General features: G+C 53.8%; 1 protein-coding gene across 2 annotated transcripts; it reads right to left on the bottom strand.

Annotated features, from left to right (window-relative positions):
* Nucleotides 1-34,097: 34,097 nt before the first annotated feature.
* Nucleotides 34,098-45,761, bottom strand: LOC140406828 (interferon-induced protein with tetratricopeptide repeats 1-like). 2 transcript variants are annotated; one of them, XM_072494727.1, is made up of 3 exons: nucleotides 45,425-45,761; nucleotides 41,414-41,613; nucleotides 34,098-38,624 (listed from the first exon to the last, which is right to left on the bottom strand). In XM_072494727.1, the coding sequence occupies exon 3, from the start codon at nucleotides 38,531-38,533 to the stop codon at nucleotides 37,244-37,246; it is 1,290 nt and encodes a 429-aa protein (XP_072350828.1). In that variant the 5' UTR covers nucleotides 38,534-38,624; nucleotides 41,414-41,613; nucleotides 45,425-45,761; the 3' UTR covers nucleotides 34,098-37,243. The 2 variants fall into 2 exon arrangements, with proteins under 2 accessions (XP_072350828.1, XP_072350827.1); XM_072494726.1 differs by lacking the exon at nucleotides 41,414-41,613.
* Nucleotides 45,762-72,089: the final 26,328 nt, after the last annotated feature.

Below are 72,089 nucleotides of genomic sequence, written 5' to 3'. Positions count from 1 at the left end.
CCCCACAGCCACTCACACCCTCCCCATACCCACCATCGCCACTCACACCCTCCCCAAACCCACCATAGCCACTCACATCCTCCCCATACCCACCATCGCGACTCACACCCTCCCCATACCCCCCATAGCCTCTTACACCCTCCCCATACCCACCATCGCGACTCACACCCTCCCCATACCCCCCACAGCCACTCACATCCTCCCCATACCCACCATCGCGACTCACACCATCCCCATACCCCCATAGCCTCTCACACCCTCCCCATACCCTCCATCGCGACTCACACCCTCCCCATACCCACCATCGCGACTCACACCCTCCCCATACCCCCCATAGCCACTCACACCCTCCCCATACCCCCCCACAGCCACTCACACCCTCCCCATACCCACCATCGCGACTCACACCCTCCCCATACCCACCATCGCGACTCACACCCTCCCCATACCCACCATCGCGACTCACACCCTCCCCATACCCCCCATAGCCACTCACACCCTCCCCATACCCCCCACAGCGACTCACACCCTCCCCATACCCCCCCACAGCCACTCACACCCTCCCCATACCCCCCACAGCGACTCACACCCTCCCCATACCCACCATCGCGACTCACACCCTCCCCATACCCACCATCGCGACTCACACCCTCCCCATACCCCCCACAGCCACTCACACCCTCCCCATACCCACCATCGCGACTCACACCCTCCCCATACCCCCCATAGCCACTCAAACCCTCCCCATACCCCCCACAGCGACTCACACCCTCCCCATACCCCCCCACAGCCACTCACACCCTCCCCATACCCCCCACAGCGACTCACACCCTCCCCATACCCACCATCGCGACTCACACCCTCCCTATACCCACCATCGCGACTCACACCCTCCCCATACCCCCCACAGCCACTCACACCCTCCCCATACCCACCATCGCGACTCACACCCTCCCCATACCCCCCACAGCGACTCACACCCTCCCCATACCCACCATCGCGACTCACACCCTCCCCATACCCCCCACAGCGACTCACACCCTCCCCATACCCACCATCGCGACTCACACCCTCCCCATACCCACCATCGCGACTCACACCCTCCCCATACCCCCCATAGCGACTCACGCCCTCCCCATACCCACCATCGCGACTCACACCTGTCATGATATTCAAACACACACATCATGATGGACACACTAACAGGCAAATCAGAGTACACAACACCACAACCAATCACAGACAAGAACACCAACCACATAAAAAGCACGAGCACGACACCTGGAGGTCAGTAGGTCTGGGGAGAAGGAAGCATGAAAGAGCTGTTGAAACACCACAAGCAGGGAGCCCCCCACGTGCAGAGTGCAAAGACCAAGTTGTAAATAGTGAGTTTAAATAAACAAGTGTTGTACCATATGCAACTGTGTTGGCTCTTCTGTGTGTTAGAACACCCAACACCACATGGTACAGGAGTGGATCGATACCTGCCTACCAACCTGCCATTCTGGACATGGACCACACCGGCAAACCGCAGCCGATGCAAGTCACGGGGAACCTAGGCACCAACTGGAAGCTCTACAGGCAGCGATTTGACCTGTACATCCGTGCCACCGAAAAACAGAATGTCTCGGATGATTCGAAGATTGCAATGCTCCTCTTCTACGCAGGCCCCCACCCAAATGATGTCTTTAATTCACTGGTGTTCGAGGAAGGCGAAAACCAGGCCAAATATGACACGGTCATCCTCAAAATGGACCAGCACTTTCAAACTGAAGTAAACGAAACTTTCGAAAGATACATCTTTCAGCAACGCCTGCAAGGTAAGGAGGAGCTTTTTCAACCCTTTTTGACGCACCTCCGGATTCTAGCGCAGTCCTGCGGTTACGGCACCACCACAGAGTCCATGATCAGGGACCAGATTGTTTTTGGCGTTGCCTCCAGTGGCCTACGCCAGCAGCTTCTTAAAATAAAGAGCCTCACCTTAGCGTCTGCTGTGGAAGCCTGTGTCCTCCATGAAAATGCGACCTGCCGTTTTGCCCGATTTCAGGCGTCCGAGTTGGCACGGAGGGGGTCCCCAGCCGTCGAATCGGCAAGCCAGGCCGCCCACGACGTTGAACGCATCCAGGCCGTCGATTTCTTCCCGCCCCACGGCCCGGACGACAGCGGCCGCTTCCCGCGCTTTTCGCGGTCTCCCGCGCAGGTGCGCGCCAAGAATAACGGCCACAACGAGGGACGCACTGCGCAGGCGCGCCCACCGCAAGATCGCACTGCGCATGCGCAGTGGCGCAACGAACGCCGTGACGTCATGACGTGCAGCAAGTGTGGAGGTCTACACTTAAAAGGGCAATGTCCTGCAAAATACCAACAGTGCAACAGATGTGCCATGATAGGCCACTACGCAGCCCGCTGTCGTGCGGCTCAACCCATGGATCCGGCGCATCCTCGACAACCTCGCACACGAGTCAGGACCGTCCAGCCCACGCATCAAGACTTCCAGTTAAGTGATGCAGATGACCAGGATGACTTCAGAGTTGCCGTCATTGATGTCAACAAGGTCAATGCCATCAATCCAGACGATGAGTGGTGTGCCACCCTGACGGTCAACCGATCGCGCGTCGCCTTCCGTCTGGACACCGGCGCATCCGCCAACCTGATTGCTTACTCTGCAGTCCAGGCCATGAAGGTCAAACCACTCATCACACCATCCCGGCTTAAGATGGTTGACTATAACGGGAACGTTATCCCGTCCGTAGGATCTTGCCAGCTACAGGTGACTCACAAGGGGTACACGGCCACACTCCCCTTCGAAGTTGTGGGCTCATCAAAGGACTCGTTACTGGGCGCACAAGCGTGTAAGGTCCTTCACCTGGTACAGCGCATCATGTCTCTCTCTCCAGATGAGATATCCGACTTCCCGGATGCTGAGTTCCACGCGAATCTCCATTCCCTCCTCGCTCACAACCAGGAGGTTTTTGAAGGCATGGGGACATTGCCACACACGTACAAGATTCGACTCAGACCAGACGCCATCCCTGTCGTTCACGCACCTCGCAGGGTTCCTGCGCCTCTCAAAGACCGCCTCAAGGCACAACTGCAGATTCTTCAGGACCAAGGGGTCCTATCCAAGGTCACGGAGCCCACGCCATGGGTCAGCTCCATGGTCTGTGTAAAGAAGCCCTCTGGCGAGCTCCGTATATGTATAGATCCAAAAGATCTGAACAACAACATCATGCGGGAACACTATCCCATCCCAAAACGAGAAGACCTCACCAGCGAGATGGCGCGAGCCAACATATTCACTAAATTGGATGCGTCCAAAGGATTCTGGCAGATCCAACTGGACCCGGCCAGCCGAAGACTATGCACATTCAACACCCCTTTTGGCAGATTCTGCTACAACCGGATGCCATTCGGCATCATTTCGGCATCTGAAGTATTCCACCGCATTATGGAGCAGATGATGGAAGGCATCGAAGGGGTACGTGTATATGTGGACGATATCATCATTTGGTCCACCACTCCGCAGGAACACATGCATCGTCTTCGACGTGTCTTCACCCGCATACGGCAAAATGGCCTGCGTCTCAACCGTGCGAAGTGTGCTTTCGGCCAGACGGAGCTGAAATTCCTCGGGGACCACATCTCAAGGTCCGGGGTCCGTCCCGATGCAGACAAGGTTAGCGCCATCACAGCCATGCCACGACCGGCTGACAAGAAGGCTGTCTTAAGATTCCTGGGCATGGTCAACTTCCTTGGGAAGTTCATTCCCAACCTGGCTTCTCATACAACAAACATGCGCCATCTCGTAAAAAAATCGACGGAATTCAACTGGCACCAGTCGCATCAGCAGGAATGGGAGGAGCTCAAGCACAAACTGGTCACGGCACCAGTGCTGGCCTTCTTTGACGCGACTCGCCCTACAAAGATCTCAACAGACGCCAGCCAATCTGGTATTGGAGCGGTACTCCTGCAAAAAGACAGCACGTCATCATGGGCCCCGGTTGCGTATGCCTCACGAGCCATGACCCCTACCGAACAGCGCTACGCGCAAATCGAAAAAGAATGCCTGGGCTTGTTAACTGGACTGGACAAGTTCCACGACTATGTGTATGGCCTGCCACGATTCACGGTCGAAACTGACCACCGCCCCCTGGTCAACATCATTAACAAAGACCTGAACGACATGACTCCTCGCCTCCAGCGCATCTTACTCAAACTCAGGAGGTACGATTTTGAACTGATCTACACTCCGGGGAAGGAACTCATAGTGGCGGACACTCTTTCCCGAGCAGTGAGCACACCACCAGATGCGGAGGGGTTCGTGCGTCAAATTGAGGCACACGTGACTCTGACAGCAGCAAATATGCCAGCTGATGATCCTTGTCTGGCCCACATACGCGCAGAGACGGCGACTGACCCTCTGCTGCAGCGAGTGATGCGCCACATGACGGAAGGGTGGCTAAAAGGGCAGTGCCCCCAGTTTTACAATGTGCGAGATGATCTCACCAATATAGACGGGGTCCTTATGAAATCGCATAGGATCGTCATTCCACACAGTGTGCGCCAGATGATTCTTCGTCAACTACACGAAGGCCACTTGGGTGTCGAAAAATGCAGACGAAGGGCCCGGGCGGCGGTATATTGGCCGGGTATTAATGAAGACATAGCCAACATGGTGCTCAACTGCACAACCTGTCAGAGGTTTCAGCCGGCGCAACCTCCGGAAACACTTCTACCACACGAGATGGTGACGTCCCCCTGGGCGAAGGTGGGTGTTGACCTATTTCACGCGCTCGGCAGAGATTACATTGTTATTATAGACTACTTCTCAAACTACCCGGAAGTCATGCCTCTCCATGATCTGACGTCGTCCGCAGTCATTGGGGCCTGCAAGGAAACGTTTGCTCGCCATGGCATTCCAAGGACTGTCATGTCAGACAATGGACCTTGTTTTGCCAGCCGTGAATGGTCGTCCTTTGCCGCAGCATATGGTTTCACTCATGTGACATCCAGCCCTCTGCATCCACAATCGAACGGGAAGGCTGAAAAGGGTGTCCACATCGCAAAGCGGCTCCTGTGCAAGGCGGCTGATGCCGGATCGGACTTTAACCTTGCCTTGCTGGCCTATCGATCGGCCCCGTTATCCACGGGCCTCTCGCCAGCGCAGCTACTAATGGGTCGCTCCCTCAGGACGACGGTACCTTCCGTCCTGGCACCGACAACAGACCATGAGGCGGTTCTTCGGGACATGCAACTGCAGCGTGATCGCCAGAAAGGTCGGTACGACACACGAGCGACGGACCTGCCCCCCCTGTCCTCCGGAGACAAAGTACGCGTCCATCAACCGTATGGTGGCTGGTCAGCACCGGCCGAAGTCCTCCGACAAGTGGCTCCCCGCTCGTTCCTGGTTCGCATGCCGGATGGTTCCGTGCGTCGCCGCAATCGGCGCGCCCTTCGCCGACTTCCACGTTCACAGCCACACAACACGCCAGATCCTCAACAGGCTTCCGAGGATGACTTTGTGGAGCTGCCGCACATCACGCCCTTTCCATCGCCACCCATGGCCATGCCTGCACAGCAGCCGGTGGTTCTTGATCCACCCTTAAGGCGGTCAACCCGAATTCGTCGCAAACCCATTAGAATGGACTTATAATACAGTTCATATGTTTAATAAGTTGGACAATTTTACATGATAACCTGTTGTTGTTTATCGTTCCAGATGTCGTCTGACTGGACAACTGTTCAAAATTTTTTTTCTTCTTCTCTCGTTCGCATTTCTGTTATGTTATGGTACAACTGGATTCATGTGACGCACTCGACATCGCCCCATGTACATAGTTCCGTCATAGACACATGCTGCACACGACACACACACACTCTTAGATGCACTCACGTCACGATCATATTTATTACCACGTAGGCACATATCTTTGTAAAAAGGGGGGATGTCATGATATTCAAACACACACATCATGATGGACACACTAACAGGCAAATCAGAGTACACAACACCACAACCAATCACAGACAAGAACACCAACCACATAAAAAGCACGAGCACGACACCTGGAGGTCAGTAGGTCTGGGGAGAAGGAAGCATGAAAGAGCTGTTGAAACACCACAAGCAGGGAGCCCCCCACGTGCAGAGTGCAAAGACCAAGTTGTAAATAGTGAGTTTAAATAAACAAGTGTTGTACCATATGCAACTGTGTTGGCTCTTCTGTGTGTTAGAACACCCAACACCACAACACCCTCCCCATACCCAACATCGCGACTCACACCCTCCCCATACCCACCATCGCGACTCACACCCTCCCCATACCCCCCATAGCCACTCACACCCTCCCCATACCCAACATCGCGACTCACACCCTCCCCATACCCCCCACAGCGACTCACACCCTCCCCATACCCACCACAGCCACTCACACCCTCCCCATACCCCCCACAGCCACTCACACCCTCCCCATACCCACCATCGCGACTCACACCCTCCCCATACCCCCCATAGCCTCTCACACCCTCCCCATACCCACCATCGCGACTCACACCCTCCCCATACCCCCCACAGCCACTCACACCCTCCCCATACCCACCATAGCCACTCACACCCTCCCCAAACCCACCATAGCCACTCACATCCTCCCCATACCCACCATCGCGACTCACACCCTCCCCATAACCCCCATAGCCTCTCACACCCTCCCCATACCCACCATCGCGACTCACACCCTCCCCATACCCCCCACAGCCACTCACACCCTCCCCATACCCACCATCGCCACTCACACCCTCCCCAAACCCACCATAGCCACTCACATCCTCCCCATACCCACCATCGCGACTCACACCCTCCCCATACCCCCCATAGCCTCTCACACCCTCCCCATACCCACCATCGCGACTCACACCCTCCCCATACCCCCCACAGCCACTCACATCCTCCCCATACCCACCATCGCGACTCACACCATCCCCATACCCCCATAGCCTCTCACACCCTCCCCATACCCACCATCGCGACTCACACCCTCCCCATACCCACCATCGCGACTCACACCCTCCCCATACCCCCCATAGCCACTCACACCCTCCCCATACCCCCCCACAGCCACTCACACCCTCCCCATACCCACCATCGCGACTCACACCCTCCCCATACCCACCATCGCGACTCACACCCTCCCCATACCCACCATCGCGACTCACACCCTCCCCATACCCCCCATAGCCACTCTCACCCTCCCCATACCCCCCACAGCGACTCACACCCTCCCCATACCCCCCCACAGCCACTCACACCCTCCCCATACCCCCCACAGCGACACACACCCTCCCCATACCCACCATCGCGACTCACACCCTCCCCATACCCACCATCGCGACTCACACCCTCCCCATACCCCCCACAGCCACTCACACCCTCCCCATACCCACCATCGCGACTCACACCCTCCCCATACCCCCCATAGCCACTCACACCCTCCCCATACCCCCCACAGCGACTCACACCCTCCCCATACCCCCCCACAGCCACTCACACCCTCCCCATACCCCCCACAGCGACTCACACCCTTCCCATACCCACCATCGCGACTCACACCCTCCCCATACCCACCATCGCGACTCACACCCTCCCCATACCCCCCACAGCCACTCACACCCTCCCCATACCCACCATCGCGACTCACACCCTCCCCATACCCCCCACAGCGACTCACACCCTCCCCATACCCACCATCGCGACTCACACCCTCCCCATACCCCCCATAGCCACTCACACCCTCCCCATACCCACCATCGCGACTCACACCCTCCCCATACCCACCATCGCGACTCACACCCTCCCCATACCCACCATCGCGACTCACACCCTCCCCATACCCCCCATAGCCACTCACACCCTCCCCATACCCACCACAGCCACTCACATCCTCCCCATACCCACCATCGCGACTCACACCCTCCCCATACCCCCCATAGCCACTCACATCCTCCCCATACCCACCATCGCGACTCACACCCTCCCCATACCCACCATCGCGACTCACATCTCCCATACCCACCATCGCGACTCACACCCTCCCCATACCCACCATCGCGACTCACATCCTCACCATACCCCACCACAGCCACTCACACCCTCCCCATAACCACCATCGCGACTCACATCCTCCCCATACCCCCCCACAGCCACTCACACCCTCCCCATACCCCCCCACAGCCACTCACACCCTCCCCATACCCACCATCGCGACTCACACACTCTCCATACCCACCATCGCGACTCACACCCTCTCCATACCCACCATCGCGACTCACACCCTCTCCATACCCACCATCGCGACTCACACCCTCCCCATACCCACCATCGCGACTCACACCATCCCCATACCCACCATCGCGACTCACACCCTCCCCATACCCCCATAGCCACTCACACCCTCCCCATTCCCCCCATAGCCACTCACATCCTCCCCATACCCACCATCGCGACTCACACCCTCCCCATACCCACCACAGCCACTCACACCCTCCCCATACCCACCATCGCGACTCACATCCTCCCCATACCCCCCCACAGCCACTCACACCCTCCCCATACCCCCCCACAGCCACTCACACCCTCCCCATACCCACCATCGCGACTCACACCCTCCCCATACCCACCATCGCGACTCACACCCTCCCCATACCCACCACAGCCACTCACATCCTCCCCATACCCACCATCGCGACTCACATCTCCCCATACCCACCATCGCGACTCACACCCTCCCCATACCCACCATCGCGACTCACATCCTCCCCATACCCCCCCACAGCCACTCACACCCTCCCCATACCCACCATCGCGACTCACACACTCTCCATACCCACCATCGCGACTCATACCCTCTCCATACCCACCATCGCGACTCACACCCTCTCCATACCCACCATCGCGACTCACACCCTCCCCATACCCACCATCGCGACTCACACCATCCCCATACCCACCATCGCGACTCACACCCTCCCCATACCCCCATAGCCTCTCACACCCTCCCCATACCCACCATCGCGACTCACACCCTCCCCATACCCCCATAGCCACTCACATCCTCCCCATACCCACCATCGCGACTCACACCCTCCCCATACCCACCATAGCCACTCACACCCTCCCCATACCCCCCATAGCCACTCACACCCTCCCCATACCCACCATCGCGACTCACACCCTCCCCATACCCCCCATAGCCACTCACACCCTCCCCATACCCACCACAGCCACTCACACCCTCCCCATACCCACCATCGCGACTCACACCCTCCCCATACCCCCCATAGCCACTCACACCCTCCCCATACCCACCATCGCGACTCACACCATCCCCATACCCCCCATAGCGACTCACACCCTCCCCATACCCACCATCGCGACTCACACCCTCCCCATACCCAACATCGCGACTCAAACCCTCCCCATACCCCCCATAGCGACTCACGCCCTCCCCATACCCACCATCGCGACTCACACCCTCCCCATACCCAACATCGCGACTCACACCCTCCCCATACCCCCCACAGCGACTCACGCCCTCCCCATACCCACCACAGCCACTCACACCCTCCCCATACTCCCCCACAGCGACTCACGCCCTCCCCATACCCACCATCGCGACTCACACCCTCCCCATACCCAACATCGCGACTCACACCCTCCCCATACCCCCCACAGCGACTCACGCCCTCCCCATACCCACCACAGCCACTCACATCCTCCCGATACCCACCACAGCCACTCACATCCTCCCGATACCCCCCACAGCCACTCACACCCTCCCCATACACCCCACAGCCACTCACACCCTCCCAATACCCACCATCGCGACTCACACCCTCCCCATACCCACCATCGCGACTCACACCCTCCCCATACCCAACATCGCGACTCACACCCTCCCATACCCACCATCGCGACTCACACCCTCCCCATACCCCCCATAGCCACTCACACCCTCCCCATACCCAACATCGCGACTCACACCCTCCCCATACCCACCATCGCGACTCACACCCTCCCCATACCCAACATCGCGACTCACACCCTCCCCATACCCACCATCGCGACTCACACCCTCCCCATACCCCCCATAGCCACTCACACCCTCCCCATACCCACCACAGCCACTCACACCCTCCCCATACCCACCATCGCGACTCACACCCTCCCCATACCCACCATCGCGACTCACACCCTCCCCATACCCAACATCGCGACTCACACCCTCCCCATACCCACCATCGCGACTCACACCCTCCCCATACCCCCCATAGCCACTCACACCCTCCCCATACCCACCACAGCCACTCACACCCTCCCCATACCCACCATCGCGACTCACACCCTCCCCATACCCCCCACAGCCACTCACACCCTCCCCATACCCACCATTGCGACTCACACCCTCCCCATACCCCCCATAGCCACTCACACCCTCCCCATACCCACCATCGCGACTCACACCCTCCCCATACCCAACATCGCGACTCACACCCTCCCCATACCCACCATCGCGACTCACACCCTCCCCATACCCCCCACAGCGACTCACACCCTCCCCATACCCACCACAGCCACTCACACCCTCCCCATACCCCCCACAGCCACTCACACCCTCCCCATACACCCCACAGCCACTCACACCCTCTCCATACCCACCATCGCGACTCACACCCTCCCCATACCCCCCATAGCCTCTCACACCCTCCCCATACCCACCATCGCGACTCACACCCTCCCCATACCCCCCACAGCCACTCACACCCACCCCATACCCACCATCGCCACTCACACCCTCCCCAAACCCACCATAGCCACTCACATCCTCCCCATACCCACCATCGCGACTCACACCCTCCCCATACCCCCCATAGCCTCTCACACCCTCCCCATACCCACCATCGCGACTCACACCCTCCCCATACCCCCCACAGCCACTCACACCCTCCCCATACCCACCATCGCCACTCACACCCTCCCCAAACCCACCATAGCCACTCACATCCTCCCCATACCCACCATCGCGACTCACACCTGTGGTGTTGGGTGTTCTAACACACAGAAGAGCCAACACAGTTGCATATGGTACAACACTTGTTTATTTAAACTTGCTATTTACAACTTGGTCTTTGCACTCTGCACGTGGGGGGCTCCCTGCTTGTGGTGTTTCAACAGCTCTTTCATGCTTCCTTCTCCCCAGACCTACTGACCTCCAGGTGTCGTGCTCGTGCTTTTTATGTGGTTGGTGTTCTTGTCTGTGATTGGTTGTGGTGTTGTGTACTCTGATTTGCCTGTTAGTGTGTCCATCATGATGTGTGTGTTTGAATATCATGACATCCCCCCTTTTTACAAAGATATGTGCCTACGTGGTAATAAATATGATCGTGACGTGAGTGCATCTAAGAGTGTGTGTGTGTCGTGTGCAGCATGTGTCTATGACGGAACTATGTACATGGGGCGATGTCGAGTGCGTCACATGAATCCAGTTGTACCATAACATAACAGAAATGCGAACGAGAGAAGAAGAAAAAAAAATTTTGAACAGTTGTCCAGTCAGACGACATCTGGAACGATAAACAACAACAGGTTATCATGTAAAATTGTCCAACTTATTAAACATATGAACTGTATTATAAGTCCATTCTAATGGGTTTGCGACGAATTCGGGTTGACCGCCTTAAGGGTGGATCAAGAACCACCGGCTGCTGTGCAGGCATGGCCATGGGTGGCGATGGAAAGGGCGTGATGTGCGGCAGCTCCACAAAGTCATCCTCGGAAGCCTGTTGAGGATCTGGCGTGTTGTGTGGCTGTGAACGTGGAAGTCGGCGAAGGGCGCGCCGATTGCGGCGACGCACGGAACCATCCGGCATGCGAACCAGGAACGAGCGGGGAGCCACTTGTCGGAGGACTTCGGCCGGTGCTGACCAGCCACCATACGGTTGATGGACGCGTACTTTGTCTCCGGAGGACAGGGGGGGCAGGTCCGTCGCTCGTGTGTCGTACCGACCTTTCTGGCGATCACGCTGCAGTTGCATGTCCCGAAGAACCGCCTCATGGTCTGTTGTCGGTGCCAGGACGGAAGGTACCGTCGTCCTGAGGGAGCGACCCATTAGTAGCTGCGCTGGCGAGAGGCCCGTGGATAACGGGGCCGATCGATAGGCCAGCAAGGCAAGGTTAAAGTCCGATCCGGCATCAGCCGCCTTGCACAGGAGCCGCTTTGCGATGTGGACACCCTTTTCAGCCTTCCCGTTCGATTGTGGATGCAGAGGGCTGGATGTCACATGAGTGAAACCATATGCTGCGGCAAAGGACGACCATTCACGGCTGGCAAAACAAGGTCCATTGTCTGACATGACAGTCCTTGGAATGCCATGGCGAGCAAACGTTTCCTTGCAGGCCCCAATGACTGCGGACGACGTCAGATCATGGAGAGGCATGACTTCCGGGTAGTTTGAGAAGTAGTCTATAATAACAATGTAATCTCTGCCGAGCGCGTGAAATAGGTCAACACCCACCTTCGCCCAGGGGGACGTCACCATCTCGTGTGGTAGAAGTGTTTCCGGAGGTTGCGCCGGCTGAAACCTCTGACAGGTTGTGCAGTTGAGCACCATGTTGGCTATGTCTTCATTAATACCCGGCCAATATACCGCCGCCCGGGCCCTTCGTCTGCATTTTTCGACACCCAAGTGGCCTTCGTGTAGTTGACGAAGAATCATCTGGCGCACACTGTGTGGAATGACGATCCTATGCGATTTCATAAGGACCCCGTCTATATTGGTGAGATCATCTCGCACATTGTAAAACTGGGGGCACTGCCCTTTTAGCCACCCTTCCGTCATGTGGCGCATCACTCGCTGCAGCAGAGGGTCAGTCGCCGTCTCTGCGCGTATGTGGGCCAGACAAGGATCATCAGCTGGCATATTTGCTGCTGTCAGAGTCACGTGTGCCTCAATTTGACGCACGAACCCCTCCGCATCTGGTGGTGTGCTCACTGCTCGGGAAAGAGTGTCCGCCACTATGAGTTCCTTCCCCGGAGTGTAGATCAGTTCAAAATCGTACCTCCTGAGTTTGAGTAAGATGCGCTGGAGGCGAGGAGTCATGTCGTTCAGGTCTTTGTTAATGATGTTGACCAGGGGGCGGTGGTCAGTTTCGACCGTGAATCGTGGCAGGCCATACACATAGTCGTGGAACTTGTCCAGTCCAGTTAACAAGCCCAGGCATTCTTTTTCGATTTGCGCGTAGCGCTGTTCGGTAGGGGTCATGGCTCGTGAGGCATACGCAACCGGGGCCCATGATGACGTGCTGTCTTTTTGCAGGAGTACCGCTCCAATACCAGATTGGCTGGCGTCTGTTGAGATCTTTGTAGGGCGAGTCGCGTCAAAGAAGGCCAGCACTGGTGCCGTGACCAGTTTGTGCTTGAGCTCCTCCCATTCCTGCTGATGCGACTGGTGCCAGTTGAATTCCGTCGATTTTTTTACGAGATGGCGCATGTTTGTTGTATGAGAAGCCAGGTTGGGAATGAACTTCCCAAGGAAGTTGACCATGCCCAGGAATCTTAAGACAGCCTTCTTGTCAGCCGGTCGTGGCATGGCTGTGATGGCGCTAACCTTGTCTGCATCGGGACGGACCCCGGACCTTGAGATGTGGTCCCCGAGGAATTTCAGCTCCGTCTGGCCGAAAGCACACTTCGCACGGTTGAGACGCAGGCCATTTTGCCGTATGCGGGTGAAGACACGTCGAAGACGATGCATGTGTTCCTGCGGAGTGGTGGACCAAATGATGATATCGTCCACATATACACGTACCCCTTCGATGCCTTCCATCATCTGCTCCATAATGCGGTGGAATACTTCAGATGCCGAAATGATGCCGAATGGCATCCGGTTGTAGCAGAATCTGCCAAAAGGGGTGTTGAATGTGCATAGTCTTCGGCTGGCCGGGTCCAGTTGGATCTGCCAGAATCCTTTGGACGCATCCAATTTAGTGAATATGTTGGCTCGCGCCATCTCGCTGGTGAGGTCTTCTCGTTTTGGGATGGGATAGTGTTCCCGCATGATGTTGTTGTTCAGATCTTTTGGATCTATACATATACGGAGCTCGCCAGAGGGCTTCTTTACACAGACCATGGAGCTGACCCATGGCGTGGGCTCCGTGACCTTGGATAGGACCCCTTGGTCCTGAAGAATCTGCAGTTGTGCCTTGAGGCGGTCTTTGAGAGGCGCAGGAACCCTGCGAGGTGCGTGAACGACAGGGATGGCGTCCGGTCTGAGTCGAATCTTGTACGTGTGTGGCAATGTCCCCATGCCTTCAAAAACCTCCTGGTTGTGAGCGAGGAGGGAATGGAGATTCGCGTGGAACTCAGCATCCGGGAAGTCGGATATCTCATCTGGAGAGAGAGACATGATGCGCTGTACCAGGTGAAGGACCTTACACGCTTGTGCGCCCAGTAACGAGTCCTTTGATGAGCCCACAACTTCGAAGGGGAGTGTGGCCGTGTACCTCTTGTGAGTCACCTGTAGCTGGCAAGATCCTACGGACGGGATAACGTTCCCGTTATAGTCAACCATCTTAAGCCGGGATGGTGTGATGAGTGGTTTGACCTTCATGGCCTGGACTGCAGAGTAAGCAATCAGGTTGGCGGATGCGCCGGTGTCCAGACGGAAGGCGACGCGCGATCGGTTGACCGTCAGGGTGGCACACCACTCATCGTCTGGATTGATGGCATTGACCTTGTTGACATCAATGACGGCAACTCTGAAGTCATCCTGGTCATCTGCATCACTTAACTGGAAGTCTTGATGCGTGGGCTGGACGGTCCTGACTCGTGTGCGAGGTTGTCGAGGATGCGCCGGATCCATGGGTTGAGCCGCACGACAGCGGGCTGCGTAGTGGCCTATCATGGCACATCTGTTGCACTGTTGGTATTTTGCAGGACATTGCCCTTTTAAGTGTAGACCTCCACACTTGCTGCACGTCATGACGTCACGGCGTTCGTTGCGCCACTGCGCATGCGCAGTGCGATCTTGCGGTGGGCGCGCCTGCGCAGTGCGTCCCTCGTTGTGGCCGTTATTCTTGGCGCGCACCTGCGCGGGAGACCGCGAAAAGCGCGGGAAGCGGCCGCTGTCGTCCGGGCCGTGGGGCGGGAAGAAATCGACGGCCTGGATGCGTTCAACGTCGTGGGCGGCCTGGCTTGCCGATTCGACGGCTGGGGACCCCCTCCGTGCCAACTCGGACGCCTGAAATCGGGCAAAACGGCAGGTCGCATTTTCATGGAGGACACAGGCTTCCACAGCAGACGCTAAGGTGAGGCTCTTTATTTTAAGAAGCTGCTGGCGTAGGCCACTGGAGGCAACGCCAAAAACAATCTGGTCCCTGATCATGGACTCTGTGGTGGTGCCGTAACCGCAGGACTGCGCTAGAATCCGGAGGTGCGTCAAAAAGGGTTGAAAAAGCTCCTCCTTACCTTGCAGGCGTTGCTGAAAGATGTATCTTTCGAAAGTTTCGTTTACTTCAGTTTGAAAGTGCTGGTCCATTTTGAGGATGACCGTGTCATATTTGGCCTGGTTTTCGCCTTCCTCGAACACCAGTGAATTAAAGACATCATTTGGGTGGGGGCCTGCGTAGAAGAGGAGCATTGCAATCTTCGAATCATCCGAGACATTCTGTTTTTCGGTGGCACGGATGTACAGGTCAAATCGCTGCCTGTAGAGCTTCCAGTTGGTGCCTAGGTTCCCCGTGACTTGCATCGGCTGCGGTTTGCCGGTGTGGTCCATGTCCAGAATGGCAGGTTGGTAGGCAGGTATCGATCCACTCCTGTACCATGTGGTGTTGGGTGTTCTAACACACAGAAGAGCCAACACAGTTGCATATGGTACAACACTTGTTTATTTAAACTTGCTATTTACAACTTGGTCTTTGCACTCTGCACGTGGGGGGCTCCCTGCTTGTGGTGTTTCAACAGCTCTTTCATGCTTCCTTCTCCCCAGACCTACTGACCTCCAGGTGTCGTGCTCGTGCTTTTTATGTGGTTGGTGTTCTTGTCTGTGATTGGTTGTGGTGTTGTGTACTCTGATTTGCCTGTTAGTGTGTCCATCATGATGTGTGTGTTTGAATATCATGACAACACCCTCCCCATACCCCCCATAGCCTCTCACACCCTCCCCATACCCACCATCGCGACTCACACCCTCCCCATACCCACCATCGCGACTCACACCCTCCCCATACACCCCATAGCCACTCACACCCTCCCCATACCCCCCCACAGCCACTCACACCCTCCCCATACCCACCATCGCGACTCACACCCTCCCCATACCCACCATCGCGACTCACACCCTCCCCATACCCACCATCGCGACTCACACCCTCCCCATACCCCCTATAGCCACTCACACCCTCCCCATACCCCCCACAGCGACTCACACCCTCCCCATACCCCCCCACAGCCACTCACACCCTCCCCATACCCCCCACAGCGACTCACACCCTCCCCATACCCACCATCGCGACTCACACCCTCCCCATACCCACCATCGCGACTCACACCCTCCCCATACACCCCACAGCCATTCACACCCTCCCCATACCCACCATCGCGACTCACACCCTCCCCATACCCCCCATAGCTACTCACACCCTCCCCATACCCCCCATAGCCACTCACACCCTCCCCATACCCCCCACAGCGACTCACACCCTCCCCATACCCCCCCACAGCCACTCACACCCTCCCCATACCCCCCACAGCGACTCACACCCTCCCCATACCCACCATCGCGACTCACACCCTCCCCATACCCACCATCGCGACTCACACCCTCCCCATACCCCCCACAGCCACTCACACCCTCCCCATACCCACGATCGCGACTCACACCCTCCCCATACCCCCCACAGCGACTCACACCCTCCCCATACCCACCATCGCGACTCACACCCTCCCCATACCCACCATCGCGACTCACACCATCCCCATACACCCCACAGCCACTCACACCCTCCCCATACCCACCATCGCGACTCACACCCTCCCCATACCCACCATCGCGACTCACACCCTCCCCATACCCCCCACAGCCACTCACACCCTCCCCATACCCACCATCGTGACTCACACCCTCCCCATACCCACCATCGCGACTCACACCCTCCCCATACCCACCATCGCGACTCACACACTCCCCATACCCACCATCGCGACTCACACCCTCCCCATACCCACCATCGCGACTCACACCCTCCCCATACCCACCATCGCGACTCACACACTCCCCATACCCACCATAGCCACTCACATCCTCCCCATACCCACCATCGCGACTCACACCCTCCCCATACCCACCATCGCGACTCACACCCTCCCCATACCCACTATCGCGACTCACACCCTCCCCATACCCACCATCGCGACTCACACCCTCCCCATACCCACTATCGCGACTCACACCCTCCCCATACCCACCATCGCGACTCACACCCTCCCCATACCCACCACAGCCACTCAAATCCTCCCCATACCCACCATCGCGACTCACACCCTCCCCATACCCAACATCGCGACTCACACCCTCCCCATACCCCCCACAGCGACTCACGCCCTCCCCATACCCACCACAGCCACTCACACCCTCCCCATACCCACCATCGCGACTCACACCCTCCCCATACCCACCATCGCGACTCACATCCTCCCCATACCCCCCATAGCCACTCACACCCTCCCCATACACCCCATAGCCACTCACACCCTCCCCATACTCCCCCATAGCCACTCACACCCTCCCCATACCAACCATCGCGACTCACACCCTCCCCATACCCACCACAGCCACTCACACCCTCCCCATACTCCCCCATAGCCACTCACACCCTCCCCATACCCCCCACAGCCACTCACACCCTCCCCATACCCCCCCATAGCCACTCACATCCTCCCCATGCCCACCATCGCGACCCACACCCTCCCATACCCCCCATAGCCACTCACATCCTCCCCATACCAACCATCGCGACTCACACCATCCCCATACCCCCCACAGCCACTCACATCTCCCCATACCCACCATCGCGACTCACACCCTCCCCATACTCACCATCGCACGTGCAGAGTATCCAGAACAAACTGTATTATAAGAGTTAAAATAAAATAGAGTTGTACCACATACAACTGTGTTGGCTCATCTGTGCACCAGAGCACTCAACACCACATGGTACAGGAGTGGATCGATACCTGCCGGCATACCTCCGTGTACAGAGACAACCAGCAGTGCCCAGGCAAAATGAAAGAGCTCCCGGTTCCGCAGCCGCTCCAGTGCTACGGCGACCTCCGCGAAAACTGGCGGCGATTCCGGCAAGTGTTCGAATTGTTCCTGGTGGCAGCTGAACTCCAAGACCTGGATGATAGCGAAAAAATTGAATTTCTCCTCACCATCGCCGGTGCAAGGGCAAGAGAAATATTCACAAGGTTCAGGTTCTTCAGGAGGCAGCAAAGGTACGATTACCAGGCAGTCCTTGTCAAATTCTCCAAGTACTGTGAAGAAAACGCAATCCAATCGGCAAGTAAAGGTAAGAAAAGCTGCAGTACTCACCTCGTGGCTGGGATCCCGGAGCCCGAATTCCCAGAGGCCGAAATCCCGGGCCTGAGAGAGGGCTGGGTCGAGGTCGGTGGCCATCTTGCTAAAGGTATCACGCTAGCACAGTTGCGCGAGCAGTGCGCAGAACCGGAAGTTTCGTTTGCTCATGCGCGAGATGCTGCGCATGCGCAGTCAAGAAAACGGCCATCGGTAAAGGAACAGCGATCTGAGCATGCGCAGTCGCTTCCTACGTGCTACATACCGAGCGTCAGGATGTCAGAGGCCCCAGACTGCACCAATTTAAAGGGGAAATGTCCCAAATCCAATTTAAAAGGGAAACGTCCCAAATCAAAAAAACAAAAATCTGTTAAAGCTGTAAAACAACCTTCCCTCACCTGGAATGACAGCACATTGCCGCAAATTGACCCAGGAGATGAATTTGACCTCCGAAGAACCCTCCAACAAGCAGTTACCTACGCACAAGCCGATGATTCCGACCTTGAATACTTCGATGACGATCTTTACAGTGTTTCCGGACCTCGCGAGCCCAATGATAGCTCCGTGGTCCTATACGACTATGACTCGGACGAACCTTTCGTGTTGCACATTGGCGGCCCCCACATTGAATCCGACGCAGATGCGGATTCATTTTTCGGATTTGAGGATCTTCAATCCAGCAGATATGACGTTCCAACTTATCAGTACCGGATGATGCTGCAGCCTGACATTAACAGACAGGGAGCGGTGCAAGCACACGGAGAGTGCCCTGCTGCCACACAGAGCGTGGTCCACGTCCCGCTCAACGTTCCCGACTCTATGAAAGAAGACATGCAAGACTCCAGAGTGCAGTCCTCGCATGAACCAGAAGTGACTCCAGTGTCACAAGCCTCCACAGAGAGCTCGTGGACAGCCTCTACGATAGAAGCAACGCAAGACTCCAGAGCGCAGTCCTTGCACGAACAAGAAGTGACTCCAGTGTCACAAGCCTCCACAGAGAGCTCGTGGACAGCCTCCACGATAGAAGCAACGCAAGACTCCAGAGCGCAGTCCTTGCATGAACAAGAAGTGACTCCAGTGTCACAAGCCTCCACAGAGAGCTCGTGGACAGCCTCCACGATAGAAGCAACGCAAGACTCCAATGTGCAGTCCTTGCAGGAACAAGATCATGAGGGTCTAGCAACCTCTCCTGACCAACCAGCGGCAGACGATGCAAGTCTGCCATGCTCACGTGAACAGCAAGAAGGCTATAACAGCCTACCATGCTCCACTACACAGCAGCATGACCATGACGGTCTCTCATGCTACAATGAAGGGCACAGCGCTGAAGACTGTTCAAGCCCAACTGAAGACAAGCCAAAGGAATCGCCTCGTCCAAGCCCGAAGAAAAAAGGTTTATGCGCTGACCTTCAGGATCATTATAGCCGAACAGAGATTAATAATGCTGCACGGCCACAGAAGGATGCTGAGGATTTGCTAACGAAATTAATTGAATGTTTAACTTGCAAGGAGCAGACTGAGAATTGCCAGTGTTTTAGTACGGATCGAAAAAATGGACAAGACATTGATCCTCAGGTAATGGAAATAACACAACCTGAATCATATCTACAGCAGGGACAAATGTCTCCCTTCAACACAACGCCGCAAAATCCCAACTTCGGAGACCAGCAGTTAGTCAGTAATGACTCTTCAAACCTTGAGGGGAACATTAATTGCATTGAACCTATACACACTCCACTGATTATTGAGCAGAACATTGGAGCAAGAATCCTGAGGACACCGACATCGAGTAGCCAGATAACGAATTTAAAACCCACAGATGAAAACTCTGACAATTTACCCAACCCTAGTGAACAGCAAGCTGCTAATGAGGATCTATCCACGGGATGTGAGACGAGTGACGACAGCATCCCACTTCCCATGCAAAAGGTGCAAGGTGACAGACCTCGCCTAGTGCGTACCGAGGCACTCGACGATCACGGTGGGACCACTGACGACTGCGGTGGCGGCGCACCGCTTCCACCCTCGATGGCTCAACCCTCTCCACTGGTTGGTGCATTCCTGCATGTTCCGACTCCAGAAGTGCAGCTTCAGGGAATCTCGGCTGCCTCCAGTGAACCTGTTGGGACTCCGGACGGGGGGCATCGACGGAAGGCAGACCGGACTCCAGATGGGGAGCAGCCAAGCGCTGACTCTGATTTGCGCACGCCAGACCTTGCTCCGGACGGGCGGTGTCGCGGCCTCGGTGATGGCACGCTCAGGGTGACGGCGGATGCCACGGCGACAGGGAATGGATCGCGTGGCAGTCCCACTGGGTCGGCAGTGGCAACCAGCACCGGCGGTCCAAGATGGACACACCAATTCGCGCCATCGCCAGACGTTGATGCGAGCAACAATTCTCTCTCCAAGGCGACATGCTTCGACGTTTCTCTGCGGAGTCGCCCTTCCGGCACAGCAGGTGGCCGGAACCAGCGTACACGGTCTCAGCCAACTTCCACATCTGGCACAGTCATCGCCTTGCATGATATTAGTGATGGTGCTACTTCGATGGCAACGACCCATCGGCTACAAGATGCCGTCCACCACAAACATAAAAAGAAAAAGACTCCACCTTGTTCCTGGCATGCAGGGCGGATGGATTGGTGCGTAGGCGCAATCAGCGAGCTTTGCGCCGCCTTCCACGCTCGCAACTGAACCGTACGCACACGCCGGATCCTCCACTGGTTCCCAAGGATGACTTCGTGGAGATGCCACGGATCATGCCCCTTCCATCGCCACCAGAACCAAACCACAGCCAAGGCACCACTAACAAAGATGTTGAATGTTATATTTGCACGAATGAAAAAACCAAGCACTGCACGAAGTACAACAAATGGTAAAGTAGAGACTTCGGCAACAGCATCACCTCCAACAGTCCAAGGTGAACCAGTGTGACCCCAAATCTCCACAGATGAACCAGCTTGAGGACCAGCCCATTCTTGAGGCGGTCACCCATTAGACTGGACTTATAACGCTGTTCATACGTTCAAAAAGTCAAACACTTCTGTATTATAACCTGTTGTTGTTTATTGTTCCAGATATTGTCTGACCAGACCAATGTTCAAGTTTTTTTTTCTCTCGCATCCAAGTTTTGTTATGGTACAACCTTGTTAGTGTGACGCACCCGACATCGCCCCATGTAAATAGTTACGTCATATACACACGCTGTACACAACACACACACACACTCTTCGATGCACTCACGACACAATTATATTTATAACCACGTAGGCACATATCTTTGTAAAAAGGGGGGATGTCATGATATTCAAACACACACATCATGATAGACACACCAACAGACAAATCAGAACACACAACACCACACTAATGACAGAAAGATATAAAAGCACAGACACGACCCCCGGTGGTCAGTATTTAGCTGCAGAGGAGGACCAGGACAGATCTGTTACCAAACACACTCAGGGAGACAGCACGTGCAGAGTATCCAGAACAAACTGTATTATAAGAGTTAAAATAAAATAGAGTTGTACCACATACAACTGTGTTGGCTCATCTGTGCACCAGAGCACCCAACACCACACTCCCCATACCCACCATCGCGACTCACACCCTCCCCATACCCACCATCGCGACTCACACCCTCCCCATACCCCCCATAGCCACTCACACCCTCCCCATACCCACCATCGCAACTCACACCCTACACATACCCCCCATAGCCACTCACACCCTCCCCATACCCACCATCGCAACTCACACCCTACACATACCCCCCATAGCCACTCACACCCTCCCCATACCCACCATCGCAACTCACACCCTACACATACCCACCATCGCGACTCACATCCTCTCCATACACCCCACAGCGACTCACACACTTCCCATACCCCCACAGCCACTCACACCCTCCCCATACCCCCCCATAGCCACTCACATCCTCCCCATACCCCCCCACAGCCACTCACATCCTCCCCATACCCACCATCGCGACTCACACCCTCCCATACCCCCCATAGCTACTCACACCCTCCCCATACCCCCCATAGCCACTCACATCCTCCCCATACCCACCATCGCGACTCACACCCTCCCCATACCCCCCACAGCGACTCACACCCTCCCCATACCCCCCATAGCGACTCACACCCTCCCCATACCCCCCACAGCCACTCACACCCTCCCCATACCCCCCCCATAGCCACTCACATCCTCCCCATACCCCCCATAGCGACTCACACCCTCCCTATACCCCCCACAGCCACTCACACCCTCCCCATACCCCCCACAGCCACTCACACCCTCCCCATACCCCCCCATAGCCACTCACACCCTCCCCATACCCCCCCATAGCCACTCACATCCTCCCCATACCCCCCATAGCGACTCACACCCTCCCTATACCCCCCACAGCCACTCACACCCTCCCCATACCCACCATCGCGACTCACACCCTCCCCATACCCCGCACAGCGACTCACACCCTCCCCATACTCACCATCGCGACTCACACCCTCCCCATACCCACCATCGCGACTCACACCCTCCCCATACCCCCCATAGCGACTCACACCCTCCCTATACCCCCCACAGCCACTCACACCCTCCCATACCCCCCATAGCTACTCACACCCTCCCCATACCCCCCATAGCCACTCACATCCTCCCCATACCCACCATCGCGACTCACACCCTCCCCATACCCACCATCGCGACTCACACCCTCCCCATACCCCCATAGCCTCTCACACCCTCCCCATACCCACCATCGCGACTCACACCCTCCCCATACCCCCACAGCCACTCACATCCCCCTATACCCCCCCATAGCCACTCACATCCTCCCCATACCCACCATAGCCACTCACATCCTCCCCATACCCAACATCGCGACTCACACCCTCCCCATACCCACCATAGCCACTCACATCCTCCCCATACCCCCCATAGCCACTCACATCCTCCCCATACCCACCATCGCGACTCACACCCTCCCCATACCCCCATAGCCACTCACATCCCCCTATACCCCCCCACAGCCACTCACATCCCCCTATACCCCCCCATAGCCACTCACATCCTCCCCATACCCCCCCATAGCCACTCACATCCCCTATACCCCCCCATAGCCACTCACATCCTCCCCATACCCCCCCATAGCCACTCACATCCTCCCCATACCCACCATCGCGACTCACACCCTCCCCATACCCCCCACAGCGACTCACACACTCCCCATACCCCCATAGCCACTCACATCCCCCCATACCCCCCCATTGCCACTCACACCCTCCCCATACCCCCCCCCCACAGCCACTCACACCCTCCCCATACCCACCATAGCCACTCACATCCTCCCCATACCCACCATAGCCACTCACATCCACCAGACCCCCCCATAGCCACTCACGTCCCCCCATAACCCCCACAGCCACTCACATCCTCCCCATACCCCCCATAGCCACTCACATTCTCCACATACTCCCCCTATAGCCACTCACATCCTCCCCATACCCCCATAGCCACTCACATCCCCCCCCATAACCCCCATAGCCACTCACGCCCTCCCCATCCCCCCCCACAGCCACTCACACCCTCCCCATACCCCCCCACAGCCACTCACATCCTCCCCATACCCCCCACAGCCACTCACACCCTCCCCATACCCCCCCATAACCACTCACATCCCCCCATATCCCCCATAGCCACTCACATCCTCCCCATACCCCCCATAACCACTCACATCCCCCCATATCCCCCATAGCCACTCACATCCTCCCCATACCCCCATAGCCACTCACATCCCCCCCCCATAACCCCCATAGCCACTCACATTCCCGCCATAACCCCCATAGCCACTCACACCCTGCCCTTACCCCCGATAGCCACCAGCATCGCCGCATGCCCAGGGTTGGCAGATTCATTGGGTCTTGCCCATCGCCCGGAGGATGATGACAAGTTGCTGTGTGGCAAACTCTGGTGCTGCTCACCGTTTGACTAGGCCTGATTTCTGACATCGGTATTACATCCCACTGTCCGCCTGGGTCGCCCTTGCATGTGCGCTGGCTATTCCATCTCCCGGGCAAGGTCTTCCTTGGGGCGGGTTGGGGGCTTTGGAATGGGGAGGGTGAACATTGATGGGTCACTCACTGGGTAGGTTGCCCTACATGGCTCCCACCCACTCCTTGCACCATTCTCTGCCGCTTCAGAAGGTGCTCCCAGCTGGAATGTTAATTTGTCCTGGGGGCCCTGCCCCCTGCCATCTTCCAATGCCCCCCACTCAGCACACCCACTGCACCCAGCCCATCCCTCACACCCTTCAGACAGAGGATTGAGGCAGGTCACAATGTTTGTGAGAAGGTATTTAATTGTGACTATATATATTATTGTGCCCTGACCTACCTCTGCGCTGCTTGCTGAACCCGTGCCAATTCAACTGGTGACTAACTTCCTTGTCTTCCGTGGTCTGTCGCTCCTGCTTAGTGTGACTCCAGACAGCGCATCAGACATGGAGGCGGCCTGCTGCACTTCTTATCCTCTTACTTGAGGTACCTTTGGAGGCCGTCCTCTGGTGGGCTTGAGCCTGGGTGTGCCCGGCCGACTTCCAGGCGTCACGGGTGAAGAGGTGCCACGCTGTTATGCACATTACCCATCAGATGTGCCCGTGTCAGGTGGGGGAGATTCAGAATCGCCAAGGTGTTCCAAATCCTCCCCTGTGGGAGGCACCGGCATGGGCCCCATCACTTCCTTTCCATAGGGGTTCCCGATGGCCGCCGGGTTGCTCCCTGGGACGGTGGCGAGGCCAGAGTAAGCTCCGGAGGCTCCACTGCCACTATGTGCTGCCAGACATGGAGGCCCGCTCTCGACTCAACCAGTGTCTTGATGACCGCAGTCATGGAGCACAGAGCACATCCCTCAGCGAGTGCAGCATGCCCCTCAGCACTCGGTCATGTCCCTCTGTGATTGGACCAGATCAGCAAGCTTCCGACCCCTGCTCTCCCTTAGCCATGACCTTTTGTGACTGGGTCACACTCTGAAGCGCCTCACAAATGTCCATGTGGGCCGGGTACATGGCTGCCTTTGACTCTGCTCCCCTGTCCTGCGTCTCAACCATGACCACACAGCGCGCCCCAAACTCTGGACGTCTTTACCCACGGCTGTGACTTTTTCACCGAAGGTTTCCACCGCGGATGGCACCCATTCGGTGTTGGTCTGGGTAACCTGCGTTTTCAGTACAATCTCCTGAACCTGAAGGTGGTTGGACTCTTCCAACTGTGCCTGGAGGCAATGGAGGGTTGCTGGAACTCCCTCTTGGCTCTGAGTCTGCATCTCCACCAGTGATGGGATCATTATTTCCAGAAGCACGACACCTGCCTGGGCTACAGCTAATTCTTGGGATCGGGCAGCCCTCCGACTGCCTGCTGCCTCAGGAGATCCTGCCATCACCTGATGTACGTGTGTCGCACACGCCAGAAAGTGTCCCAGGAGCCTCTTCACTAAACTGCCCCACTGCCTCCACGTTCGGAGGAGGAGGAGCAGTCTCTGTCAGGGAGAGAACCTGAGAACATCTAAGACCCTCAGTAGGTAAGAAGGTAAGTAAGTGATTTTTACTCATTTTTACTTTTATATCTTTTTCAAATGTCGGGGGGAAACTGAAGTGACATCACAGAAAAGCTGTGACCTGAGTGGCTGGTTGGGAATCTACACTAAATTAAAAACGTTAAGCATTGGTAACTAATTAAACATAATTACTTAATTATAATTTAGAGGGGTATCTAAGCCAGAGATCGGAGAGTACTATATTTAGCTTTCGCATTTATATTAGAAATCTAGTGCTAGGAAACAGATAGTTAACAATAACTTTTAAAAAATTATAAAACATATTTTTTTAAAATGTTTTAAACTTTTAATTTTAATTAATTGATGCAATGTCAGTTAGAGGGGTGCAGTGCTCTGACTGTGAGATGTGGCAGGTCCGGGAGACTTCCAGCGTCCCGGATGGCTTCATCTGCAGAAAGTGCACCCAACTGGAGCTCCTCACAGACCGCATGGTTCGGTTGGAGCAGCAATTGGATGCACTTAGGAGCATGCAGGTGGCGGAAAGCCACCTGTTATATAACAGTTATATCACAGTTATATAAATGTGGTCACACCCAAGGTGCAGGCAGAGAAATGGGTGACCACCAGAAAGGGCAGGCAGTCAGTGCAGGAATCCCCTGTGGTTGTCCCCCTCTCGAACAGGTATACCCCTTTGGATGCTGTCGGGGGGGGGATAGCCTATCAGGGGAAAACAGCAGCAGCCAGAGCAGTGGCACCACAGCTGGCTCTGATGTTCAGAAGGGAGGGTCAAAGCGCAGAAGAGCAATAGTAATAGGGGACTCTGTGGACGTGAAGGAGACTCCAGGATTGTATGTTGCCTCCCTGGTGCCAGGGTCCAGGATGTCTCCGAACGGGTAGAGGGCATCCTGAAGGGGGAGGGCAAACAGGCAGAGGTTGTTGTACATATTGGTACTAACGACATAGGCAGGAAGGGGCATGAGGTCCTGCAGCAGGAGTTCAGGGAGCTAGGCAGAAAGTTAAAAGACAGGACCTCTAGGGTTGTAATCTCGGGATTACTCCCTGTGCCTCGTGCCAGTGAGGCTAGAAATAGGAAGATAGAGCAGTTAAACATGTGGCTAAACAGCTGGTGTATGAGGGAGGGTTTCTGTTATCTGGACCACTGGGATCTCTCCCGGGGCAGGTGTGACCTATATAAGAAGGACGGGTTGCATCTAAACCGGAGAGGCATAAATATCCTGGCCACGAGGTTTGCAAGTGTCACATGGGAGGGTTTAAACTAGTATGGCAGAGGGGTGGGCACGGAAGCAATAGGTCAGAAGGTGAGAGCATTGAGGGAGAACTAGGGAATAGGGACAGTGGGGCTCTGAGGCAGAGCAGACAGGGAGAAGTTGCTGAACACAGCGGGTCTGGTGGCCTGAAGTGCATATGTTTTAATGCAAGAAGTATTACGGGTAAGGCAGATGAACTTAGAGCTTGGATTAGTACTTGGAACTATGATGTTGTTGCCATTACAGAGACCTGGTTGAGGGAAGGGCAGGATTGGCAGCTAGACATTCCAGGATTTAGATGTTTCAGGTGGGATAGAGGGGGATGTAAAAGGGGAGGCGGAGTTGCGCTACTGGTTAGGGAGAATATCACAGCTGTAGTGCGGGAGGACACCTCAGAGGGCAGTGAGGCTATATGGGTAGAGATCAGGAATAAGAAGGGTGCAGTCACAATGTTGGGGGTTTACTACAGGCCTCCCAACAGCCAGCGTGAGATAGAGGTGCAGATAGGTAAACAGATTTTGGAAAAGAGTAAAAACAACAGGGTTGTGGTGATGGGAGACTTCAACTTCCCCAATATTGACTGGGACTCACTTAGTGCCAGGGGCTTAGACGGGGCGGAGTTTGTAAGGAGCATCCAGGAGGGCTTCTTAAAACAATATGTAGACAGTCCAACTAGGGAAGGGGCGGTACTGGACCTGGTATTGGGGAATGAGCCCGGCCAGGTGGTAGGTGTTTCAGTAGGGGAGCATTTCGGTAACAGTGACCACAATTCAGTAAGTTTTAAAGTACTGGTGGACAAGGATAAGAGTGGTCCTAGGATGAATGTGCTAAATTGGGGGAAGGCTAATTATAACAATATTAGGCGGGAACTGAAAAACATAGATTGGGGGCGGATGATTGAGGGCAAATTAACATCTGACATGTGGGAGGCTTTCAAGTGTCAGTTGAAAGGAATTCAGGACCGGCATGTTCCTGTGAGGAAGAAGGATAAATACGGCAATTTTCGGGAACTTTGGATAACAAGAGATATTGTAGGCCTCGTCAAAAAGAAAAAGGAAGCATTTGTCAGGGCTAAAAGGCTGGGAACAGACAAAGCCTGCGTGGAATATAAGGAAAGTAGGAAGGAAAGTAGCAAGGAGTCAAGAGGGCTAGAAGGGGTCACGAAAAGTCATTGGCAAATAGGGTTAAGGAAAATCCCAAGGCTTTTTACATGTACATAAAAAGCAAGAGGGTAGCCAGGGAAAGGATTGGCCCACTGAAGGATAGGCAAGGGAATCTATGTGTGGAGCTAGAGGAAATGGGCGAGGTACTAAATGAATACTTTGCATCAGTATTCACCAAAGAGAAGAAATTGGTAGATGTTGAGTCTGGAGAAGGGTGTGTAGATAGCCTGGGTCACATTGAGATCCAAAAAGACGAGGTGTTGGGCGTCTTAAAAAATATTAAGGTAGATAAGTCCCCAGGGCCTGATGGGATCTACCCCAAAATACTGAAGGAGGCTGGAGAGGAAATTGCTGAGGCCTTGACAGAAATCTTTGGATCCTCACTGTCTTCAGGGGATGTCCCGGAGGACTGGAGAATAGCCAATGTTGTTCCTCTGTTTAAGAAGGGTAGCAAGGATAATCCAGGGAACTACAGGCCGGTGAGCCTTACGTCAGTGGAAGGGAAATTACTGGAGAGAATTCTTCGAGACAGGATCTACTCCCATTTGGAAGCAAATGGACGTATTAGTGAGAGGCAGCATGGTTTTGTGAAGGGGAGGTCGTGTCTCACTAACTTGATAGAGTTTTTCGAGGAGGTCACAAAGATGATTGATGCAGGTAGGGCAGTGGATGTTGTCTATATGGACTTCAGTAAGGCCTTTGACAAGGTCCCTCATGGTAGACTAGTACAAAAGGTGAAGTCACACGGGATCAGGGGTGAGCTGGCAAGGTGGATACAGAACTGGCTCGGTCATAGAAGGCAGAGAGTAGCAATGGAAGGATGCTTTTCTAATTGGAGGGCTGTGACCAGTGGTGTTCCACAGGGATCAGTGCTGGGACCTTTGCTGTTTGTAGTACATATAAATGATTTGGAGGAAAATGTAACTGGTCTGATTAGTAAGTTTGCAGACGACACAAAGGTTGGTGGAATTGCGGATAGCGATGAGGACTGTCAGAGGATACAGCAGGATTTAAATTGTTTGGAGACTTGGTCGGAGAGATGGCAGATGGAGTTCAATCCGGACAAATGTGAGGTAATGCATTTTGGAAGGTCTAATGCAGGTAGGGAATATACAGTGAATGGTAGAACCCTCAAGAGTATTGAAAGTCAAAGAGATCTAGGAGTACAGGTCCACAGGTCACTGAAAGGGGCAACACAGGTGGAGAAGGTAGTCAAGAAGGCATACGGCATGCTTGCCTTCATTGGCCGGGGCATTGAGTATAAGAATTGGCAAGTCATGTTGCAGCTGTATAGAACTTTAGTTAGGCCACACTTGGAGTATAGTGTTCACTTCTGGTCGCCACACTACCAGAAGGATGTGGAGGCTTTAGAGAGGGTGCAGGAGAGATTTACCAGAATGTTGCCTGGTATGGAGGGCATTAGCTATGAGGAGCGGTTGAATAAACTTGGTTTGTTCTCACTGGAACGAAGGAGGTTAAGGGGCGACCTGATAGAGGTCTACAAAATTATGAGGGGCACAGACAGAGTGGATAGTCAGAGGCTTTTCCCCAGGGTAGAGGGGTCAATTACTAGGGGGCATAGGTTTATGGTGAGAGGGGCAAGGTTTAGAGTAGATGTACGAGGCAAGTTTTTTACGCAGAGGGTAGCGGGTGCCTGGAACTCGCTACCGGAGGAGGTAGTGGAAGCAGGGAAAATAGTGACATTTAAGGGGCATCTTGACAAATACATGAATAGGATGGGAATAGAGGGATACGGACCCAGGAAGTGTAGAAGATTGTAGTTTAGTCGGGCAGCATGGTCGGCGTGGGCTTTGAGGGCCGAATGGCCTGTTTCTGTGCTGTACATTTCTTTGTTCTTTGTTGTTCTTGTCTCTGAGAAGGTGGAGAATGCAGATGATGGTGGTGACGATAGGATGATTTTGTCCTCCGACTAGTGCTCCGGGGTGTTCTGGGGTTGCAGCTGGGGGCAGGATAGACTGGATGGGTCGGGCACGTCAGGTGGTGATCCTGTAAGACAAAAGACAAGGCACATGGTGAGATCTCTGGGCTTGTTTAGCACACGGCTAAAGAGCTGGCTTTTAAAGCAGGCCAGCAGCAGGGTTCTATTCTTGTACCAGCCTCCCTGAACAGGCGCTAGAATGTGGCGACTAGGGGCTTTTCATAGTAACTTTATTTGAAGCCTACTTGTGACAATAAGCGATTTTCATTTTCATTTCATTTCATTCACTCGAATTGGGGTGATGTGGGAACTAGGGGTGACACACTTGCCAAGGGGAGAGTACTATGCATAGGTGCTCACTCAGTTGACCCATGCCGACCTCTGCCTGGGAGATAGCCCTCTCTCCCACCTTGCCGTTTAACTCCACCACTGTCTGCTCAGTGGCGGTTAGTCTTCTGAGGTTGGGCTTGCTATCTCCAGTCTTCTGCAACACCCGGCAGTTATGGGCCATCTTCTCCTGTGGAGGGACAGATAAAGGGCATTATGTGCCACATGGAGGCGGGTTACACAGTGGGCCAGTGTGCACAGGGCACCTGGCCTAAAAGGGCCGGTATAGGTGTTGGGATTCAGTGAAGGATGGATGTAGGCAGATAGTTTTTGGTTGACCTTGGGGTAGCGGGGAGGGGTGGTGGTGGTGATGGCTGCAGGATGGGAGTGATGTCAGGGGCACAGAGGTCACTCACACGGGCTGACCTAAGGAGATCATTCACCTACTTTTGGCAATGCAGATCCATTTGCCTGGTGAGGGTCACGGGGCTCGCTGTCTCTTACACCTCCATCTGCTGGCGGTAGCCTCCCACCAAACCTTGGGAAGAAGATGTCCAACGTATCCAGCATCCTGTTCAGCTCTGCATCCATGAATCGTGGAGCAACTCATCTTGGGGCCATCTTCTAGGCTGGGATGAGAGTGTGTGGGGACTGGAGTGCTTTTAAACAGCTCGAGCTTGTCAAGCTCTCCAGTGCTAATTCCAGTCCCTCCGAATCCGGTGCTGGTGGGAGTGGGAATTGCATGGGTTGCATGTGGGCAGTGTTGGTTCATTCGCAATGCCCTGAATTGCTCGGGTAACGACGTCCCCAAGGGGAATGGGAACCTCTCCCAATTCATGGGGCTGTTTAGCACAGGGCTAAATCGCTGGCTTTGAAAGCAGACCGAGACAGGCCAGCAGCACGGTTCGATTCCCATAACAGCCTCCCCGAATAGGCGCCGGAATGTGGCGACTAGAGGCTTTTCACGGTAGCTTCATTTGAAGCCTACTTGTGACAATAAGGGATTTTCATTTTCATTTCAGTCCTGCTGTTAACATTCACGCTCTGAAAATGAGAATTTCGCTCATTGTTTTCCAAATGGTGGCAAGTGACCATAAATATTACCAAATATCAGAAATTATTTTGCTGCTTTTTTCCACATCTTCCTGTGGTACCGGGGACAGACTGGCAGAAGGAAAAGGACCCTATAGCCCGAAAACAGGAACTGCCAAATAAAGCCCAGGCCGGAATTGATATTGGTTGTCAGCCGGACCACTCAAGTCAGCCCAGAAACTCATTATTGCTCAGTGGAGCTTTATGATCACCCAATTACAGTATTTATCACATTAACACAAAAGGACAAATAACTATGGAACTAAATTTGAGACAGAAGCGATCTCCTTTGTAACAGGAGAATGATAAACAAAACTATGCAAGGCACTAACTAGACCACACCTGGAATACTGAGAACAGTTTTGGTCCCCTTATGAAGGAAAGATATACTGGCATTGGAGGCAGTCCAGAGAAGGTTCATGAGATTGATGCCGGATATGGAGGGATTTTCTGATGAGGTGAGGTTGAGTAAGTTGGGCCTGTACTCATTGAAGTTGAGAAGAATCTGGGGCGAAATTCTCCGGAAACGGCGCGATGTCCGCCGACTGGCGCCCAAAACGGCGCCAATCAGACGGGCATCGCGCCGCCCCAAAGGTGCGGAATGCTCCGCATCTTTGGGGGCCGAGCACCAACATTGAGGGGCTAGGCCGACGCCGGAGGAATTTCCGCCCCGCCAGCTGGCGGAAACGGCCTTTGTTGCCCCGCCAGCTGGCGCGGAAATGACATCTCCGGGCGGCGCATGCGCGGGAGCGTCAGCGGCCACTGACAGTTTCCCACGCATGCGCAGTGGAGGGAGTCTCTTCCACCTCCGCCATGGTGGAGACCGTGGTGGAGGCGGAAGGGAAAGAGTGCTCCCACGGCACAGGCCCGCCCGCGGATCAGTGGGCCCCGATCGCGGGCCAGGCAACCGTGGGGGCACCCCCGGGGTCAGATCGACCCGCGCCCCCCCCCCCAGGACCATGGAGTCCGCCCACGCCGCCTTGTCCTGCCGGTAAGGTAGGTGATTTAATTTACGCCGGCGGGACAGGCAATTTATCGGCGGGACTTTGGCTCATCCGGGGGGCCCGCCAACCGGCACGGCGCGATTCCCGCCCCCGCCGAATATCCGGTGCTGGAGACTTCAGCAACCGGTGGGGGCGGGATTCACCCCAGCCCCCGGCGATTCTCCGACCCGGCGGGGGGTCGGAGAATGTCGCCCCAGAGGTGGCCTTAATGAGACATGTAGGATTCGCTGAGAGCTTGACAGGGTAAATGAGAGGTTGTTTCCCCTGATGGGTTGTCTAGGATCAGTGGGCATAATCCCAGAGTAAGGGGTCATCCATTAAAGGCAGACATGAGGAGGAAGTTATTATCTCAGAGGATAGTGAAACTGTGGAATTTGTTACAGCGGAAAATTGTAGAGGCTGAGTTGTTATGTATGTTTAAGACTGAGATTAAACAGATTGTTAATCCTAAAGGAATTAGGGGCGGCTCAATAGCATAGTGGTTAGCACAGTTGCTTCACAGCTCCAGGGTCCCAGGTTCGATTCCCGGCTTGGGTCACTGTCTGTGCGGAGTCTGCACGTTCTCCCCATGTCTGCGTGGGTTTCCTCCGGGTGCTCCGGTTTCCTCCCACAGTCCAAAGATGTGCAGATTAGGTGGATTGGCCATGATAAATTGCCTTTAGGTTGGGTGGGGTTGCTGGGTTATGGGGATAGGGTGGTGGTGTGAGCTTGGGTAGGGTGCTCTTTCCGAGTGCTGGTGCAGACTCGATGGGCTAAGAGGCCTCCTTCTGCACTGTAAATTCTATGATTCTATGATAAGGATTATAGGTCGGAAAGTGGAGTTGAGACGAGAGAACCAGGTGTGTCTGTGTATCATGGCTCAGCGCTAGCAGAACCTAGCTAAAAGAAGGGACACTGTTGTCAGCGACAACTCAGGAACACAAGAGCAATCATCATAGATCAGGGACCCTGAGCTATCGGCTCAGAGAAGGAGACATCCATACTGAGTGATCGCAGCTGTGCCAGCTCCTTCACTAGCTTGGGTAATACCGAGATCTCAGCAGTGAGTACGAGTCGTCTCTGTCCTATATTCTCACAAATCACAATCAACGTAGCTCTTCTCAATAAAGTAGAGTTGTACTAAATTCAGGTGTCTTTATTGTATCTGTCTCAGACCAAAGAGCAGGGTTTCAGTCAACATTCTGTACCACAGTAATTGTCCTTCACTCAGATCAACAACACAAATCAAATCTTAGCCACAGTCCATTTTATTGGTTATTTTAACATTAAATCTCTGATTATACAATTCAACTTATGTTTGTTAAGAAAATCAATATCTGCCATTAATTTTATTATTTTAAACCCATTTTTATATCCTTTAGACTGCCCCCAGTTACTGCTTTCCCCCTCAGTGAGATGGTACAGTCTGTAGAAAATGGTCTTTCCCGGGTATTGTCCAGGCTGCTCTGTGTTGGCCAATGGGGGACTCGGATGGTTTGATGGAGAGTTTGTGAAGCTGACAAATTACAGGACAGCGAGACTCCCAGTGTCAGAGGCTGAGATCTGAATGAACGCTCTGGATGGGAGTCCGATCGTCAGTCAGCAAATCCTCACAGCAACAGAATCGAGCTGTTGATTTATCTGAAGAGTCTGCAGTGATTGTTGGCCCTTTCTCCGCTGTCACAGATGGAAAGCCTTTCACCCAATGGGGAACGTTTCTGTGAAGAGGCAGCAAGTGAAAGATCGGGTGGCAGAGTGGATTTATTATACCCACTGTGGCTGGATTGGATATTGTTATTACACCACCATTATCATAAAAACACCATAAGCTACACAAACACACACAGAGTGCACTGAAGCTCATCCTAACACCAGCTATCATATTTTCCCATTAAAATCACTGAACAAATTAAGATCCAAACAAAACATTATTTTTATCTATATTTGTGCATCAGATTATATCTATCTCCTAGTTAGCAATCTTACATTAGAATTTGATGGTGGTGAGTTTAAATGTACCCACTTGGTGAAATTGGGTTAAGCTGCTCACCCAAAGTGGGTGGGTCCTCATTAACATACAGGGACTGGTTCTGGTGACATCACTGGGCACGGACTGCGCTGCCAACTCTGCCCTGAGTGGGGGAAGCTGCTGCAATATTTACAAAAGGCTTAAGCAGCTCTGAGAGAATCAGGATGTCAAGAGGGAAGTGTTTTATTTTCCTTTGGGTGCGAGTTCTCCATCAGAATGAAAGTTTAAAACTCCTCTATGTCAGGTTGATCACCTCTCCCCCTTCCAACCCATGAGACCCTCCCAGAATCTCCTTCAACATATCGACCTGCACATTGAATAGGCAGTATAGGACCTCTTATTTATCTTCAAAATCAGTCACAGGTCCGTTTGATTGGAGGTGTTCAAAATACAACTATATTGCTAAATATTCACTTCATACACTTGCTTAAGAACGGAATCAAAAAATTTAGATCAAAATAATACACAAACTTGTCAGAACATAGCAAAAAGCGTTAAACATGAAAGCATAAAGAAATTACTTTAAACGTAAACAGATGGATGATTCAAGAACTCAGGAAAGCAGGCATTCAAGAATGAAATCTCGCCCACGAGGTCTTACGTTTAAAGGAATCCAAATCTATGGTCTTATTTACTCTCATTGGTTCTCATTCTCAGCTGAGGCTATCTAATTTATTCAAACTGTCGCTTAGAACATGATTTGCCATCCAAGCATTGGTCATTACTTAAAATTCACTAATGTCCATCAAATTAATTAAATGTCTACGAGCAGCTGCCACGTATGCCATTTCTTCAAAGTTAAGGTGCTTGTATTAATCTTGCTTTTGACACATTTTTATTCGTTAATATATTGTGGAACAATGGTCTATTCATTACGAAGGCTTTTATGCAACTTCTCTTGAAACAATGGGCGCGATTCTCCACACCCACGCCGAAGTAGCCGCGCCGTCGTGAACGCCATTGAGGTTCACGATGGCGCGGAACGTCCCAAGTCCCGACAGATTCAGGCCCTGACAATGGGCCAGGATCGGGGCCACGTCATCTACACGCGCCAGGCCTTGTCGCCCGCGTAAAAGCGGCGCCGCATAGATGACGCAGCCGGCGCCGCATAACGGGCGTCATTCCTGCATGCGTGGTTGCCATCCTCTCTAAGTCCGCCCCGCAAGAAGATGGGGGACGGATCTTGCAGGGCCGCGGAAGGAAGGAGGTCCTCCTTCAGAGAGGACGGCCCGACGATCGGTGGGCACCGATCGCGGGCCACCCCACATTCCAGGTGAAGCACGGTGCAGGATCCCCCCTCGCCCCCCGCAGGCCGCCCCCCCAGCGTTCACGCACCGCTCACGACTGTAGCGACCAGGTGTGGAGGGCGCCGGGGGGAACCCGCCGTTTTGGCCTGGCCGCTCGGCCCATCCAGGCCTCAGAATAGCGGGTGTGCTGGAGAATCACCATTTTCGGTAGCTCCGGCGACTCTCCGGCCTGCAGCCCGCGAAACTCGACCGGGCCGGAAATTCTGCCGGCCCAGGCGATTCTCCCAACCGGCGTGGGAGTGGAGAATCACGCCCAATGTTTTCAATTTCCACAGACATGGCACCAAAGTTTGATAGTTTATTCATTATCTAATAAAATGACTGTATTCTCACAGTCAAGACATTTTTAATAATTTGGGCTCTGTCACTATGCATTCAATTAGCACCTAAAACCATGAATAAATCAATAATTTATCAGGCAGGAAGTGGACTGGTGACACAATAATGAAGTTTGGGTTTTAAATATACCCCAAAGCCCGATATCAGCAGGGCAGGGTGAGTTTCCAAATCCCCTCATTACACACCCAAAATAATCAATCTGGAGTTAAAATTAGGTCCATGTAATGTTTATTATTATAGAAACACTTCCTAAAATTCACAATAATGACTGTGTCCAATTAACTCAATCAATGTATTCCCCAAAATCCTCCTTATTTTGTTTCTTTCCACATCCAGTTTTAAGGTCAAAAAGTATCGAACCAATATACTATTTGTTGAGTTTATCAATGTGGTTAATATTCCTGAATAAAGGACAGAGATTTATAATTGTAGCAGGATTATCATTTGAAAATAATGACATGATCAAAATGCTGATTTGAAAGAAAATGCTGTCAGGAAAATAATTAAAATAACGTTTCAGACCAAAACATTTTATATCTCCGAAAATCTGACTCAATCTTTCAGATCTGTTAGCTGGGAAATTCATTGTTCGCCTGGACAGAAATGTTTAATTTAGCGGGAGCACGTAACTATTTTGCCACGTTCAATCTCCAAGATCTTTTCAAAGCATTCCTCCCCATCCAACATATGTATGATCCCACGAATGCAGAAAGCCACAATGTCTTGTTGTGGGTTCTCGGCTATCTTCTCCAAATGGGTGCGACAATTGTTCCGTGATTTTGAGTCATATTTGATTTTAAATCCTTCCAGAAGATATTTGATGGCATTTGATTTGGAGTGTTTGTAATTCTGTTCAAATAACCCAACCTCAAAACGTATGTCTTGCTTATTTTCTGGACATGTATTTTCCAATTCCAGTAGTTCATTGTAGATCTTCTCTGCTTCACGATACTCTCCATTTATGGAACAGACGTGTGCATAATTTAGTTTTGCAATAATAAATGATGGCTTGAGCTCAAATGCTTTTGTAAAACAATCTTTACAATCGTTGATTAGCTTATCAATTTTGCCAGAATCTATGCTGCCTCGAGTTTTTTTCAGTGTCTTTATTTTATTTTGGTAACACGCACCTTTCTGGTGGTGTAAAAAGGCAGAGTTGGGGGACATTTTTAATGCTTTGTCCAGCAGCTTCAGGGCTTTTTCAATATTTCCAGCGCATCTGTAAAATTTTGCTGCATAACGGAGCACATAGGGAACACCAGGGGACTTCTCCAGTGCTTGTTTAACTAATGTGTCTGCTTCCTCATATTGCTCGAAGACTCGGAGCTTCAGAGCCAACTGCACCATTGCTTCAGCGTCATTGGGATCGAGTTTGAGCACACGTCTCCATTGCTTCACTGAATGACTTGAGTCAACACTCTCAGTGACACCAGAAAGCTGTTCCAGACGAGACAGGACAATCGCATATCCAACGATCCAGTCAGTGTTACTTGGATCTTGCTCCAGAGCCGTTTCAAAACATTCCATTGCCTCTTTATACTGTTGAACGCCAGAGTTCAACAATGACCAACCCTTCTCCCCGTAGACTTCAGGTATCATTGCTGTGTACCGAGAGGCATCAGGAAATTGTTGACAGATCCTCTCCAGTTTGTCGAGGTAGGACTGAGCCTTTGTCAGTTGTCCCTTGTGATAATATACCCAGGCATAGTTTCCGTAGGTGATAATAATTCTTTTATCAAATTCATCTTCATGATTCTCCCTCAGAATTGTTTCAGCTGTGCTTAAGTTTTGAATCGCCTCCTCACATTTCCCTTGCAGACAGTTTACAAAAGCAAGTTGATTGTAAGACCTGGTTTGATATTTCATTTTAAGATCTATTGAATCTTGTAATCTTTGCTTCATATCGTCCAGGTCAATGTTTTCTCTCTGTGGAGCCCACGTGAAGTGACATTGAAGCTGATCGAGCTCCACTTTCAACAAATCCTGTGTGTTACTGCAAGAGAAAAAAAATCTTTCATGATCGATGTTATCTAGAACTATAATTTGCTGATAATGAACTATTTTTCCATGGAATTATTTTTAACCCGGGCCTTTGGTTAACACTAGTTGACAGAGTAAGGATAATTAGCAATGTTACAGTACCATATGGTACTATGGCATTTAATTTATATTCCAGGACTGGATACTACTGCTGACCCTCAACACTGAAATTACAAGAGAATGATTGTTAATGGCATTGTTTAATCCAGGATTGTCCATGGTAAGGTTTGTAGGTGATTGTGGCCCATGAATCCTCTTTACGGAGTGTGGTAGTCACTACTGTTATATTGTATTGTATATGCTGGTATTACGGTAAGGCCCCTGTACTACAGGTACGGGGGTAGATCCCTGCCTGCTGGCTCTGCCCAGTAGGTGGAGTATAAATGTGTGTGCTCTCCGAACAGCAGCCATTTCGCCAGCTGCTGTAGGAGGCCACACATCTCTGTGTAATAAAGCCTCGATTACTCTCTACTCGCGTCTCGTTGTAATTGATAGTGCATCAGGGAGTTCCCAAAATTCCAATCAACCAGCAGAGTTTCACTGAAAAATTCTGCTTGGAGCTGCTCCTCCAATCAGAGGTTGTTTCTCTCCCATCTTTGCTGCTGATAGGCTGACTGGTGAACGTATCAGCAGCAGGGGAGAAGCAGCCTCTGATTAGTAGAACAGCAAACAGTGTTCTGAAGGCTGTGAGAGAAGGGAAGGTATCTCAGGGCTGGAGCCCGTGGAGCCAGGTATGGCGAAGCCAGGGAGGACAAATTCCAATTAGGCCCAGGGAGGTGGAAATGTTGGCATACGTGCAGGGCCAGGAAGGTGATTGACTGGGTGTGTGGGAAAGATTGATTGACTGAGTGATGGAGTGAATGTGTGTGAATGAGTCAATGAGTGAGTAACTGAGTGAGTGTTTGGGAGTGAATGATTGACTGAGCGTGTGTGTATAGATGTGGCATTGAGGAACTCAGCATGTTTGTGTGTGGGAGTGAGTGACTGTGTGGGTGACTAAGTGTGTGTATGGTGTAGGAGTGAATGATTGTGTGGGAGTGAGTAAATGTGTGTGTAATTTAGCAGTCAGTAACTGAGCTGTGTGTTTATGTATGTGGGAGTGAGTGTGCATGTGGGTGGGGTAGTGAATAAGTGAGCAACTGTGTGTTAGTGAGTGATTGAGAGTGAGTCTGTGTAAGTGGGCGGGGCAATGAGTAAATGTGTATGTGTTCGTGAGTAATTGGGAATGACTGAGTGTGTCTGTGGGGGTGGGAGTGAGTGACTGGGGGTGAGTGACCCCAAGACACCTTGGGCGGGATTCTCCACTCCCACGCCGAAGTGGCCGTGCCGTCGTGAACGCCGTCGAGGTTCACGACGGCGCGGAACGGCCCCGGTCCCGACCGACTCAGGCCCTGACAATGGGCCAGTATCGGGGCCGCGTCATCTACCCGCGCCAGGCCTTGTCGCCCGTGTAAAAGTGGCGCCATAGAGATGACGCGGCCGGCACCACATAACGGACGTCATCCGCGCATGCGCGGGTTGGCCGGCGCCAACCCGCGCATGAGTGGTTGCCGTCCTGTCCAAATCCACCCCGCAAGAAGATGGGGGACGGATCTTGCGGGGCCGCGGAAGGAAGGAGGTCCTCCTTCAGAGAGGACGGCCCGACGATCGGTGGGCACCAATCGCGGGCCACCCCACATTGCAGGTGAAGCCCGGTGCAGGATCCCCCCTTGCCCCCCCTACAGGCCGCCCCCCCAGCGTTCACGCACCACTCACGACTGCAGCGACCAGGTGTGGACGGCGCCGGGGTGAACCCGCCATTTTGGCCTGGCCGCTCGGCCCATCCGGGCCTCAGAATAGCGGGGGTGCCGGAGAATCGCCATTTTGGGTGTCTCCGGCGATTCTCCGGCCTGCGGCCCGCGAAACTCGACCGGGCCATTCCTGCCGCTTGGGAGAATCGTGGGAGGGCGTCGGACCGACGTCCCCGGAAATTTTGGCAGCCCAGGCGATTCTCCCAACCAGCGTGGGAGTGGAGAATCGCGCCCCATGTTTTTGATCATGGGATGCTCACACGGCAAGTAATTTGCTGCCCACTCATTTGTACATTTGAATATAAGTTAAATACTCCATTTTTAGGAACACAATGAAAAGCTAATTACAAAAGTTTGATTGGTATGCCTTGAGACCATTTGCTGCTAAAGCTATCTCAGTGAACCCCTGACCCTGAGAGAGCCACTCAGTCAGCAGCCCCCCTTCACAAATTCTCTCGCCCCACTCGCACATGAGCATCTTTGTCACCCGGTCCCACCAGGGTCATGGACTCAGCAGCCAGGCCATTCCTGCCACACAGTCTGCTGACCTGCCAACGGGTCAAGTAACCGTCTCTTCCACTCGGACTGTGTTTCAGTGAGCTGCTGCTGCTCTCGAACCGCTGTCACGCCAGTGCTCAGGCTCATGCAGCTGTCACTCACCTTCCTACTGCTCGTTACTCCTTGTGGTAAACCACTGTAATAAATTGTACTACCACTTTAAACCACAGTATTATATTGTACTGTTTTGGCTCCGCCCGTGGCTCCTCCCCTTGGGCTCATGTATACAAGTTGCCGACCTCTGGAGCTGCCTCATTCTGGGGCTAGCTGCCAGCACTGTCTTTAAGTTAATTAAAGCCTCAGTTTTGTTCACTACACGTTCTCTGTCTTAATTGATGACGCATCAATTTAATTAACTTAAAGAGCTTGTTTAACATGGATCAGACTCTCAAACCTGATCGCCTGGAGCTGGACCCCCAAGCAGCCGACGCCACTGCCACCTTCGAACACTGGCTACGCTGCTTCGAGTTGCTCATTGATTCTACCACTGTCGCCGTCGCCGAGGACCACAAGCTGCGAGTCCTCATCTCCCGGGTGAGCCCGCAAGTATTCCTCATTTTTAGAAACGCGGCCTTGTTCGACGAAGGTATTACGCTGTTGAAAGGACAGTACAAGGGGGTCAACGAGGTTTACGCCACGCATCTCCTTGCCATGAGGCGACAGCGCCCTGGTGAATCGCTGTCCGAATTTCTGCGCACCTTGCGGGGGTACGTGCCGGAACTGTAACTGTGAGGCGGTCTTGGCTACCAGGCACACCGACTTGCTGATCTGGGATGCATATGTCGCAGGCATGAAACCAGGCTACATTCGCCAGCACCTGCTAGAAGGGGGTACACTCGACCTCCAAGAAACAGTACAGCTTTCTGACTCGCTAGAAGTGGCCTTCCAGAACATGGATGCCTACACCTCCGACCACGTGACACCCTCGTGGACGTTGTGGGCGCCGCTATCACCTGACCTGTGGACGCCGCAAGCCTGTGCCGCGCGACAACCTGCCAATTCTAGAGGCCCGGGGTTCCTCCTTCATAAGTAATGAGCTGTGTCAGTTCCTGCTTAGCAAGGGCATCGCCTTAAGCAGGACTACCAGCTACAATCCCCGGGGAAATGGACAGGTGGAGAGGGAGAACGCGATGGTCTAGAAAGCCGTCCCTTGCCCTACGGTCTAGAAGTCTCCCTGTCTTCCGCCGGCAGGAGGTCCTTCCCAATGCGCTCCACTCCATCTGGTTGCTCCTGTGCACCGCCACTAATGTGACCCCTCACGAGAGGATGTTTGTCTTCCCTAGGAAGTGCACCTCAGGGATCTTGCTCCCATCCTGGCTGATGGTTCCAGGGCCTGTCCTCCTCCGGAAATATGCGAGGAGTCATATATCAGATCCTCTGATCGAGATGGTCCTTCTCCTCCACGCCAATCCCCAATATACCTACGTGGCACATTATGACGGGCGGGAGGACACAGTCTCCCTTCGGGATTTGGCACACGCAGTTACCCAACGACCATCACTGCTACTCCTGACCCTATACCGCCTCCCTCCACTGCTACTCACCTGCCTGAGGACACAGAAGATGACACGCTCCCAGACATGCAGGCCTCAACGCTTCAGCCGACTACAATGTCCACATCACTGCCAGAACTGAGGCGTTCACGGCGGGCAATCAAAGCCCCCGACAGACTCAATCTCTAACTCAACTCGTCCACATCCCCCCCGCCGGACTTTTTTTTAAACAGGGGGTGAATGTAGTAAACCACTGTAATTTATTTTACTACCACTTTAAACCACTGTATTATATTGTACTGTTTTGGCTCCGCCCATGGCTCCTCCCTTTGGGCTCATGTATATAAGTTGCTGACCTCTGGAACTACCTCATTCTGGGGCTAGCTGCCAGCACTGTCTTTAAATTAATTAAAGCCTCAGTTTTGTTCACTAAACATTCTCTGTCTTAATTGATGGCGCATCACTCCTCCAATCAAAGGTTGTTTCTCTCCCACACTTGCTGCTAATTGGCACAACTGCATCTCACTCAACACCCGGCATCAGATCCCACTCCATTGTCAGACTCCAATTCCTTGCTCCGTGATTACGATTGGACCAGCACCCTGACCACTCCTGAGGATGGGATCTCTGAGGTAGGGGCCTATGGGAGATCCACACCCACTGATGCTCCTATTAACACAACAGCTGGCACTGTACATCCTCCGGAAGCTCTGGTCTCCTCCAACGTGGTCAGTCTGGCAGAGAAACTAATTTGTCGATCAGGCCCGCCGCTGGGCAGGATTCCTGTTCAACAACACAAATGCACAAATATTCCTGTTCCCAAAACCCGTGACTCTCCACTCACACAACCCACCCCAGTCAATATCCGACCCAGTGAGTGACATGGACAGGTTTAAACTGATTAAAAAGAGTCAGCATGGATTTGTGAAGGACATGTCATGACAAACTAATCTACTCCCATTTTTGAAGAGGTAACTTGCATATTGTCATAATCATCTAATTTTATCTTTGAAAACTAATTTTTAGTTTTAAGAATTGAGTTTAAATGTAGATAAATGGAAACACCTGATTGAGCAACTGGGAAAATGCAATTGCCGAGTATCCAAAGTCTCCACCTTTAACTCACAGTTGGACACATTTGGGGAGGGTCCTGAGGAGTGGGAGGAATTACTCATTGTAAGTTAAAACAGATTTGAGATCATTCCAGCTCGCAGAATTTATTTAATCAGTTGACGATTAGCAGTGAAAAAAACTAAACAATGGATGGTCTATCTTTGACTATTTGGTCTGGACAGGAGGTCCACAGTTGTTTCAATAAGTATTCATGTCGCTCTCAGATCTCCGTGGGGCCAAATCTGCTGTTCCATGGGTCGTTGGAGAACGGACAGATGACTGTGGACGTGTGTCAAGATCCTGTGAAAGTCCTGACGTGTGGACCTATATGGGAATTGCCTGGGAGATTGAAAGTGCCTGTGTGAAATTCCACTCACTGGAATTCTCTGGGAACATCTCTTATTCTGAGTAAAAATCAGAAATTGTGGATATTTCCTTAGTACTTACCTGGATAGTTGCCTAAGAAATGCTAAACGGATTAAAACCAAGTCCAGTACCTTTTAGCATCACAACTGACATCATTACACCCACCTGACAACCCACCAACCCCCTGGCTACACCCCGACCCAATGGAACTACCCCCCTAATTATAGTAATCTTTATTGTCACAAGTAGGTTTCCATTGACACTGCAATGATGTTACTGTGAAAAGCCCTGAGTCACCACATTCTGTTGCCTGTTCGGGTACACAGAGAGGGAATTCCGAATGTCCAAATTACATAACAGCACGTCTTTCGGGACTTGTGAGAGGAAACCGGAGCACCCAAAGGAAACCCACGCAGACACGGGGGGGATGTGCAGACTCCACACAGACAGTGACCCAAGCCGGGAATCGAACCTGGGACCCTGGAGCTGTGAAGTTATCCACCGTGCTATCATCTGACTATCATCCTGATCAAACCCAACTATCCTTCAGCACATCTGACGATGCTGCCAACCCAACATTTCCACCAACCCCATTACCACCTGACTAACCCCGATCTGATTTGACTACCCTTCAGTCCACAAGGCTATATCTCCAAACACTTGACCGGGCGGACCGATGCCGGAGTGGTTCACACCACTCCTCGGCACCGGTACGGCCCGCCCCGCCGGATACCGGAGTATCCCGGCCCTGATGTCCAGCTGAGAGGACAGAAATGTGCCTCGATTTAATATCTCATTTGAAAGTCGGTATCTCAGACAATGCAACACTCCCTCAACACTGCATTGAGAATAGGGCTGGAGTTTGTGTTCAAGTCTCTGGAGTGACATGAACATTGTGCAACTTGTGTTACCCTATGTATTTTCTTTTTTTTTCATGTACTTAATGATCTTCTTGAGCTGCTCGTAGATAAATACTTTTCACTGCACCTCGTGATAATAAAGAAATCCAATCCAATCCAACCCACAACACCGTGACTCAGAGGCAGCAGTGATACCATTGAGCTACTGCTGTCTGTACTGCATAGAATCCCTACAGTGCAGAAGGAGGCCATTTGGCCCATCGAGTCCACACTGGCCGAGAGCACCCTAGTGAGGCCTAGGTCCCCACCCTATCCCCATAAACCAGTAACCCCACTTCAACATTTTAGATATTAAGGGGCAATTTAGCATGGCCAATCCACCTAACCTGCACATCTTTGGACTGTGGGAGAAAACCAGAGCACCCGGAGAAAACCCACGCAGACATGGGGAGAAAGTGTAAACTCCACACAGACGGTCACCCGAGGTACTGTGAGGCAGCGGTGCTAAGCACTGTGCCACCGTGCCGCCCCATGCTACTGTACATGCTATTGACACACAAAAATCTCTCTTACCTCATGATGATCTGTGTGAATAGGCAGGCTGCTCATTCACTTCGACTTCTGTGGTTTGATCAGCTGGAAGAACAGACCATGATGTGTCCAAATCTTCAACACACACACATATATGTATCCACCAACCACACCCTTCTTATCATTCAGAGTCCAGTGGTTTTGCAGAATTGTACATGAGAAAAGGAATTGAAATCGAAAGGTATTCATTAGTTGTAGAAAATCAGCATCACCAAAATGAAAAAAGAAACTTCCTTTGATCAATACTTATTCATGGACAGGTTGAGTATCCTTTATATAGAATCCTTTATCCTGTACCCCTCAGAGAGGCCCTCTGAGGTACATGCCACTGCCTCCTTAACAGCAGAAACCCCAGAAGTATCATCCTACCCTCTCACCGAGCTCCCCATCCGTGCATCTTCTGAAGGATGATCTTTCCAATCTCCTTCTTTTCCCACAAACCCCTCCCAGGGTTCACCCGTGATTCAGCTAATAGAGTTCAGCACTCCCCAGACTCCCACAACACCCTCCAGAATGGCTGTTCAGTTGCCAGTTAGCAGTTTACTGTCGATGATGCCAGTGATTTTAAATATTAATTTAAATAGAGCTGGAGGCCAATTGATCTATGACCAATAATTCTGACAAAATTCAATAAACTGTGACAATTCTGTTCTTGATCGTCCATGAGTTGGATTCTCCGATTTTGATACTATCAAGTAGTTAGTTTTTTAAAATCTTTTTTGCATAAACATATTGTTGAACATTTAACAAACAAAATATTCCCAAGTGACTGTGGGTTGTGTTTGCTGATTGCTCCTACTTCTGGCTGCAATGCCCGAAGGCCTCGTGTTTGTTTGCTCTGACTCTTCTGCTTCTGTGGCCTGGAATAAGGAAAAGGGTGGACATAACCTGGCTTACTACCAGTGCTGGAGAGGGGGAATGGGTGCTCTTTCACTCTTCTGCTCTATGTCAATATGACTTTCTGGTGTGATTATTCCTGCCTTTGAGAGTCTGCTGCTGGGAGCTGCAGGAGGGAAGAGAAAGGTAGAGTGGAGTGAATGCTGCTACAGCTTCCTGGAGTTAGTGTGTCTGTTTGCTGTCGCCTCTTTTGCTTCTGTGGCCTGGAGAAAGGAAAGGGAGAGAGTACAATGTCCTACTGCCGGTGCTAGGGTGGCAGATCGATTCGGCTAAAAAACTTGCTGAAGGTACTGAAGAACTGCTCTACCGATTGCTGGTAAATTTATTGTACTGTTGACTGTTCAAAGTTTAATGTCTAAAAGTTGTGTGTTTACTCACTACCGTCTCTTTTGCTTCTTTGGCCTGGAGCAAAGAAAGGGGGTAAGTCACATGATTTGCTGCCTGTGCTGGAGAAGGGGAAGGGTGGGGGCCAATTCAACTGAGAAACCTGCTGAAGGTATTGAAGAACTGCTCTTGCAGATTGTTGGTGACTTCATTGTATTGCTGACTTTTCAGTGTTTAATGTCTGGAAGCCGTGTGTTAGCTTGCTGCTGCCTCTTTTACTTCTGTGGCCTGGAGCAAGGAAATGGAGGAAGTCAGGTGAACTGCTGCCGATGCTGAAGGAGGGGAAGGTGGTGGCCCAATTCAACTGAGCAACGTACTGAATGTCTTGTAGACCTTCAGGGTTTTGCAGATTGCTGGTGATTATAATGAACTGTTTACTGTTTAATGTCTGGAAGCCGTGCAGATTGCTGGTGACTTTATTGTACTGTTGACTGTTCAATGTTTAACCAGTGCTAGCAAAATGAAGGGTGTTCTTTCGTTCTTCCGCCATGCTCTATGTTGGTGTGACTTTCTGGTGTATTGTTATGCTCACCCCTGAGCAACTTTCCACTGCTAGGAGCTGTGGGATGGGAGGGAGAGTTATTGTGCTGTTGAGTGTGTAATGTTTAATGCTTAGCGACTGTGTATTTGTCTGCTGCAACCCCTTTTGCTTCTGTAGACTGGAGTAAAGAACCTACTGCCAGTGCTGGAGAAGGGGAAAGGGGTGTTCTCTCACTCCTACGCATGCTCTGTGCAGGTGCGACTTTCCCATATGTTATTATGCTAACCCCCCAAATTACTTCCACTGATGAGAGTCTATTGCTGGGGGTTGTGGGAGGTAGAGAGAGCGGCAGGCTAATTCAAATGGTGGTGACTTCATTGTACTGTTTTTAAAAAAATATAAATTTAGATTACCCAATTCATTTTTTCGAATTAAGGGGCAATTTAGCGTGTTCCATCCACCTACCCTGCACATCTTTGGGTTGTGGGAGTGAAACCCATGCAAACACGGGGAGAATGTGCAAATTCCACACAGACAGTGACCCAGAGCCGGGATCGAACCTGGGACCTCGGCGCCGTGAGACTGCAGTGCTAACCCACTGCGCCACCGTGCTGCCCTCATTGTACTGTTGACTGTTAAATTTGAATGTGTATTGGTCCATCAGGCCGCCGACGGACCCAGAGGGGTAGGCTGGCGATTGCCCAAGGTGCACAGGTGTCACTGGTTGTTTAAGGAGATGTCAGACAGCGTGTGCTGCAGGAGGCTCCGCCTCAGGAAGGGGGACTGTGCGGTACCTGTGCTATGTCCTTGTGCACTTGCCACCACATGGAGGAGCAGGATAACCACTCCCGGTGACCATCAAGGTCACTACAGCCCAGAACTTTTACGCTTCGAGTTCATTCCAGGACTCGAATGGGGACTTGTGGGCATTTCCCAGCCTACAGCCCACAAGTGCATCCGTGAAGTCACAGATGCCCTGTTTGCCCAGGCAGCCGACTACACAAACTTTGACCTGGACAAAGTCTACCAAGATGTCCGAGCAGCAAGATTCTCCGCCATTGCCTGGATGCCCCAGGTCTGGGGAGTGATAGCTGGCACGCATGCCATCTTGCGCAAAATGGTCCGGGAGCTCCCCTCAGTAACAGGAAGGGGTTCAGCAACTCCCCTCATTAACAGGAAGGGGTTTGGCCCCCTGAGCATTCAACATGTGTGCGACCACTACCTCAAGATCATGCGCGTGTGTGCATGCTTCCCCAGGTGTGTGCTTATACTACATTCGGGGATCCTGGAACAGTCGGAGATCCCTCGCGTCATCGAGGGGCACGATGATGGTTTGGCTCTTGGCGGATAATGGGTACCCACTGAGGACCTGGCTAATGATGCCAGAATGAAGGCCGGAGACCGGTGCGGAGACCTGATATACGAGGCCCATGTGGCCACTGGTCTGTCATTAAGAGGTGCATCGGACTGCTGAAGTTGCGGTCCTGATGCCTCGACTGCCCTGGTGGGGCACTGCAGTGCATCCCCCGGAGTGTTGCCCACTTTGTGGCGGTCTGCTATGCCCTCCAAAACCTGGCACAGCAGCGGAGCGACGTGCTGAAGGTAGAGGCAGAGGAACATACGGCCTTGTCTGAGGAGAAGCCGGACCAGGAGGGGGGATGAGCCCGGGGAGGATCCGCGGGAGCAGCCGGAGGATATAGGACAAGCGGCAGAGGTGAGGGTCCGGCTTGCCGAGAGGTCCAGGGAGTTCCTCATTCTTGCCCGTTTCTCATAGGAGGCAACCTCGTCTGTCATCTCACCCCTCCCCACTTCCCACCCACTGGCTCCCCTCAGCAACCATTCTCCGCCCCCCTAATTCACATCTCACTCTCCCCCAACAATTCCACACCCACCCATCCCCACCCCCCCAATTGCCCTGTCCCACCCTCCCAGGATCCAGGTAACATCGCTCCAGGGTGATTGGCCTGTGCCGGCATTATCAGTGGGTCAATATACAAGGCTAATGATAACCTGCTGTGAAGTGAGCTCTGGTGCACCTCGATCTATGTCACAGTCTGACTCATGTCTGATTGCTAACAGGGCACTCATATCCATCACCTGCACGTGCTATGCCTTGGCGGGGGCCCAGATCTAGGACCACCATGTCTGTGGGGCTGGGCCAGGGAGGGCGGAGGTCAACGTGGAGTGCAGGTTTCACATGTCTCGGGTGTAACGTGTTTTAATGGAGAACCATCGTGTCCCCAACTGTCCCTAGCTACTTATGCTGAATCCCACTTGTCCTTCGCCCTCAGTGCCCTCTCAGTAATCCTCAATCTTAGCCTTCCGTGCTCTGCCACTATGTCTAGGTGTGTCCCCAGGATGCAGATCAGAAGTAGAAGCAGCCTTTTGCTTCCCACACCATGTGGCGTTTGATGGCGGGGCGCCTCTGGAAGGCCTGGGGTTGGAGTGGGCATTATGAGCGGCACACTTCATGCATCAGGGGGGGTGCAATGGCAGGGGACAGGCATGGGCACTGTCACTGTGCATGGGTGAGGTGTGAAGGTGGGTACCTGAGTGTGCAAAGGCACAGGCACTGTATCGTGCTGAGCTGGGTCTTTGAGGGGGTGGGGGGAGGTGAGCCAGGTGTGGCAGGTGGGACTGGTACCAGGGGTCCGATGCCAACTTACCCGTGCGGCTCGGTGGAGGCACTGGATGCCGGTTCTCCTTGTGACACTCCTCGCGCTGATGGCCACTGCCACTGCTCCCACGTGGCACTGGCTGACCTATGGCTGACCTTCCGACCTCCTAGGTGGGGCAGGGTGTCCCGTCTCAACTCCACTGCGTCCAATCTGTCATAACATACTCCAGTATACCATGGTGCAGACACACACACTGATGGACACACAGCTAGACCAATCAACACACACAACCTGCAGCCAATCACCAGTTAGAGCACACTCACTATAAAGACAGGGGGCATCAGAGTTCCCGTTCATTCGGGATGCAGCCTCTTAGAAGGACAGAGCTTACAGCTTACAGCACAGACCTTCACCATGTGCTGAGTGCATAGACTGGTTAGGACAGGCATAGGTCTTTAGTTTAATCTAACATCGTGTTAACCCACAGTGAAAGTATGTTCAACAGTTTCTAACTTAATAAAACAGTACTTTAAGTGTTGGTGGCCTGTATGTGTTCCACGGATCCAGAGCACCCAACACATCATGATACCAGGAGTTGAGGGATGTTAGAACTTCTTAGACCTACCTGCAAGTGATCTGCCTTCCACCAGCATACAGCCATCCTGCAAAATGGACAGCGTCCGCCCGCCGCCACCGCTCCGCATCACCGGTAACCTAGGGGCCAACTGGAAGATATTCAAACAACGCTTCCAGCTCTACCTTGAAGCCACAGACTGGGAAGCTGCCTCAGACACCAGGAAGATCGCTCTCTTCCTATCCACGGCCGGGGAACATGCCATCCACATTTTCAATTCTCTCACCTTTGCTGATGGTGAAGATATATCAAAATTCAAGACGGTCCTCCTCAAGTTTGACAGTCACTGCGACATCGAGGTGAAATTTGTATTCCAACAGCGTTTGCAGGGTAAGGGACCTTTCCAGTCCTTTCTCACCCACCTCCGCATCCTTACGCAGTCCTGTAATTATGGGCCCAGCTCCGACTCCATGATACGCGACCAGATCGTTTTCGGTGTTCAGTCGGACCCCCTTCGCCAGCAGCTCCTCAAGGTAAAGCAGCTCACCCTAGCGACTGCCATCGAGGCCTGCGTGCTACATGAACACGCCACGAGTCGGTATTCCCACATCCAAGCGGCTGAAATGGTGCGGCAAGGTCCCCACGAGGCAGAACGGGTCCAAGCAATCGAGCAACTCCAGGGCCTCAGCCTGGATGAGGGCGGCCATTTTGCGAGCTTTTCGCGGACTCCTGCGCTTGTGCGCACCGAACGAGGGGACGGCGACGTCGACAAACGTACTGCACAGGCGGGCACCACATATGACCGCACCAGGCATGTGCGGTGGCGCAGCGAACGTACTGACGCTACAACGTGCGGCAACTGTGGCTCCGCCCACTTAAAGCGGCAATGCCCTGCCAAATCCCAACGATGCCTGAGATGTGGCAAACTTGGCCATTATGCTGCTTTATGCAGATCAGCTCAGCCTGACAACTCTTGTCGCTCCAGCCAGACGCGCAGGAATGTCCGGACCATTCAACCCACGGTCACCGAGTCCGACTCGTACCTGCTACCCGATATTGACACCGAGGACCCCAAGGCGCCTTTTCGAGTCGGTATCGTTACAAGAAACAGGGTGTCCCTAAAGCAAAGAATCCAGCCTCTATCGGTATACAGCATCGATCCAGACATGAGTGGTGTGCCACCCTTACAGGCAACCGGTCCCAAATATGATTCTGCCTGGACACTGATGCCTTCGTGTCAAACCAGCCATACTCCCATCAGCCTGCCAGCTAATAGATTATAATGGCAATGCCATTGCTGCCAGCAGCTCATGCCAACTTGAAGTGACGCACAGGTCACGCAAAGACATCCTTCCCTTTGAAATTGTGGGCTCCTCAAAAGCCTCCCTGCTTGGCGCGCAGACATGCAAGCTGTTGAACCTAGTTCAGAGAGTTCACTCTCTCTCTCCTGCTGACGCGTCTGCCTTTCAGGACACTGACTTAAGGGCGCAGCTCGACGCCATTATCAACGAGTACCACGACGTCTTCGAGGGCATGGGCACGCTCCCGTACACCTACAAGATTTTATTAAAACCGAATGTCACGCCTGTGGTGCACGCACCTCGCAGGGTCCCAGTACCCCTTAAGGACCGCCTCAAGCAGCAGCTGCAGGACCTCCAGAACCATGGAGTGATTTCCAAAGTCACGGAACCAACCGACTCGGTCAGTTTCATGGTATGTGTAAAAAAGCCTTCCGGCGAATTGAGAATTTGCATTGATCCCAAGGATCTAAATCGCAATATCATGAGAGAGCACTATCCAATTCTCAAGCGCAAAGAGCTCACATGTGAGATGGCTCGCGCCAAGCTCTTTACCAAACTCGACGCCTCAAAAGGATTCTGGCAAATCCAGCTTGCTAAATCCAGCAGGAAACTCTGCACACTTAACACCCCCTTTGGAAGATATTGTTACAACAGGATGCCGTTTGGGATCATATCTGCATGAGAAGTGTTCCATAGGATTATGGCATTGACCTGTTCCTTGCACTGGGTAGAGACTATGTCCTGATCGTGGACTACTTTTCGAATTACCCGGAGGTGATACGGTTGCTCGACATCACCTCGCCTGCAGTCATTCGTGCATGTAAAGAAACCTTTGCTCGACATGGCATCCCGCTCACGGTTATGTCGGACAATGGCCCCTGCTTTGCTAGCCAAGAATGGTCCAACTTTGCCAGGCGGTACAATTTTGCCCAAGTGACGTCCAGTCCCCTGTACCCCTAATCCAACTGCAGAGCGGAGAAGGGAGTACATATCGTCAAACGGTTCCTATGCAAGGCTGCCGATGCTGGGTCCGATTTCTACCTTGCCTTGCTGGCGTATCGCTCCGCTCCACTGTCCACTGGCCTGTCGCCAGCCCAGTTACTCATGGGTCGCACCCTGAGGAGGACGATGCCGTCCATCTATGTCCCAGACCTCGACAACGTTTCGGTCCTTCACCGGATGCAGCTATCTCGTGCACAGCACAAGACGGCTCATGACTCCCGTGCAGCTGATCTCCCTGCTCTGGCTCCAGATGACAACGTCCGTGTCCATCTTCCGGATGGTGGCTGGTCTGCAACCGCTGTTGTCCTTCGGCAGGTGGCCTCCTGCTCGTTCCTGGTTTGTCTACCGGATGGCTCTATTCTGCGCCGCAATCGACGCGCCCTTCGTCTCGCTCCACGCTCGCCACGTGACCCTCCATTGTCGCCTCGCCCTCCTGCTGACCCTGCCATGGACTATGCAGAGCTCCCTGTCACTCTGCCTCCCCCTGACATTGACGCAGTCCAGCCCGCTCCTGAACCGGCGGCTCTCGACCCACCCTTGAGGCGGTCAACCAGAATTCATCGCCCACCTCAGAGGCTAAATTTATGAACTTTGCGAACTTATGGACTCTCTGACTTGTTTTGTTGCTTCGTTTGATCATTTCCCTGGTTTGTATATAGTGTTGATCTCGTTATTCTTGTTGCGTACTGCTTCTCTGCACCACGCACCTTCCCATGTAAATAACTTAGTTCTCATGTACGTAGTCCTGCAAATATGTCTTTGCACCCCACACGTAGTTAGGAACATTCTCACCACACATTATTTATTGCCACACACATACATTTTTTTATAAAAGGTGGATGTCATAATATACACCAGTATATCATGGTGCAGATACACACACACTGATGGACACACAGCAAGACCAATCAACACACACAACACCGCAGCCAATCATCAGTTACAGCACACTCACGATAAAGACAGAGTTCCCGCTCATTTGGGATGCAGCCTCTTAAAAGGACAGAGCTTACAGCGTACACCACAGATCTTCACCATGTGCTGAGTGCATAGACTGGTTAGGACAGGCATAGGTCTTTAGTTTAATCTAACATCGTGTTAACCCACAGTGAAAGTATGTCCAACAGTTTCTAACTTAATAAAATAGTGTTGTACTATTTTAAGCATTGGTGGCCTGTATGTGGTCCACAGATCCAGAGCACCCAACACATCACAATCGTCAGGCAAGTCGGCAGCTCCGAATCGTGGGGTTGGTCCGTGTCGTTACCGAGGCTGCGTGCCGTCTGGGGTTTGTTCGGAGGGGATGGTTTGAGAGTTGCTCCCCTTTGTTAGCGGAGATGTGCTGGGCGTGGTCCAGGAAAATCAGCAGGTGGGACAACCATTTCCATCATGAAGCTGTGGGGCATCGTTACCGGCCCTAATTGGAGTTAGATATCGGTCGAGGTCTCGTTGGGTCAGCCATCAGGAAGCACACGGCAATTCCCGTTCGCGACAGCATTTAGTGCTTTTCCCGTTAGAATGCATCCCATGTGTGTGAGAGAAAGTGGTCTGTGTGTTTGTGTTTCTGTGTGAGAGAGAGTTCTGTGTGTGTTTGTGTGTTTGTGTTTATGTGTGAGAGAGAGGTCTGCGTGTGTGTGTGTGGTGTGTGTTTATATGTGAGAGAGAGGTCTGTGTGTGTGTGTGTTTTATGTGAGAGAGAGAGGTCTGTGTGTGTGTGTGTTTATATGTGAGAGAGAGTTCTGTGTGTGTGTGTGTGTGTGTTTATATGCGAGAGAGAGGCCTGTGTGTGTGTGTTTATATGTGAGAGAGAGGTCTGTGTCTGTGTGTGTGTTTATATGTGAGAGAGAGTTCTGTGTGTGTGTGTTTATATGTGAGAGAGAGGTCTGTGTGTGTGTTTATATGTGAGAGAGAGGTGTGTGTGTTTATATGTGAGAGAGAGGCCTGTGTGTGTGTGTGTTTATATGTGAGAGAGAGGTCTGTGTGTGTGTGTGTTTATATTTGAGAGAGAGGTCTGTGTGTGTGTGTTTATATGTGAGAGAGAGTTCTGTGTGTGTGTGTGTGTGTTTGTATGTGAGAGAGAGGTCTGTGTGTGTGTGTGAGAGAGATTAGTTTGTGTACGTGTTTGTGTGAGTGAGAGAGAGAGATTGGTTTTTGTGTGTGTGTGTGTGAGAGAGATTAGTTTGTGTACGTGTTTGTGTGAGAGAGAGATTAGTTTGTGTACGTGTTTGTGTGAGAGAGAGATTAGTTTGTGTACGTGTTTGTGTGAGTGTGAGAGAGAGATTGCGTCGGCCAGGCAATCATCTGCACAACTTGCTGCGTTCACTCGGACGTTCTCAGCTCCATTCACAGGAGTGTCGACAACCCTAGTGAGACCCGTCTGTTCTGAAATGGGGGTGGCCGCCCCCCAGCATGTCCAATAGTCAATATCTTTTTTAAAAATAAATTTAGAGTACCCATTTTTTTTTTTTCCAATTAAAGGGCAATTTAGCATGACCAATCCACCTAACCCGCACATCTTTGGGTTGTGGGGATGAAACCCAATCGGACACGGGCGGAATGTGCAAACTCCACACAGACAGTGACCCGGGGCCGGGATCGACCCCGGATCCTCAGTGCCATAGACAGCAGTGCTAACCACTGTGCCACTGTGCCGCCCAGTCAACATCTGTTTTGACGGTCCTACCACGTATGACATGGGCTCAGACTGGGATGCAACCTGCCCAGCCAACCAACATGGGCCCAAGATGGGCCCTTAGTTTCGAACTAAGGCTGGGACCCCACTCTGAATGATTTTGTCTCCGCTTTGCGTAGACATTTGATTTCTCTGGGAGGCCTGACATGCCTCCAGCCTCCCCGCCAAGTTAGGAAATACCAAATTCAAATGTGTTCTGAGGTGATGACCCATCAGTAGCTTGGCAGGTGTTACCATGATGGTGTGGGAGGGAAAATTAACAAGCGGATGGCGCAGCGGTCTGTCTGATTGTTTCCTTGTGTCATTTTTTAAAGTTTGTACGGACCGCTTGGCCAACCCATTGGATGCTGGGTGGTACGGAGCCATCTGAGTGTGGCGAATGCCATTCGCCCAAACAAAAGTTTGGAAGTCGGCCCCTGTAAAAGGGTGCCATGGTCGGATACAATGGATTCTGGCAGTCCGTGTATGGTGAACACGAGGAATAAGGCATCCACCGTAGCCACTGAGGTTGTGGTCCCCATCTCCTGTATAGACAGCCACTTGGAGTGGGAATCCATTAAAACTAAGCACATTCTGTCCAGGAAATGGCCCCCATAGAGAAGAAAGATCCTGGTCCATGCCCAGCATTGGAGACTGACCAATGGCGGCAGTGATTATTTAGTCTGACAGTTGTTAGACTCGGAAAAGTAGTCAAGGATCAAGCGTAGATGGTTCTGTTTGTAAGCTTTATTGAAGATTTTATATGACCGGGAGAGGAACTGCCGGTCTCCACTCTAGGGCGGGGGTCAGTCCGTTTCTGCTTACAAGGGCAAAATCAGAAGCTAAATATCTTTTATTACCCTTATCCCCTCCCACTATCCTGTCCACTGTCTTTCTCTAACAAGTAATCTTTGTTCAGCGATTCGACTGATAACGTGACTAATGTTCGAGGAGTCTCCTGTGACATTCAGAAATGATAACAGGTCACGTACATTAGACACATTTGCTACCCTGAGGCACTTACTGAGAAGGAATTTATGGCTGCTCACCACGCCCCACACCCTTAATCTGCTGAGGCCCGCTGCCTAGTTTCATGAAAACAAATAGCATCAGTTGCTCTTATCAGCTATCTCACTGCGAGCCCCAGCCCTCCTTCGCTGTGAACATTGGAAATTGAACTGAGTCACTCCACTGATAAAACAAGGGATAGTGTGGTGAAGGTTTATGCCTTACAGAATTTTATACAGTACTAATACAAATAGACTACAATACACGTTGTACTTAAAATTAACATTGACATTAAAATTAACTTAAATATGACATTCTGAACCATTCTCCTTGCACATTTAATTGATACATTGTGTTGAATAATAATAATCTAAAGAATTGGGTGGTATCAAATGAATCACATATTGTTCCGAAGCATATTCTAATGCAGGCATTTTCAAAGTGGAGGTCGCGACTCGTGGCTGGGTGTCGGTAGGGTTGTGGAGCCCAATTGCGTGAATTCACGCGCAACAGTCGCAGCAGACATCTTTTAACAATGCCGGCTGCAAGGATTTTATGACACTCTTGGCATAATATCCACTCATGTATATAATGCGATGCAGACAGGCAGTGATTGACACACAGGATAACCAATGAACACACATGACACAGAACAACTAATCACCAGACAGGACACCACCACTAGAAAGCACACAGGGCATTAAGACTCTCTCTCTCTCTACAGGACACAGCTACTGAGATAGTAAGAGTGCACAAGCCAGTGAGCACTATCACCATGAGGTAGAGAGTTAGTCTGGTCAAGCCAGTAGGAAATTATCAGTTAGATTGATAGAGTGTCAACTCATAGCAGACTATGTACAGCAATCAGGAAGTTCAATAAAACAGTGTTGGACCATCTCCTGTGTCAGAAGCCTGTTTCTAGTTTAAATGTATCCAGTTGCAGTCAACGTTGAACCAACGTACTTAACACATCAACTCTGTGTACCGATATGGGGGCTGAGCACACACATTTATTGTTCCACACAATAGTACGTTGGCTGTCAAGGGGTCGAGTGCTACTCAGTGTAGTGATGTGCGTCAATGTAAATGCATGTAGGCTAGCTAGACACAAGAGGGAGCACCAGAGACATCACACACACACACACTCAACCAATAGAGCAGTTAGATAGGACATGACCAATGGACATTCACGATACACACAGAGGTGACACCACCACATGATCTGCCTACTTCCAGTGGAGACAGTCAGTGAGTAGAGACACAGGGTTGATAAAATATTACACCCACCACATGGATTGCAGCAACTGGTTAGTCAGTCTGGGTAGCTATAGTAGGATTAGCAGTAGTGTCGAACCCGAGTAATAGAAGCGTAAATAGTTTAATAAACGTGTTGAAGTTATCTCCATGTCTGAACGTTACTTTGTCAAGTGCACCACAAGAAAGCCGCTTATGTTACAACTAGAACATAACAAATCATGGTACCAGCAGTGAACTGTTTCAATCCATATAACCATACCTGAGCGTACAGTGACAACCAGCAACGCTACCCAGGCAAGATGTTCGAGATCCGGGTTCCGCAGCAGCTCCAGTGCCACAGCGATCTCCGCGAAAACTGGCGGGTATTCCAGCAAATGTTTGAAATCTTCCTGGTAGCAGCCGACCTAGAAGACGTGGCCGATGCTGAAAAGACAGAGCTTCTCCTCACCATCGCCAGTGCCAGAGCAGAAGAAATCTTTAAAAAATTCAAGTTCTCCAAAGGGAAAAACAGGAGTGACTTCCAGGCAATCCTGGACAAATTCGGCAAATACTGTGAGGAAAACACACTCCAACCAGCAAGAAAAGGTAAGAGAAGCGCCAGTACTCACCACGAGGCCGAGATCCCGGAGCAGAGAACAATTTTTATCGGCGGCCGTCTTAAAGGGACTGCACATGCGCAGTTGCGCGAGAAGCGCACAGAACGGGAAGGTCCATTTGCGCATGCGCGAGACGCCGCACATACGCAATCACGAAAACGGCTCCCGGTACAGGAACAAACACTTCCTACGTGTGATGTCACATGCGTCATGACGTCAGAGGCCCCGGATCACGCCCATTTAAAGGGGAAACGTCCCAAATCAAAGAAAAAAATCTTTTAAAGCCGTAAAACAACCTTCCTTCACCTGGAATGACAGCACAATGCCTCAAATTGTACCAGGAATTGACATTAACCTCCGAAGAACCCTGCAACAAGCAGTTACCTATGCCCAAACCGATGATTCCGACATTGAATACTTCGATACCGACCTTTACATTTTCTCTGGACCTCGCGAGCCCAATGCCAGCTCCGACGCAAACAGTGATGATATGGTCCTAGAAGACTACGACTCAGACAAAGCTTTCACCTTGGGAGGGTACCCCAGTACCAAATCCGAACCGCACATTGACGAACCCCGACGACGAATTCTTCGAGTTTGAGGATCTTCAGCTCAGCAGATATGACATCCCAACTCGTGAGTGCAGGATGATGCTGCAGCCTGACACCAAGAGACAGAGAGCGGTACAAGTCCACAGAGAGGGGCCTGCTGCCACACAGAGCGTGGTCCACACACAAGACCATGAGGGTCTAGCAACCTCCTCTGACCAACTAGCGGAAGATGATGCAAGTCTGCCATGCTCAAGTAAACAGCAAGAAGACTATGACAGTCTACCACGCTCCAGTGTACAGCAGGACGACCATGACGGTCTATCATGCTACAGTGAAGAACAAAGCGACGATGACAGACCAAGCCCAAATGAAGGACAACAGCAAGACAATGACAGTCCACCCACATTGTTTGCACCATCAGATGAAGACTCTGACAATTTACCCAACCCAAGTGAACAACAAGCAGCTACTGAGGCTCTACCCACGATATGTGAGACGAGTGACGACAGCATCCCACTTCCCATGCAAGATGTGCAAAGTGACAAACCTCAGCTAGTGTGTACAGAGGCACTCGACGATCACTGTGAGACTACTGGTGACTCCGGTGACACCATGATACTTCCACCCTAATTCGCTCGAACCTCTCCATAAGTCAATGCATTCCTGTATGTTCCGAAACCAGGGAGGCGATTCTCCGACCCCCCACCGGGTATTCTGCAGGGGCGGGAATCGCGCCGCGCCAGTTGGCGGGCCCCCCCCCGGCGCTTCTCCGGCCCGGATGGGCCGAAGTCCCGCAGCTAGAATGCCTGTCCCACCGGCGTGGATTAAACCACCTCTCTTACCGGCGGGACAAGGCGGCACGGGCGAGCTCCGGGGTCCTGGAGGGGGCATGGGGCGATCTGTCCCCGGGGGGGGGGGGGGGGGGGGGGCCCACGGTGGCCTGGCCGGCGATCTGGGCCCACCAATCCGCGGGCGGGCCTGTGCCGTGGGGCACTCTTTTCCTTCCGCCTTCGCCACGGTCTCCACCATGGCGGAGGCGAAAGGCAGTCCCTCCACTGCGCATGCGTGGGGATGCCGTGAGCGGCCGCTGACGCTCCCGCGCATGCGCCGCCCGGCAATTTTCATTTCCGCGCCAGCTGGCGGGGCACCAAAGGCCTTTCCCGCCAGCTGGCAGGGCGGAAATCAGTCCGGCGCGGACCTGGTCCCTCAAGGTTAGGGCTCGGCCGCTCAAGGGGCGGAGGATTCCGCACCATTGGGGCGGCGTGATGCCGGTCTGATTCGCGCCGTTATTGGCGCCGGTCGGCGGACATCGCGCCAATTGCGGAGAATCCCGCCCCAGACGTGCAGCTTCAAGAAATCTCAGCTGACTCCAGTGAACCTGCTAAGACTCCGGACGGGGAGCATCAACAAACAAAACACTGACTCAGTTAAAACAGACCAGGCGCCAGATGGGGAGCAACCAAACGCCGACTCTGATTCACGTAAGCCGGACCTTACTCCAGACAGCGAGTGCCACAACCTCAGTGATGGCACACTCAGGGTGACAGCAGATGCCACAACGACAGGAGATACAAACAAAGACAAAGAACAAAGAAATGTACAGCACAGGAACAGGCCCTTCAGCCCTCCAAGCCCGTGCCGACCATGCTGCCCGACTAAACTACAATCTTCTACACTTCCTGGCTCCGTATCCCTTTATTCCCATCCTATTCATGTATTTGTCAAGATGCCTCTTAAATGTCACTATCGTCCGTGCTTCCACTACCTCCTCCGGTAGCGAGTTCCAGGCACCCACTACCCTCTGTGTAAAAGACTTGCCTCGTACATCTACTCTAAACCTTGCCCCTCTCACCTTAAACCTATGCCCCCTAGTAATTGACCCCTCTACCCCGGAGAAAAGCCTCTGACTATCCACTCTGTCTATGCCCCTCATAATTTTTTAGACATCTATCAGGTCGCCCCTCAACCTCCTTCGTTCCAGTGAGAACAAACCGAGTTTATTCAACCGCTCCTCATAGCTAATGCCCTCCATACCAGGCAACATTCTGGTAAATCTCTTCTGCACCCTCGCTAAAGCCGCCACATACTTCTGGTAGTGTGGCGACCAGAATTGAACACCCTGCTCCAAGTGTGGCCTAACCATGGTTCTACACAGCTGCAACATGACTTGCCAATTCTTATACTCAATGCCCCGGACAATGAAGGCAAGCATGCCGTATGCCTTCTTGACTACCTTCTCCACCTGTGTTGCGCCTTTCAGTGACCTGTGGACCTATACTCCTAGATCTCTCTGACTTTCAATACTCTTGAGGATTCTGCCATTCACTGTATATTCCCTACCTGCATTAGACCTTCCAAAATGCATTACCTCACATTTGTCCAGATTAAACTCCATCTGCCATCTCTCCAACCAAGTCTCCAAACAATCTAAATCCTGCTGTATCCTCTGATAGTCCTCATCGCAATCCGCAGTTCCACCAACCTTTGTGTCGTCTGCAAACTTACTAATCAGACCAGTTACATTTTCCTCCAAATCATTTATATATACTACAAACAGCAAAGGTCCCAGCACTGATCCCTGTGGAACACCACTGGTCACAGCCCTCCAATTAAAAAAGCACCTTTCCATTGCTACTCTCTGCCTTCTATGACCTAGCCAGTTCTGTATCCACCTTGCCAACTCATCCCTGATCCCGTGTGACTTCACCTTTTGTACTAGTCTACCATGAGGGACCTTGTCAAAGGCCTTACTGAAGTCCATATAGACAACATCCACTGCCCTACCTGCATCAATCATCTTTGTGACCTCCTCGAAAAACTCTGGGCGTCATTCTCCGACCCCCCGCCGGGTCGGAAAATGGCCGTTGGCCGCCGTGAATCCCGCCCCCGCCCCCGCCGAAGTCTCCGAAGGGAGAAAAGTCGGCGGGGCGTTAATGGCGCCGCTGCCGCGGAGAATGTCACGGGTCTGCGCAAGGCAGCCGATTTTCGGCCTGCCGATATTCTCCCTTCCGGATGAGCCGAAGTCCCGTCGACGTGATGACCGTTCACGTCGACGTGAATCAAACCTCCTTTTCATCGGCGTGACCCGGTGCTCCAGGCTCACGCCGACCAGCGAGGAGGTGAGTGACGGCCTGGGGGGTTGGCTCTGGGCAGGAAATGGCGTGGCCGCAGACTGATTGCCTGAGGAGAGGTGTGTCTCGGCTTGTGTGTGTGTGTGTGCGGCCGTGAGGGGGGGGGGGGTGGGGGGGTGGGGGAGGGGGGGGGGGTGGTTAGAGTAGGTTGGGCTCCGGGGGAGTGCCGGGAGGGGGTCCGTGCCGGGTGGAGGTTGGGGGGGGGGGGTCCGTGCCGGGGTGGAGGTTGGGGGTTGGGGGGTCCGTGCTGGGGTGGAGGTTGGGGAGGGGGTCCGTGCCGGGATGGAGGTTGGGGATTGGGGGGGGGTCCGTGCTGGGGTGGAGGTTGGGGAGGGGGTCCGTGCCGGGGTGGAGGTTGGGGAGGGGGTCCGTGCCGGGGTGGAGGTTGGGGGGGGGCCGTGCCGGGGTGGAGGTTTGGGAGGGGTCCGTGCCGGGGTGGAGGTTGGGGGGGGGTCCGTGCCGGGGTGGAGGTTGGGGGGGGGGGTCCGTGCCGGGATGGAGGTTGGGGGTTGGGGGGGGGTCCGTGCTGGGGTGGAGGTTGGGGAGGGGGTCCGTGCCGGTGTGGAGGTTGGGGAGGGGGTCCGTGCCGGGGTGGAGGTTGGGGGGGGGGCCGTGCCGGGGTGGAGGTTGGGGAGGGGGTCCGTGCCAGGGTGGAGGTTGGGGGGGGGTCCGTGCCGGGGTGGAGGTTGGGGGGGGGGTCCGTGCCGGGGTGGAGGTTGGGGGTTGGGGGGGGGTCCGTGCTGGGGTGGAGGTTGGGGAGGGGGTCCGTGCCGGGGTGGAGGTTGGGAGTTGGGGGGGGGTCCGTGCTGGGGTGGAGGTTGGGGAGGGGGTCCGTGCCGGGATGGAGGTTGGGGGTTGGGGGGGGGTCCGTGCTGGGGTGGAGGTTGGGGAGGGGGTCCGTGCCGGGATGGAGGTTGGGGGTTGGGGGGGGTCCGTGCTGGGGTGGAGGTTGTGGAGGGGGTCCGTGCCGGGATGGAGGTTGGGGTGGGGGTCCGTGCCGGGGTGGAGGTTGGGGGTTGGGGGGGGTCCATGCTGGGGTGGAGGTTGGGGAGGGGGTCCGTACCGGGATGGAGGTTGGGGAGGGGGTCCGTGCCGGGGTGGAGGTTGGGGGGGGGGGCCGTGCCGGGGTGGAGGTTGGGGAGGGTGTCCGTGCCGGGGTGGAGGTTGGGGGGGGGGTCCGTGCCGGGGTGGAGGTTGGGGGGGGGGTCCGTGCCGGGGTGGAGGTTGGGGGTTGGGGGGGGGTCCGTGCTGGGGTGGAGGTTGGGGAGGGGGTCCGTGCCGGGGTGGAGGTTGGGGGTTGGGGGGGGGGTCCGTGCTGGGGTGGAGGTTGTGGAGGGGGTCCGTGCCAGGATGGAGGTTGGGGGTTGGGGGGGGGTCCGTGCTGGGGTGGAGGTTGGGGAGGGGGTCCGTGCCGGGATGGAGGTTGGGGGTTGGGGGGGGGTCCGTGCTGGGGTGGAGGTTGGGGAGGGGGTCCGTGCCGGGGTGGAGGTTGGGGAGGGGGTCCGTGCCGGGGTGGAGGTTGGGGGTTGGGGGGGGGGTCCGTGCTGGGGTGGAGGTTGGGGAGGGGGTCCGTGCCGGGATGGAGGTTGGGGGTTGGGGGGGGGTCCGTGCTGGGGTGGAGGTTGGGGGGCGGGCCGTGCCGGGGTGGAGGTTGGGGAGGGGGTCCGTGCCGGGGTGGAGGTTGGGGGTTGGGGGGGGGGTCCGTGCTGGGGTGGGTGATGGGAGGGCAAATGAGTTGGTCCACCTGGCCAGGTGCCAGCCTCCAACAGTTGGACACATGCGGTCCATGCAACCTGGCTGGGGGGAGGAGGGGATATGGGCAATGATGACATGTCGTCGTTCCCCTCCCCCCCACAAGACCGTCATGTTTTCAGACCATCCAGCGATGTTGGCCGCCGTGGTGGCAGCCGCTCATGTCTATGTTGCCCTGGATGAGGAGGAGGAGGAGGAGGAGGAGCGTGCCAGAGAGGCGGCGCAGGCTGCCGCAGAGGGGCAGGCCGCAGCCGCCCAGGCTGGAGGGACACCTGACCGACAGGACGAGGAGGGGGAGGAGGACGTCGCGGCCCCACGGCAACGGAGGCACCCGAGGTCGCCCCGTGTGTACCGGCCCCGGCAGTCATACCAGGACCTTACGGACCGGGAATGCAGGAGGAGACTCCGGATGAGCCGGGAAACCGTGGCACACATCTGCCACCTGCTGGCACACCTGTCACCGCGTGGCACTGGCGGGGGACACCCTCTCCCCGTGTCCGTCAAGGTTACGGTGGCCCTGAACTTTTATGCAACGGGGTCATTCCAGGCACCGAGTGGGGACCTGTCCGGCATATCGCAGACATCGGTGCATCGGTGCATCCGGGCAGTGACAGATGCCCTTTATGCCATGGCGCACCGCTACATCCGCTTCCCCGTGGACCGGGCCAGCCAAGATGCCCGGGCCGTGGGCTTCTCTGCCATTGCCGGGTTCCCCATGGTCCAGGGCGCGATCGATGGGATGCACGTCGCCGTGCGGCCACCTGCAGATAACAGGGCCGTGTTCACTAATAGGAAGGGGACCTATTCGATGAACGTACAGGTGGTCTGCGACCACCGCATGATGATCCTGCACGTCTGTGCCCGTCACCCAGGCAGTGTACACGACTCATTCGTGTTGTCGCGGTCATCCATCCCCGGCATGTACGAGGGACGCCATCCCCGGCTGAGGGGCTGGTTGCTGGACGACAGGGGCTACCCATTGCGATCGTGGCTGATGACGCCTATACGGAGGCCACGCAATGAGGCGGAGAACCGCTACAATGATGCCCATGTAGCGACAAGGGGAGTGACCGAGAGGTGCTTTGGCGTGCTGAAGATGCGTTTCAGGTGCCTGGACCTCTCTGGGGGCACCCTCCAGTATCGGTCAGATAGGGTCGGCCGCATCATTGTGGTGTGCTGCGTCCTGCACAACATAGCCCAGCAGAGGGGCGATGTGCCGCAGGCAGAGGAGGGCGGAGTGGAGGAGCAGCAGGAAGAGGCCCAGTCCTCCCCAGATGAGGGGGATGGGGGCAATGGTCAGGGCAGACGGGGTAGACACAGACGGGTGGCTGTCCACCGTTACCGGCTGGCCCAGCGGGCACGGGACAGACTGATAGACGCCCGCTTCACTGACGAGATGGGCGTGGGAATCGGGTAGTATGGCCACAGACCGCACACCATGACAACAGCCGACCACCCACACCCCCCACCCATCCACCCACCCAGCACCCTCACCCCCCTCCCCAACCCCACACGCCCCACCCGCATGCACACCACCCCCCCACCCCCAATTGCCGATCCACCGGCGGCACAACGGGCCGGGCTCACCCAGTTGCGGGTGGACGCGTGTCTATCGCAGGCCATGGAGAATGATGACAACCCGCCTCCGATGAGCTCCTGGCTCTACATCGTTGGACTATGTCTGACCCATGGCCACAGTACCACCATCCACCCGGACCATCCCTGCATGCGGCTGTGACACTGCAGCGCACGGTCCCGCCCTCTGCCCGGGGGATGTTGATGGCGGCCCAGGGGGAAGGGGGCAGACTCACCTGGGGCTGAGGTAAGACCACCCCTCACACACGCACTTGCGCTCAACGTACATGACACCCCCGCACACTTTGGACAGAGCACAAAGGCAGCTTCGGTAGGTGTAACATTGACTTTAATAACCAAAGGAGTTCATGCACGTGCCCTAGCGCCTCAAACTCATCTGTGCCCTGCACCCGTGCCAACTTACTCAGTGTCTAATTGTTTGGCCTTACGGGCCCTTTGACTACGTCTACGTGGTTCCCCAGACGGTACAGCAGAACTGGAGGTGGACTCCTGTGATTCCTGCCCTCTGACACTGGATCCCTTTGGCGGCCGTTTCCTGGGGCGTCCTGGCCTAGATGGGCCAGGCTGCGGCCCGGGCGACTGGGATGGCGAGCTGCCAGCCTGTCCTGCCCGTTGCCCACCCGATGCACCTGGGACGGAAGGGGGGGAGTCCGAGGTGTCGCGGTGTACCGGGACCTCCCCTACAGAGGGAGCCGGAACGGACCACAGCACCTCCTCCTCCCTCGGGGTGCCTGATGGCCCCCAGGCCTCTACATGGGTGGGGGATGCGAACGGACTGGCCATCCGACGCGCCCCCGACATCTGGCGCTGCCAGTCCTGGAGGCCCGTGCTGGTATCGACAGGGGTCTGCAGGTTTGCAGCCATGGAGCCCAGGGGGTTGTCGAACCCTGTCTGCGACAGTGCGACGCCAGCTCGCACATGGCCACTGGCGCCGATGCCCTCAGCGATGGCCTGCTGAGACTGGGCCATGGACTGCAGAGACTGGGCCATGGCCTGCAGAGACTGGGCTATGGCCTGCTGAGACTGGGCCATGGCCTGCTGAGACTGGGCCATGGCCTGCTGAGACTGGGCTATGGCGTGCTGAGACTGGGCTATGGCGTTGAGCGCCTCTGCCATCTGGCGCTGGCACTGGCTCATGGCCTCCTGTGAGAGGGCAGCTATTTCCTGGGCCACAGGCGCCGCCTGCACGGAAGGCCCCAGGCCTCGCAAACCGTTCCCCATGTCTGACACCGTCGCACCCATTGCCTCCACCGCGGACGCCACCCGTGCGGTGTCAGCCTGGGTGGCACGCATGACCGGGACCACTCCCAGCTCCTGGACGCGGGTGGACTCCTCCACCTGCGACCGCAGCCGCCGCAAGCCACCCGTCACCCTATTCGCTCGTCTCCGTGTCAGTGGTTGCATCGGATCTATGTGTGGGTGTGGTAACTGCAGGAACCCGGGATCCATCTGGGCGGCAGATGTTCGCTTGGCCTGGGCTGCCCTCCGACCGCCCGGTCCCTCTGCTGCTCCTACCTCCACCTGCTGTACCGGCACGGCTGTGTTGTGCGCACCAGTGAGTGTACCAGACGCCTCATCACTAAAGTGCCCAACCGTGGTGAGTGTTTCTGCGATGGTGGAGGGTGTTGGTGACAGCAGTGGCTTTGTGTCGTGCTCTTCGTCCCACTCTGAGTCCATGGCACTTTGGGGTGGGGGTTCGTCTCCACCCATCCACTCTGAGTCACTGTCCGGTATTTCGTCTTCCCGGGTAGGGGTGTCCTGGGTAGTGCTGTCCCGGGTAGTGCTGTCCCGGGTAGTGCTGTCCCGGGTAGTGGTGTCCCGGGTAGTGGTGTCCCGGGTAGGGGTGTCCTGGGTAGTGGTGTCCCGGGTAGGGGTGTCCTGGATAGTGGTGTCCTGGGTAGTGGTGTCCTGGCTCGGATGTGACGGGGGCCTGTGGCTGCCCCCCCTCATCGCTGGGTGGTCGCTCCCGCACGTGACGGGGGTGTCGTCTCCCTGTTGCTCCAGGTCTCTCCGTCTCCCGTGGTGTGCGAGGGGCATCCTGCGGGCGTCGCATGCTGGAGGGTCCGGGTCTCTCCGTCTCCCGTGGTCTCCGAGGGGCATCCTGCGGGCGTCGCATGCTGGAGGGTTCGGGTCTCTCCGTCTCCCGTGGTCTCCGAGGGGCATCCTGCGGGCGTCGCATGCTGGAGGGTGCGGGTCTCTCCGTCTCCCGTGGTCTCCGAGGGGCATCCTGCGGGCGTCGCATGCTGGAGGGTGCGGGTCTCTCCGTCTCCCGTGGTCTCCGAGGGGCATCCTGCGGGCGTCGCATGCTGGAGGGTGCGGGTCTCTCCGTCTCCTGTGGTCTCCGAGGGGCATCCTGCGGGCGTCGCATGCTGGAGGGTGCGGGTCTCTCCGTCTCCTGTGGTCTCCGAGGGGCATCCTGCGGGCGGTCTGCATCTGCGGGGATGGGTGCCTGGACGTTTGGTCCTGCGATACACAATGAAGCATGCATGGTTAGACATCAGGCAGTGATCAGGTGATACGGGGGAGGGGGATATAGGGGAGGGGTGATATGGGGACGGGCTGTTGGTGGCTCACTTGCTCGTGGGGCCCCGACCTCTGCATCAGCAACCTCCCGGTCCTCAGGTCCGCCAGCCAGTTCCAGGGCCCTTTCCTCGTGTACGGTCAGTGGCCTCTCATCAGCGGGCCCTCCTCCAGTCCTCACATGCTCCCTATTGTTGTGTGCGCGCTTCTCCTGGGGGGGGGGGGGGGCGGGGGGGTGGTGGCAGGGGTAAAAGGCAACAGTGTTAGGCAGGTATATGAATGCACGCCATCGGTTGCGCGTGGAATGCAGAGGTTAAGGTTAGGGCTGGATTCACTTGGGGATATGGGGGATATGGGGGAGGGGGGATATGGGGGAGGGGGATATGGGGGATATGGGGAGGGGGGATATGGGGGATATGGGGGAGGGGGGAATATGGGGGATATGGGGGAGGGGGGGATATGGGGGATATGGGGGAGGGGGGGATATGGGGGAGGGGGGATATGGGGGATATGGGGAGGGGGGATATGGGGGAGGGGGGGATATGGGGGATATGGGGAAGGGGGATATGGGGGAGGGGGAATATGGGGGATATGGGGGAGGGGGGATATGGGGGATATGGGTGAGGGGGGATATGGGGGAGGGGGGATATGGGGGATATGGGGAGGGGGGATATGGGGGAGGGGGAATATGGGGGATATGGGGGAGAGGGGGATATGGGGGATATGGGGAGGGGGGATATGGGGGAGGGGGGGATATGGGGGATATGGGGGAGGGGGGATATGGGTGATATGGGGGAGGGGGGAATATGGGGGATATGGGGGAGGGGGGGATATGGGGGATATGGGGGAGGGGGGATATGGGGGAGGGGGGATATGGGGGATATGGGGAGGGGGGATATGGGGGAGGGGGGAATATGGGGGATATGGGGGAGGGGGGATATGGGGGAGGGGGGATATGGGGGAGGGGGGAAATGGGGGAGGGGGGAATATGGGGGATATGGGGGAGGGGGGGATATGGGGGAGGGGGGGATTTGGGGGAGGGGGGATATGGGGGATATGGGGGAGGCTCACCCTGCCTGCTCTGACGAGGTCGTTCACCTTCTTGTGGCACTGGGTGCCTGTCCGTGGTGTTAGGGCCACAGCGGTGACGGCCTCTGCCACCTCCCTCCACAGACGCCGGCTGTGGCGTGGGGCAACTCTGCGGCCGTGCCCGGGATACAGGGCGTCCCTCCTCTGCTCCACCGCGTCCAGGAGCGCCTCCACATCGCGTGACTCGAACCTCGGGGCTGAGCGACGGCCAGCCATCAAGTCGGGTGTTGCGGTCGGCTGTTCCGGTCGGGTGGGGGGGAGCTGCGCGGCCTTATGAGCCGTCACGCCGTGCAGCGCGTATGACGCTGCACGGCGTGAACCACTGCGCAAGCGCGGATCCCGTTACGTCGCTGCTAGCCCATTTCGGGCCGCAGAATATCAGCCCATTTTTATGACGTGACGCAAGTGGGATTTGCGCCGTTTTTTGCGCCGATCGGCAGACTTTCCGCCGATAATGGAGAATTTCGCCCTCTATCAAGTTAGTGAGACACAACCTCCCCTTCACAAAACCATGCTGCCTCTCACTAATACGTCCATTTACTTCCAAATGGGAGTAGATCCTGTATCGAAGAATTCTCTCCAGTAATTTCCCTACCACTGAAGTAAGGCTCACCAGCCTGTAGTTCCCTGGATTATCCTTGCTACCCTTCTTAAACAGAGGAACAACATTGGCTATTCTCCAGTACTCCGGGACATCACCTGAAGACAGTGAGGATCCAAAGATTTCTGTCAAGGCCTCAGCAATTTCCTCTCCAGCCTCCTTCAGTATTCTGGAGTAGAGCCCATCAGGCCCTGGGGACTTATCTACCTTAATATTTTTTAAGACGCCCAACACCTCGTCCTTTTGGATCTCAATGTGACCCAGGCTATCTACACACCCTTCTCCAGACTCAACATCTACCAATTCCTTCTCTTTGGTGAATACTGATGCAAAGTATTCATTTAGTACCTCGCCCATTTCCTCTGGCTCCACACATAGATTCCCTTGCCTATCCTTCAGTGGGCCAACCCTTTCCCTGGCTACCCCATTGCTTTTTATGTACGTGTAAAAAGCCTTGGGATTTTCCTTAACCCTATTTGCCAATGACTTTTTGTGACCCCTTCTAGCCCTCCTGACTCCTTGCGAAAGTTCCTTCCTACTTTCCTTATATTCCACACAGGCTTCGTCTGTTCCCAGCCTTTTAGCCCTAACAAATGCCTCCTTTTTCTTTTTGACGAGGCCTACAATATCTCTCGTTATCCAAAGTTCCCGAAAATTGCCGTATTTAACCTTCTTCCTCACAGGAACATGCCGGTCCTGAAATCCTTTCAACTGACACTTGAAAGCCTCCCACATGTCAGATGTTGATTTGCCCTCAATCATCCACCCCCAATCTAGGTTCTTCAGTTCCCGCCTAATGTTGTTATAATTAGCCTTCCCCCAATTTAGCACATTCATCCTAGGACCACTCTTATCCTTGTCTACCAGCACTTTAAAACTTACTGAATTGTGGTCACTGTTCCCGAAATGCTCGCCTACTGAAACTTCTACCACCTGGCCGGGCTCATTCCCCAATACCAGGTCCTGTACTGCCCCTTCCCTAGTTTGTCTGTCACTTAACAATTCCACTGGGTCATTAATTGCAAGCAGCGGCTACAGTCAAGAGGAATACACCAATATTCACCACAGCTATATCCACACATTTTTTCCACACCAGCAGTGCAGCCAATGACAACTCATGCTGGACAAACCCAGTATTCAGGCATGCAGCAGCCAGCACTCTATGCAGCATATTCTCAAACAGGCCAGCACTGCGGATTGCCCACTAATGGAATCAAGACCGAAGGAGGACTACCGCACGTGCAATCTGCACTACAGACTGGATGCCTTAGTTACAGCCCAAGATTTGCTGGACCCCAGCCTGGCCAGAAGGCATATTCCTATCAGATGCAGGGTTCTAGTTTCACACCATCACCAGGTATTTATGTGAGCAGCAATTCTGTTTCCAATTCGACAAGCTTCAACGGTTCTCAGCAGGATCACCCTTCCTGCACAGCATGTGGCCAGAACCAGTAAGTACAGTCTCATCCAACTTCAACATATGGCACATCCATGACCTCGAATGATACCGTTGATGGTACCTCTTCAACGTCAACACCTTATCAGCTACAAGATGCCATCCGACAGCACCATCACAAACATCGAAAAAGAAAGGGACTCCAAATCAGACAATGAAGCGATTTGACCACTTCTTGGTTCCTGTGGCACAGGGACGTTGATGGCGTTCATAACCAAGAGAGACATTTGACCATGATGATTGATGGTTTTTGGACTCACACAAATTATTTGGACTTATTGTTTAATCACTGTTCCCATGACTTGTATATACGTTAACCTATCTACCTGTTTTTTTGTTCAATTTTCTCAAAGTGTGCAGAAAATATGTAACATATAAAAAAGGGGGGGGATGTGGTGATGTGCATCAATGTAAATGCATGTAGGTTAGCTAGATACTAGAGGGAGCACCAGAGGCATCACACACACTCAACCAATAGATCAGTTAGATAGGACACGACCAATGGACATTCATGATACACACAGAGGTGACACCACCACAGAAGGGCATTACACCAACCCATATATAAAGAACACCACACACATGATCTGCCTCTTTCCAGTGGAGACAGTCAGTGAGTAGAGACACATGGTTGATCCAATATTACCCCCAACACATGGATTGCAGCAACTGGTTAGTCAGTCTGCGTAGCTATAGTAGGATTAGCAGTAGTGTTGAACCCGATTAATAGAAGTGTAAATAGTCAGGCTGCAGCATAATCCTGCATTCACGAGTCGGGATGTCATATCTGCTGGGCTGAAGATCCTCAAATCCGAAGAACTCGTCGTCGGGGTCGTCAATGTGCAACATGTCTATTTGCGGTTCGGATTTGGTACTGGGGTAGCCTCCCAAGGTGAAAGGTTCACCCGAGTCGTTGTCTTCTGGGACCATATCATCACTGTTTGCGTCGGAGCTGGCATTGGGCTCGCGAGGTCCAGAGAAAATGTAAAGGTCGGGAACAAAGTATTCAATGTCGGAATCATCAGTTTGGGCGTAGGCAACTGCTTGATGCAGGGTTCTTCGGAGGTTAATTTCATTTCCTGGTTCAATTTGAGGCATTGTGCTGTCATTCCAGGTGAAGGAAGGTTGTTTTACGGCTTTAAAAGATTTTTTCTTTGATTTG

The sequence above is a fragment of the Scyliorhinus torazame genome, unplaced genomic scaffold, assembly GCF_047496885.1.
Source record: "Scyliorhinus torazame isolate Kashiwa2021f unplaced genomic scaffold, sScyTor2.1 scaffold_909, whole genome shotgun sequence".
NCBI classification, from domain to species: Eukaryota; Metazoa; Chordata; class Chondrichthyes; order Carcharhiniformes; family Scyliorhinidae; genus Scyliorhinus; species Scyliorhinus torazame.
The sequence above is the reverse complement of the archived record's forward strand: the minus strand, read 5'-3'. Positions and strand labels throughout refer to the sequence as shown.